Source organism: Salarias fasciatus, chromosome 5, assembly GCF_902148845.1.
Source record: "Salarias fasciatus chromosome 5, fSalaFa1.1, whole genome shotgun sequence".
NCBI classification, from domain to species: Eukaryota; Metazoa; Chordata; class Actinopteri; order Blenniiformes; family Blenniidae; genus Salarias; species Salarias fasciatus.
In genome coordinates this window covers 4,638,057-4,689,444 of record NC_043749.1, presented here as the reverse complement: position 1 = coordinate 4,689,444, position 51,388 = coordinate 4,638,057, and the positions used below count along the sequence as shown (strand labels likewise).

Here is a 51,388-nt window from a genome sequence, read left to right as displayed (position 1 = left end):
GCTCAGTGCAGATGATGGACGGTCGGATCAGACCTCCAGCTGTAGCTCAAGCAGAGACAGCACACTGTCCGAGTGTCTCCAAGGCCGACAAATTTTAATTGCTAAGCTGTGATTAAGAAAAAGGTTAAAGCTTTTTGGTCTCCAAACATCTGCAGAGCAGTCGCTGCTGTAAACGAGGTTTTAGCGAAGGTGTCATTGATGCTCGGGTGGCTCATGTAACCCGGGGTCCCACAATGAAAGAGACGGAGAAACCACAAACCATACAAACACAATTTGTGGTTCTTTTGTGTTTTCTTCTTGCATGTGTTCGAAGTCAGTCTGTGTCTTTTTTTGTTTTTTTTTTTTTGTCCTGTTTTGGCAATTTTGAAGCCATTACTGGTCATTCTACACATCTTCTGTGGTAGTATGTTACTCAGGTGTGGCTGTTGCTCCCTTTGCTTGTCTTTTGTCACAGTCTGTGTGAATTTTAGTGTATTTGTTTGTACATGGTGTAACTTTGTGGATGTTTTCTTCATTTTTGTTTTTATTTTCACCATGTTATCTTTCTGGGCGAGTCCAAGATTCTTTTATTCTTTTTCTCCATGTGCTGGCCCGGTTTGACTGTCATACCCCACCATGCCCCACCACCCTTTTGTAAATGTTGATCTGTTTATAGTGACTTCTATGTTGTAGTTTCATGATGCTCAAGGATGTTACTATTAATCCATCCAACTCAAACTGCCTCTATTCTTAAATCCATGTTTTCATGTCACTTTACCAAATTTAAGGGCAGGGAAAGCTGACCTTAAATTTAATTTAAATTTAAAAAACCTAAACAAATTCAAAAAAACAAACTCTTATGAGACACAGAGTAGGAAAAAGCGACGTGGTCAGTGCCAAACCCAAACCGCTAAAAGCTGCATAAAATTGAAAACTGATGAATCCAACTTCTAATAGCTTCTCCACCCTCTCTAAGAGTAACCATGAAAGATTAATCAGTCTAAAGACGATGATCGCACATGATAAAAGCTACTCTATGAGTTTGAGTCATGAAAATAATTTTCAAAATGGTAATTTACTAATTTAGTCTTGCTGATCTGTGGCATCGAGGAGGAAACGAGGTGTGACGTTGAACAAGTGTGAGGACTGAACCTTATGAATGGCTGTAAAATGAAGAGTTGAGGGAAACTGCTGAGCGGGCTGGTGACTGTCCGTCTGTAAATCCCCTGACTGGTGTCAGTGTGACCCGCTAATTCCCCTGACATCTGCTCCTCATTCTCCTCCACTTAGACAAAGTAGATAATCTACAGACACAATGGCCAATTTAATCTGCGCGCTAACTGACACCGTGTCCATTATCAATCACACGGGGAAACTTCTGCACGGCCATCCCATCTCCAGAGATCTCCTGAAACACTGACTCATCTCGTGTGTTCACTCCGCTGTGATTTGCGGCGCTGCCAGTGAGCTCAGTGTTGCCGGGCGGAGAGACCGAAGAATACCGTGGCCCTGCGTTCACCTCTTCTTTGCTCTGCACACATGACTTCGGCATCAGGAGGGGGTTTACTCCCAGGAAACAATATGAAGAGTGCAAAGACACCAGGAGGCAGAGGTAGCGGCCTGTTTTGTGTGTGTGTGTGTATGTGTCTGTGTGTGTTGTATTTGTGTGTTTTAATCAAATAGAAAGCATTAGAGTTTGCAAAATCTTGAGATACATCCTTTGCTCTAAGTGTGACATTATGTTAAAACATTCATAAAGCCTTTGTATGGCCCGGTTGCTATGGGTTACCGCTCTATTGTTTATACCTTGTGCAGGCTGGAAATGCTTGCTAAAGCTAACAGCATCACCTGCTGGTGGAACCAAGTCAATATAGCTGTGAGTGTGAAGCAAGTCAAACATGCACTGCACTGCATTTGGTTATTCTCAGCAATAAATACATACAGGATGGAGTAAATGTGGCACTGTGCCTGAAGCCCTTTGTTGTGTAATATTATAACTTTTTCCCATAATTTGAGCCTAAAGAAAGAAAGAAAAAAACAATTGAAATATCCACAATGGATCAATGAATTTATATGGCAAAGTTTTTCATTATTGTGGTGCTGAGTATAACTTTTAATTTCAACATAAACACAATTTTTAATGATTTTCACTTTCGTTAAAAGTAGTGGAATGTCAAAAAAAAATTCACCTGTAGCCATTGCATAATGTTTTGCCTTGACAGCATAAATTTTTATAATTTGGCTGATCGTTTCCTTCACCTAATTGGATCCTAATTTTGGCCCACCTGCCTTATGTTTGACACCCCTGGCTCAAAGGGACTTTGAGTCTATTAACTTTCAGTAATATGTTATCACATGACTTTATCAGCTTTAGCAAAACTTGACAATACTGTTTTTGGTTAATAGTAATTGTATACAACTCAAGTACAATCACAGTAATCAGTTTTGAGAAAAGCATTATTCATCAGAGAAGAGCCGACCAACATAAGCGAACTAAAAGCACCCACTAGTGGCCACATGGGAAAACTACATCAATTTTAAATTGCTACGGTCAAAAACTTAAAAGGAAAAAAACAAAAATGAAGGGATTTTGGATTAAAATGTCATGTAAATTAGGCTTCACGTAGATTGCATATTCTACCAAAAACAATCATTCCGCTGCTTTCATATTTGGTTATGAAATATTTCATATCTGGTTTTTTTTCTAATGAACTTTGAATGCTTTAAAAAAAAAGTACCACAGTATGTGTAGAGTAAATTGATTAACTATTAACTGAAATTTTACTGAGTCTTTCAAGACCCTCATGTGATGAGCGTAATGCACCAGGAATGACATCAGGCTCACATCTGAAGACTTTTCCATCTTAACGACTCAACTCCTCTTGTAATGAGGAAAGAATTGACATGGTACATGTTACTTGTCCTGAGGCCATGTGTGGTTCATTGTAATAATGAGAAATGTAAGTGTTTTATCTGTTTCTGTAGCAGACCTTACATCATGTCATCTGTTGAGATAGGCAAGTATTGCATTGAGTTGACAGTCCTATGCTTTCACTGGTGTACCCTAGTCTGGATTCTAATATTTAAATACAGGAGCATTTGCTAATGTCTTTTTCAATTAGAGGAATGTGTTTAGCTCCACTCACTGTCTTTGTATGTCAGGTCCCTTAACATTTAGCACTGATCTGAGGAGAAAAGCTTGATGAGGTATCTACCATACTCTGGATCAAAGGTACATGCAGAAATCAAACAGTTAAGGGTGCTTTCATACCTACTAGTCCGCTAGAGTGGTTCGGTTTGGACATAAATTATTCATAAACGTTGCAGCTGTCAACTAGTTCGGTTCACATTCACACCACTTGTTTTTGCAGATGAACTATCCACTATGACCCTCCTGCCTCTTGGTGGCACTGTTCACACAATAGTGTGTTTTGGGTGGCGGAAGTGAACCCTGATTGGCCAGCATGTGTGACGTGATGTGCCGCACGGCTTGCTACGGAAGCCTCCGCCGACCAAAAAGCCTTCTCCACAACAGAGCGGACAAGACCGAGGCTGGTCAACTTTCACACCAGCAGCGGACCGCGCCGAGACCGCACCGAGACCACCTCCTCGAGGAGGTCTCGGTGCGGTTCTTTGTCCCGGACCAAAACTAACTGGTCTGCTTTCACACCAGCGCGTACGAACCGAACCTGCAGGAGTTTGGGTCTCTAGTCCGCTTCAAGCGGACCAAATGCTGTTGGTGTGAAAGCACCTAAAAGACCCCCCCAAAATCAAGCTATGTGTTTGTTACATTCAGTGGTCATACACATGAATCCATCCACAAGGCACAGAGACAATAACCATGAAACATTTTAGCTTTTGACCGATCTGGTAAGACGTCCTCAATGGTTGGAAGTGGGAAGTGACTGTGCTTTAATGCTTTGTTCAAGGGTTGACGGTCATTACATGGTCTTGGTTTGCCATTCTGCTTCTGCTCCATCCAATGGATTACAGGTCTTGCAGCCCTTCCTTCATCAGCTGCAGAAGCTTCATTGTCCATTTTGGATTTTCCTTCAAGATGCCATGTCTCGTGAAGACATCAGCAGAATCTGTCCCACTGCTCACTGTTGTCGTCTACGGCCATAGTCTCATTGTCACGCAGCACCATCCACATCCACTACCAGGAACTCCTCTTCATTTCTTGGATTTCTCCCTTTTAGCTTGCATTTCTTCACTGGCCTGAGCTTTTGGTGTACCTTTTAACACACTGATGATGTGATCTAGCTTTGTGCCTTTTAAGATTTATTAAAAAAACAGAAATTAACTAGGTCAAAGCTTTCAACATGGACTTCAGCAGTCCCCACTGTCTGACATTACAGACGGACTATTAGACTGAGACTGGCTCAGCGGACTAAAACACTCCATTAGCAAAAGCTCAAAGGGTGAAACAGATTGTCGGTGCAGAGTGAAGGAGCTGATTTGAGTGTTTTCCTTTCGGGTTAGGGTTTAGGGTGTGGGCACTGGTTTTCTCCAGCTTCTTGTGTTTTCTCAAGCAGCCTTAAAAATATGGAATTATGTGTGTTTTTAAAATCAACCAAATGTATGAATATGGGTCACTATCTGTCTTTCTTCATTTCAGTCTCTTATATACTTAATTACGTTCCAAAATAATGTCATTTATTATGTTTCAGTTAGAGAGTTCATCTTACAACATCAATAAACCTGTAGACAAGAGCACGACGGTATTCAGAGGCATGATGTCGGGAAAGTGTTGACTGGACTGTTGAATTATATATGCATTGATGCACTGCTGACATTTTTAAAGAAATAGAAAATCCTCTTAAAAAGGTATTTTGTAATGTTATTCAAGGCCTCGAGACACAGGTCACCAAAGAGAGCAGAGCCTGCCTGCAGGAGTGCGCCCCAGTGAGGAAGAATTCAGCAGCCTTTAGTCATACACACAGCGACAGAGGAGGGGAGGGTGAGGTACACTGGAATGCAACTTATCAAACACGAGGGGGAGAAAGACACAATGGAGCAACAGTCCCACATGGATCCCAGAAAAACTTAGCTGTTATTCACAAAAGGATATCATGGAGACGAGCTGAAAGTGCAGACAGATCAATTTGACATGTGATTTGACTGTTAAAGCAAAGAACAATATGATAGACAAAATATAGAAAGAACATTGTGACATTTTATTTTTCCATAACATCTGCTACTGAATATTTCTTCCTTTAATTTGTTATTGCTGTTTCACTTTTTGTTGGACACTTTCTAAAAGTCGTATAACTCAGGGGTTGTTTGCTGATCTCCTACACAGACTGATGGCTTTAAACTCCTCTGCGATCTCCAGCATCGTCTTTCCTTTAGTCTCCGGCACTATGAAGAAGGTGTAAAGAGAAGCCAGCAGGCATACACAGGCAAACAGCACAAAGCTGTAGGAGCCCAGATAGATCTGTGAGAGAAATTAAGAGGAAAACGTCACAAGATGTTTCATCAGTACAGTTTGATTCCCAATGATGCTCAAATGTTTGGTTCATTTTCAGACTGGGTTCACTCACAATCAGAAATGGAAAGGCAAAGCCCAAGACTGCCATTCCCAGACAACCAAGCATTCCTATGATGACAAACGCTGCCAGCCGATCAGACTGGACAAACAGTTCACCAATGAGAGGGCTTGTAGCCGCCCCTGTGTCAACCAGAATTCGGGTTACAGAGGATTGGACTATTTATCTTCTGCAGACAAATATCTGAACTTAAAGCATTTTTCACTGTGTCATGCAAAGAATATGAGCATAAGGCATAAACTGCAAAGCACATACCAGGTCCTCCAGAGTGGAACACAATGATGAGGATGATCAAAGCAGCAGAAACATATGAAACCCAGGAACTCGAACCCTGTTTGAACGACATCTTAGAAACTGTATGTACAGCACTGTCATGCAGAGTAAATCCAGGATTACCTTCAGATTGAGCAGAACTGTGACCAACACCCAGCCACAACACATGGCACCAAAACCCCCACAAATCAATGGCCGCCTCCCAAAACGGTCTATAAGAAGACTCTAGATAGGCAGAGACAGACAGACAAGTATGTATGACTGTGAATGAGCAAATTTAAACTTGAACTGTTATGTCCCACAGATATAAAATTGTTGTTTGGTATCATGGAGTATTAGATTTGGTAGCTCACTTAAAGGTGCATTAAGGAGTTTTAAAACCTTAAAAATACTTATTTTCCACTATAAATCTGTTACACATTTTTAATGACGTGTACAATGTGCCCTGACATATTCATTACAAGTACCTCTAACAGCGCTAAATTGTCACTTGAAAGTTGCAGTGCTGGTCCGACACCAGAGTTTTTTTGGGGAGAATTTGAAAGGAATGACGTAATGCGCGCTCCGGCTGGATAGGTTTCATTATGTCCGCCATTACTCCGCCAGATGCTTAGTGAGCAACAACTGAGCAGGATCTTCCAGAAAGTAAGAAAAGATTGGCTTCTGGCACTGCCACAGCTCCAGCACAGACTCCACCAAGTAAAAGAAACTTAAATCTTACTTGAGCGCTTCTAAACGAGCGAAGACGGAGGCCCCTCTTCCGTGCACGCGAGCCACAGGGACGAGTTTTTCACTAAGCTGCGTTACGCTGAAGGCCTGCGGGGGGCGCTGTTTCACATAAAACGTGCAAACTCCTTAAGGCACCTTTAAGGTAAGAGGTGAATTTAAAAAAATAAAACCAAAAATATTTTGAGTTGGTTGGTGAAGGGAGGTTTAACATAATTGAACATTAACGCCTCAGATGTCGACTCACGGTTGACATGGAAACGATAACTTCACACATGAGAAGACCAAGGGAAATGTAGCGTATCTTGTCCTCTGGTATACCTGCCCCCATGAAGATGACAAAGGAGAAGTTGTGGATCTGAGATAGAGGGAAAAAAGAGGTGTGATGTTACAAAAGGTGATAAAACTTGAAGAAAGAAGGCATACTTCATTGATCATTGGGAGAAATTACTTCTTTGCATTCAGCCCATCTAATTGATAGTTAACCTTAATTTGTGGAAGTCAGAAAAGATAAGACAGAGAGGAGTTCAGTTGATCTTCAATACAGTACATCAACCTGGTAGCTTCAGTCTTTATTTATTCCATCTCTGTCTCTTAACAGTTAACGTGCACACCACAAACTATACATAATAAGCCACAACTGCCCAGATATATCTAATCAGTTGTCTTTTTTCTAAAATCACACATCTTTGACGTGCAGCTATTAGGACTGATCTCTGTTCTACATCGACGACACGGAGGAAAACACATCGCCGCGTCTCCGTTCCCGAGCGCCGGGCTCGGTTGCACTGCGGTCCGGAAGCCGCCGTGCTCCTCTCCCGGACAAGCGGGAGTCCTGCTGGACAAGCACCACACGCTATTGACACGCAGCGGCAGGGAGGAAACCCTGCCACGCCTGTGAGTATCATCGTCGTCCGGGGTGGTGCTCACTACAAGGCCGAGAGCTTGGAGTCGCTTGGTTCTCGCTTGGTGCTTTGTGCTGGCCCAGTCTGTGTATGTGGCAGGTACCACCGTACTCCAGCTAGCAGCTAACACCGGGCTCCAGCTAACATCGGGCTCCAGCTAACACCGGGCTCCAGCTAACATCGGGCCCCAGCTAACACCGGGCTCCAGCTAACATCGGGCTCCAGCTAACACCGGGCTCCAGCTAACACCGGGCTCCAGCTAACACCGGGCTCCAGCTAACATCGGGCTCCAGCTAACACCAGGCTCCAGCTAACTCCGGGCTCCAGCTAATATCGGGCTCCAGCTAACACCAGGCTCCAGCTAACTCCGGGCTCCAGCTAACATCGGGCTCCAACTAACATCTGGCTCCAGCCAGCAGCAGACCACCGGGCTCCAGCTAACAGCTACCATCAAGCTTATGCCAGCGGTGAGCTACAGTTACACTGCACAAGAACATGCCACCAAAAAAGAATGCAGCATCTGCTGAGGACATTGAAGAGATCAAAACATCACTGGAAATACTGACAGAAGAAGTAACTGTAATCAGGCAACAGCAAAAACAAATATTGAAGTTAGCAGAGGATGTAAAAACTCTGCAGCTGCTCAATAATGAGAAGGACAAAAAAATTAAAATGTTAGAGAACAGGGTTGAGGATTTGGAACAATACAGCAGAATTAATGATGTCAATGTCACAGGGCTTAACATCAAACCAAGATCTTATGCCAGGGCTGTTACTGGTTCCAGTGGAGATGTTCAGAGTGAGCAAGATGAAGAATCTGTAGAGCAGCAGGTGATAACCTTTCTACATGCAAAAGGACTCAATGTGGACAAAAACCATATTGAGGCCTGTCATCCTCTTCCACAAAGAAACAAACAAACAAAACCGGCCATAATACTACGCTTCACAAACAGAAAACAAAAGAATGGCCTGCTTAAACAAGGTAAAAGACTAAAAGGAACAGATGTTTTCTTAAATGAGCATCTAACAAAAAAGAATGCAGAACTTGCACGAGAGGCCCGTTTCTTGAGGAAACAAAAGAAAATATCAGCTACATGGACCTCAAATTGTAAGATTTTTGTCAGGTCAAATGGTAGTCCAGAAGAGGCAAGAGTAACGATAATTAAAAGTATAGATGATCTACAGAAATACAGAGCATAAATGTTCACCTTGATATATGGACCAAAGAAGATAAGAGGTTGAATACACTACATCATAGAATAGAATAGAATAGAATAGACTTTATTGTCATTGCACGGGGGGGTACAACGAAATTACATGGGAGCTCATATAAAGCTACAATTCACCTCGATTAAAAAGTCAAGGACAAGAAAACTTAGGAAAGACATCAGAGACAAAACAGAAAACAACACAGACATTAGGTAACAACAGAAAAAATACAAGGGCAGATATAATTTGCATAACACATGGACACTTAGACTGAATCATGGACACTCATATAGACACAAACAGTGACAAAATTTACAACATGGAAGCGGACATCACTGATACCATACTAACGCCAGGGAGATGTGATTATTTTACTGTTCAGCAATTCAATAACAGAACAGATATGGTGTCGGATGAGGCATTTTCCATCATTCACTTTAACAGTCAGAGTCTAAAACGGAAATTACCAAAAATTAATGAGCTTTTTGCTGATATCAAACAATCATTTAAAGTGATTGCTGTGACGGAAACCTGGTTAAAAGAGATTCATATTGATAAAGTTCAAATCAAAGGTTATAATCTGTTTTATGCAAATAGGGTGGAAAAAGGAGGTGGAGGAGTAGCCCTTTATGTAGATGAAAATCTGCATAGTAAAGTCATTGAAATGAAAACTGTAATTATTCCAAACTTAATGGAAGTGCTCACAATTGAGATCATCAGCGATATTGGCAAAAATATACTTGTTAGTTGTGTTTATAGACCACCTGGGCCTGGTATAGAGCTGTTCACAGACAAAATTCTTGAATTGTTTGCAGATGTTAAAAATAAAACAATTATAGTCTGTGGTGACTTCAACATTGATCTGGGTAATAATGCAGCGTCAAATGACTTTAAAAATTATATGCAAATGGCAGGACTATGTCCTATGATTACAAAGCCAACTAGAATTACTACCCATAGCGCAACCATCATTGATAACATATACACAACTTTACATGGAGACATAATTAGTGGCATTCTTATGACCGATGTGAGTGATCACCTACCTGTATTTACTATTTTAAAAAAATTGTGCATTACCCCTGAACGAGAAAAAATTTCAATTTTTATACGAGACAAATCCAATAAAGCCATTGAGGCATTCAGAGAGGATTTAAAGAAACAAAATTGGGATCAAGTTTATACAGGAGATTTAAATAATGCCTACAACACTTTCATGGAGATACTTATTAATTTATACAACAAAAATTGCAAAATAACCAAAGTTGCTTGTGTCGAGAAAAATACTATTAATAACCCATCGATGACAAGTGGTCTGAAAAACGCCTGTAAGAAAAAAAATTATCTCTACAGAATGTTTCTCAAACTAAGAACAAAAGAAGCCGAGGTTCGGTATAAAAAATATAAAAATAAACTGATATCAATTCTAAGACGACAGAAAAAGGATTACTACACAAAATTAATAGAGAAAAGCAAAAATAGTACAAAAAACACATGGAGTGTAATTAACACAGTCTTGCACAAAGGCAAGGTTAAACCCATAATTCCAAACCATATAACCAAAAACAAAATAGACATTTTTGAAAAACAGGACATTGTAGAGGAATTTAATAATTACTTTGTGAATATAGGAAAAAATCTATCTCAAAATATCCCAGACGAAAACATAAATAGTGGAATAATACAAAATAATGAATAATGAACGTAGCATCTTTCTTGAGCCTGTACAAGCAAATGAAATATTCAGTATTGTTCGTAAATTTCCAAATAAAAATTCCAATGACTATACAGACATGAACATGTCACTGATAAAACAAATAATAGATGTCGTGATTGAACCCTTTAAATACATATGTAACTTGTCATTTACCACAGGAACATTTCCAGAGAGTATGAAAATAGCCAAAGTAATTCCACTTTTCAAAAAAGGAAATAAAAATGATGTCTCCAATTACAGGCCTATATCGTTACTTCCTCAGCTCTCAAAAATTTTAGAAAAATTATTTGTGATCAGATTAAATAAATTTATTGTTAAACACAACATTTTAAGTAACAATCAATATGGATTTCGGACTAATCACTCAACCGCCACAGCAATTATGGAACTGGCAGAAGAAATTACAAATGCAATGGACAAGAAACGTTTCTTAGTAAGTGTCTTCGTAGATCTTCAAAAAGCGTTTGATACTCTAGATCATGACATATTGCTGTATAAATTATATAAGTACGGTATAAGAGGTGTTGCTCACAAATGGGTCAAAAGCTATTTAAAAGACAGAAAACAATTTGTTCAAATCAACGATATAAAATCTAAAAATGGAAACGTAACTTGTGGGGTTCCTCAAGGATCCGTCCTTGGACCAGTACTCTTTCTTCTTTATATCAATGACATTGACACTGCTTCCAGCTTATTGAAATGCATCTTGTTTGCGGATGATACTACTTTGTATTATGCTGGAGACAATATAAATGAAGTATTAGAAATTGTAGAAAAAGAGTTTCAGAATGTTATAAAATGGTTCAACACTAACAAACTATCTTTGAACATCAGTAAGACCAAATATATGATTTTCAGTTACAGAAGGACAGACGTTGACACAACACTGACAGTGGAAGGTATAGAGATCGAGAGAACAAATGAAATTAAGTTTTTAGGTGTATTGCTGGATGAACAACTAACATGGAAATCCCATATAGAGTACGTTAAAACTAAGATTTCTCAAACCATTGCTGTTCTGTACAAATTGAAAGAGTGACTTCACAATAATTCTTTGTTTCTGTTGTACAATTCATTGATTATACCATATCTGACCTACTGCGTTGAAGTCTGGGGAAATGCTTGTAAGACCTACATTGAACCACTCTTCCTTTTACAGAAACGAGCGATTCGTGTGGTGAATGGAAGTGGTTACAGAGACCACACGAACCCAATATTTATAAAATTGAAATCCTTAAAAATTAAAGAATTGGTAGAACTCAACCTTCTTAAAACAATGTATAAAGCTCACCGGAAAAAATTACCATTTAATTTACAGAATAGATTTGCAAAGCGAGACAGTCAATATAGATTAAGAGGCACTGAAATTTTCAAACGAACGGAATCAAGAACCAAATTGAAAGAAAGATGCATCACAACAAAAGGAATCAATTTATGGAATAAACTTGACAGTGAAATTAAGAGGTCTCAGTCCATTCACATCTTCAAGAAATGTTTAAAAGCACAGTTATTGGGAGGGTACGACTCTGTTTTAAAGAATGGTCAAACTTAGAATGATTGTTTCTTTTGAAAATATTTCATTAAGGTTTTTTTTTTTTTTTTTTTGTATTTACACTTGGGAAATGGTTGTATTTGATCTGCAATTATTTGTGAAATGGTCGTATTTGTATTTTGATTTAGTGAAATGGTTGTATTGAATTTTGCTTTTTTTTTTTGTGATATGTTAACAAATCTTGACAAATTGTCATTTATTTTATGTTGATAGGGGCAGACATCATAAGTCTCACTTCTTTCTGTTCCTTTTCATTTCTTTCTTTTAAAAAAGAATGAAACAAATAAAATCAATCAATCAATCAATCAATCAATCAATCAATATCACATAGGAAAAACAAGACTCGCTCTCACCACGAACATGCCTGACAGATTGTTGAACAAGAAGATGCAGACTGCAGTGACCAGCTGCCATCGGACAGTCCTGTCCTTCATCAGCTGCAGGGGGGTTTTTGGGTGAGCTGCTTCAATGGCTGCCTGCTCAACCAACATCTCGTCCATTTCCTGTCTGTAGTCACCTGGACCCCACAAACTTTGCAGAGCTAAAGAGAGTGCATTAACAAAGGGAGACAAAAAGAAACTGCGCCCACTTTCTAGAATACCAATAGCACCTACATGTGCTGTAATTCTGACATTTGTGAAAGAGCAATATGAATATATTGTGAAGCTCAGCCAGTAGAACAAATTGGTTCCAGTGGAAACACACCAACCTTTTCTGCAAGCTTCCTCATCTCCTTTCTCTATGAACAAATATCTGGGCGATTCGGGGAAAAATGGAAACACCACAACATGAGCCACTAAGAAACATGCTGGGAAGGTGAGAGCGACGATCCACAGGTCCTCAGTGCCAAAGATTTCACTGAAAAAAACCAAATGAAATGTTGTGGTGAAGTTTTACCAAAAAATATGATTGTAACTACGGTTCTAAGAATCCAGAAGGCGGAGCCGAAAGCGCGCAATTCAAGTATGCATACCAACAATGTCACCTGTGATCTCTGGATGAAACTAGAAAGGTATTAATTTCTGGTGTCACCACAGATCCAGCTCCTACAGAATCTTCTTATGTGACCTCGGGGATTCTGAGTGACCGAGTGCTCTGGCGTTCATCCGGGATTGATGGAACTATAGTTAAATTTGTAACTTTTGTTCTATTTCATCCCTCCTGACTGCCAGAAGACAGTGCTGAAAGCTCGGAATGACGTATCCCAGTTTAGTCACGAGGAATCCCAGAGACCAGTAGTCCAAGTCGGTACCCCCTTTTTGGGGCAGCCCCAGATGTGGACACGACCTCGATGGAGTGGCAGCATACAGCCGATGGTAGAGTAGAGGGCGATTCGCCACCTGGTAAGTTATACATGATCCAATAAGATAAGCCCTGCATGGAGAGAGCAGAGCCTTTGTTAGAGCTGCCATAACAGACAAGAGCTGTTTGAATGTATGAATGCCTGTGGTAGTCAAAAGAGCTCTGTCCCATCTCCAGGAATGCTCGATGGGGAGTCATACTGTTCGAGCATCATAGGTTGAGAAAAGACAGAAAAACAGAACCAAAGGAAAAAAAACCAAAACCAGTTTGGGGTTCTTGGCTGTGCCATATTGCTGCCACATACACTTTCAGGGTAGATGGAGACCAACTTCCAGAAAACTTCCAGAAAAAAACTGCAAGAAGTCAAGTCCACTGGGACCGGGCAAAGCACAGTGTCCTCGATGCAAATGTTGCACCACTTAACAACTTCCACCTGTGTTCGTGCTGCAGCCAGGTGGATGGCGTATTAGTATTCAAAAAGGTCTGCCTGACCAGCTGGCCTCCATACAGCTGCCCAACAGTGACTCGGGGGGCGGTGGCAGCCTTCACGTGAAAACCCCTGGTGAGAGAGAGAACCCGAAGAGACAGGGGACGGCATGAGAACTACTGCCTATACCCCTGGGTCAAAGTGGAAGTCACCCAGGGGCGTGACGCACGGGCAGCCCAGGGACTTCATGGGCTGCTGGCCTGCTAACCAAGAAGGGGTAGATCGAACTCCTTGTGAGAGTCGAGCAGCCTCATGCGCTACATTAGGCCACCGGACCATAGCAGAAAAATGGGAGCAATGCTGCCCTTACAGTCACGCTAATGAGCAAAGTGCTTGAGCAATACTCGTCCTCTCTCCTCCTCCTTCTCTCCGTCCAGTCTGGGTGCTTGGAACACACACTCAACCTTTCTCCAGAGGGAGACAGGGACACACACACACACACACACACACACACACACACACACACACACACACACACACACACACACACACGTACTGATTGTTCGTGCATGCTTCAGTTCTGTTCTTAAATGTGTCTCACTTTAAACAGTGTATTACCCTGTAATTGATCAATATTACGAACTCACAGTTAAAGATCTGTAATTTAAACAAATTAATAAATTAATAATATTACTCAAAGTGATCAATTACCTTTGGGAATTCTTACTTAATGGTAATTTAACACTAATTACCAAGTGAAAACCCCAACAATGATGTGTACATACCTCAGTCCTAAAAGCCCTCCGATCACTTTGCCAAGTGAGAAGAAGTTTGAGTATGTTAGAGTTACTCTGCCTCTGATGTTCTTGGGTGAAATTTCTGTTAGATATGTCAGATGGAGGCAACACCCCAAACCTGCAGTTTAGATCAGAAAAAACATCATTATTCAGAATGTTTTACGCAAAAAATTAGTTCAATTATTTCAAAGAGTGTAGAGGTGTACCTGCTCCAAAGCCAAAGAGAAGCCGTGCAATGATGATCATTTCAAAAGATTTGGAGATTTTGCTTGTCAGCATGATGATGGCTGCAATGATTGAAATGCAGCTGCCACAGATCACTCCCTTTTTTCTGACAAAGAAGAACAAAACACTTGATGTATTTGCAGGCAGTAAAACTTTGTCATTCAGTGTCATCCTCACCTTCCCAGGTTTCCTGCTATGAATTTAAAACTCCAAGAACCAAAGAGTCCACCGACAGGGTACGAGGAAACAATAAGAGACCAGATCATTCTGACCTTCTCTGAAGGGGGGGTCTCTTCATATCTCTCATACCAGCTGCTGTTGATGAAGTGCTTTATGAACTACAGGAAAGGTTGTAGACAATTATTTTAAATGGATAAAGTACATATATCACACAATGAGCTTTAATTTGACAAAAGGTCTCTCACTGGAGTGGGAGAACTCAGTGCAGTTGCGTGGTAGCCACTTTGAAAGTTTGCTCCAATCCCCAAGACAATGACAAGGAGTAGAGCATTGCCACGAGTCTGAAGGACAGAATAGACAAGAAGTAACACAAATATTTTTTTTTCTCAGCTTTGTTTCATTGTCATGCCCTGTGCCCCTGCGGCCATGTGGGGGCGCTCGGGTCCTGATTTTGTGTTTGTCTGCCCTCATGTTCTCCTGCCTGGTCACCTGCCTGCTCCTCTTGCTCTCCTGTCTGGTCTCGTTAACTCCCTAATGTGCTGCACCTGTCCTGTCCTCTTTATAAGCCCTGCTCTCCTAGTGTGTCTGGTCGGCTCCTTGTGGGTCTGTCTGCGTGCTTCCGTGTCTCTGCCTGCACCTCAGCTTTGCTTGCCTAGTGTTCCGGAATCCTGTGTTCGTGGCAATAAAAGACCTTTGAACTCCCCCTGGCTGCCTGTATCATGATATCTGTATCATCCTCAACCTCGTGTTTGAGTTTGAGAGGAGTTCGAGGGTTAAGTGCACTGTCTCGGCTATTCCCAGGACTGTGAGAGACTGTCCTCCTCTAGAAAACGAACACAGTGGTTAATTCATGCCTCAAATTACAACCACGGGGTACGTTTTTAAAACCAAGCGCTCCCTAGTGGTCATGCAAATGTCACAGATACCAGGACTGTTTTTTTTTTTATTTTGGTTTTTAGCGGAGGGAGTTGCACAAGGGATACAGTCAAGTCGGCACCACTCCAAGTCGGCCCCGGCCAACTCGGCACCACCCCGGGATACAGTCAACTCGGCATCAAGCCAAGCCGGCATCAAGCCAAGTCGGCCTCGCGGGCGGGGGGGGGGGGGGCTCTCGAGTGGCCGAGTTGGTCGGTGCGGACTTGACTGTAAGCTGCTTACCAACTCGGCCAAAAGCGTCTTTCTTTTTTTTTTAATCACGATGGTGGATAATGTACCTGGGAGCTTCATGTTTGACGTCCGAGTAGCTTAGCTACAAGCGCGCAGCGCGCAGCGGCTGTCTGGTCATGTGACCGGTCCCAAGGCATTCTGGGAATCGTAGTGCAGCGATGCCGGCTGCGCCGTGACGATTTGCAGTTTTTTTTCGTGCCGGCAGCGCCGCTTCTCCTCACGTAGCAGGCAGGGGACTGGAGTACAAACTGTGTGGTTATGGTGACTGACAGGTTAGAGGTGGAGAATGGACCTGGAGCTTCATGGTTGACGTCCTGTTTCAACCGAGTAGCTTAGTTACGAGCGCACAGCGCGAGCGGCTGTCTGGTCACGTGACCAGATCATGTGACCGGCATGTGATCCGCGAACGCCGCATGATCAAACCAGTCGCCTGCATTATAATTTTATTGTAATGTTCTCCACCCCTGAAGTTTGGTCAGCCAGTACAATTAGATTTACAATTAGATCTAAAACATGTAGGGTCACCGCTCCTGAGGACTGGAGTTTGACACGTGATTTAAATGTATACATGACGACCGTCATTTCAGTGAAATGAAATGTATATAATATTTTACCGGAGGGCTACGTTTATGAGCTTATGAACGCCAAGAAACCACATGAACAGCTTAACATGTACTACTGGTAATCGTTTGATATTACAGTCCCAGTTGCTATTACTGTTGACGCACACTAGATGGCGGGCAAACAACATTTACAACAAAATACATGCTTTTGCAAATGACAATGTTTGTTAAAGAAAAGAATAATGACTGATAAACTAACAATGTTGATCAGAAATGAACAAATCAGCATAAGCATAATGCAATACAGGTATTATGTTGTGGTTGGGATGCAATACAGCAAGTATGATCGAGTTCGTCATGCAGCTTCGGTCTTCCTAGGTTTCCACTGATTGGGTAAAAATAAATTAATTGTACTGGCTGACCAAACTTCGGGGGTGGAGAACATTACAATAAAATTATAATGCAGGCGACTGGTTTGATCATGCGGCGTTCGCGGATCACATGCCGGTCACATGATCTGGTCACATGACCAGACAGCCGCTCGCGCTGTGCGCTCGTAGCTAAGCTACTCGGTTCAAACAGGACGTCAACCATGAAGCTCCAGGTCCATTCTCCACCTCTAACCTGTCAGTCACCATAACCGCACAGTTTGTCCTCCAGTCCCCTGCCTGCTACGTGAGGAGAAGCGGCGCTGCCGGCACGAAAAAAACTGCAAATCGTCGCGGCGCAGCCGGCATCGCTGCACTACGATTCCCAGAATGCTTTGGGATCGGTCACATGACCAGACAGCCGCTGCGCGCTGCGCGCTTGTAGCTAAGCTACTCGGACGTCAAACATGAAGCTCCCAGGTACATTATCCACCATCGTGATTAAAAAAAAAGAAAGACGCTTTTGGCCGAGTTGGTAAGCAGCTTACAGTCAAGTCCGCACCGACCAACTCGGCCACTCGAGAGCCCCCCCCCGCCCCGCGAGGCCGACTTGGCTTGATGCCGACTTGGCTTGATGCCGAGTTGACTGTATCCCGGGGCGGTGCCGAGTTGGCCGGGGCCGACTTGGAGTGGTGCCGACTTGACTGTAAACCGTTGCACAATAGTTACATTTGACCACAAACACAATTCTCTGCAATTAAATACTTCAGTTTGACCTGGAGTTGATCTTCCAGACTGCTAAAGGCTCAGAGTGTGAAGGTCACAGACCCTGATTCCCCCATTGTCGTCAAGGGGGTTGATCTGACACACCCCAGAGAATTTGGCAGGAGAGCCACATGCTGTTGCTGGTGGCCCCCTTTTCTACTCGGCTCAGGCATGGTTTCTCACACTGCACAGACTCTCTTGCAACAAACCTCACTGGCTCTGCTTTTACGTTGCCTACTGGAAGGCTCAACTGGATGGTGAGTAGTTATACGGAGTCTGTCAGGTGGACCATCATGACTGCCTGAGTGCCATCCAACCGGCTGCAGTATGACAGTAAGTGGAAAGTTGTTAAGTGGTGCAGAATCCACAGGTAGGACCTGGTGCTTTGCCTGGTCCCCGCAATCTGGGATACTTGTAGGCTCCTCTGAGGGGAAGTCACCCTCCATCTACCCGGAGGGTGTATGTGCCAGCAATATCTGCCCGGCTTGATAGAGTTGCAATACCACAGTGGGAACCATGACCTGGCTTCCGCTTTCTTGAGAGGGCTCTGAGCACTTAGTGCTGAATGATATGTGTCAGCCTCCCCCATAAGCCCTTGGATACAGTGGGTACTATGCAAGATTGCTTTGTGTATGAGGCCAAAATGAAAACCTGCTGTGTGCTTTGCTTGCAACTGATTTGTTCATCACTGTCACGCCCGGTGCCCCTGCCGCCTGATGGGGGCGTGTGGGTCCTGCTTTGTGTTTGTCTGCCCTCTTGTTCTCTTGCCCCTCGTTATTGCCCTAATGGGTATCACCTGTCCTGCCCTCTTCTTAAGCCCTGCTGCCCTGGTGTGTTGTGTCGGTTTGTACTGTCACGTTGCGCAGGCAGCCAGGTTGATCCAAAACGTCTTTATTCAGAAACATGCGGATCACAGGAACACGAAGCAAGCTGAGGTGCAGGCAGGAACACAGAGCACGTGGAAAGGGGGGACACGGGGACCCACCAAGTTCCACAGGCGGGTGGAGCACCGCCACTGTCTGGATGAAGTCCTTAGGCGGGAGGCATGCCGCTTCACCAAACTCAATGCCTGCTGGGTCCAGTGGCGATTGGTTCGTACTGTCCTGTCCCTGTTTCTGCTCGGTGCAGTTCCGCTCCTGTCCCATTCTCCGTCAAGTTTCCATCCCCGTCTGAGTCTGGTTTCCATCCTGTCCTGTCTGCCCGCCATCCTCGTTGTGTGCCAGGAGGCGCACATTGGAGGGGGGGTTACTGTCACGCCTGATGCCCCTGTCGCCTGATGGGGGTGCTCGGGTCCTGTTTTGTGTTTGTCTGCCCTTTTGTTCTCTTGCCCCTCGTTAATGCCCTAATGCGTATCACCTGTCCTGCCGTCTTCTTAAGCCCTGCTGCCCTGGTGTGTCGTGTTGGTTCGTTGTGGGTCTGTCCGCGTGCTCTGTGTTCCTGCCTGCACCTCAGCTCAGCTTGCCTCGTGTCCCTGTGATCCGCATGTTTCTGAATAAAGATGTTTTGGATCAACCTGGCTGCCTGCGCGTGGGTCCTTCCACCTCACACCGTGACACACTCACTGTATTAAAGTTTACAGTCGGTGACGTGTTCAAGTGGGAGGCTTGTAAAGCATTCGTTGTCATCACTTTGGCTTAATATCTTGCATATTGTGCCTAGCAATGATGTTTTAAATCACTGAGCTATATTGCTGTGAGTGCATGCATGGTGTGGTGTGCACATATTTACAGTGGAAAGAAAAGTACAGGTACTAAATTCTTGAGCACTCTCACTGAAAGATGGAGCTCCCCAATACCAACTGCTAAAAAAAAAAAAAAAAAAAAAAAAAAAAGCTCTCTGGCACCGCTACTGTCTAACCTTGCCGGCAAGCTGAATTCTCGTGGTATTTGTTCACACAAACGAGAATCCATCTTGCACCGCTAACGCTAATGGACTCGGGCTCTGACTTTTTTCGGTCGGACCAATCATGCGTCGTTTAGGGCGGGACATGAAGCTTTGGAGGAAGCGACGGACCGCTAATAATAATGGCATGGCTAGCGAAAACAATGGATGTACCGACAGCGATTAAATCTGTTTTGGATGAATCCTCTATTGCGTCTTTGAAAAACGATTAGCAAGAGGTTTTTTCTTTGCAGTGATTGGCTGAAACCAAACATGGTTAGGTGGGCGCACTGTGTCCTTCCGTCCAATGAACGCAAAGAGTTCTACCGCAAGTCCCCCCTCCCCCGAACGGATTTGCTGAGTGAAATCCCAGATTGACATGTGAAGCAATTTGTTGCTGCACATGTGAATATGGCTTTTGCCAGGTTAGCTACTGTCTGGGAAAGGTCTACGCTGATTCTGGAGCAAATAAAGCACAGCAGCTTTAAGTTTTTAATGCTCCTCTCTTGTGGAAGAAACTTCCCAAAGACCTGACGTCTGCTCAAACTTTTGGCTTATTTAAATCATGGCTGAAAATATTAATCATTCTAATTTTTCACTATTTGAAATGCATTTTATGAGGTTCATTTAAAATTGCAACACAAAAACTATTTACTAACCTGTTTTCATTGACTGCTATCTAAATGTTTCTATGCTTAATATTTTGTTTGTTTTTTATGGGTTTTATGTATTTCTTTGCCATTGTGAAGCACTTTGAATTGCCTTTGATTTAAGCACTGCTATACAAATATACTTGCTTTGCCTTGCCTCAAACAAGAATGTGTCCTTTTTCTACCCCTATTTCCAGTCCTGGGATGTGATGATCAGAAGGTGACTTAAAGTGATTAATTTATAGCAGCCCTGTCTCGCTATTGCAGTTGGAACACTTTCCTTCTGTGTTGAAACTCATGTCTAATCTCTGTTTCAGGTCACATTAGGGTCTGCATTTGGGTTCTATCATTGTTTTTGACACTTTTTCAATAACTTCAGAGGCACTCATAACAGGAAATAAAACTTGACAAAAGAAATAAACAAACAAGAAATACATTACTACCATTTCTGTAATGTGATTATCAGGGAAAGAATATTCAAGCCATTTTTTAAGTTTGAGAATTATGCAGGTGGAAGCTCACAATGTATCCACTTATAGTGTTGGGATGTGATGAATAAGATTCAGCAGCTTCAAACAAAGTTAGTATTGTCATCATTACTGCTGAAAGATACGAGTAGAAGATTTACGTGAGGGTCATATTTGAAAGAAATCAATTCTCAAATAAAATGACCTTCTTATAAATGTCAGAGATTCAAAAAGCAACTTTGTAACAAAGTGTAATGCTGAAACTGAACCTTCCTTCAAACTCGTTTGAATTAAAAAAAAAAAAGCAATACCAGAAAAAAAAGCAATTCTGCTAATTACATCACTGTGAAATGATCTTTAAATATAGCAACTAATAGAATCAATAATATATTTTAAAAAAAGAAAGAAAAAACCTACCATCTGTTGACGCAAACTCTCCATTTTCCGTCAACCAGCAGAGACCACAAGGATCACGTGCAAGGACACTGGTGTGCACAGTTACAGTGGTGTTTCAGTTTGAAGACTGGATTTAAAATGAGTGTCTTTCAAGTTGTGCAGGAGAGTGATCAAAAGGCTCCAGGACTGTACCTTTGACGCAAATTATTATAAAACTAACAAATAACCACTACTGGTTACTGGACTGTGTGTGTTACATGTTGTATTCAACATTCACTCGAGTAGTTCATTTTGACTAACATGAGATGAGCAAATGATAATGTTGTAAAACAGTATGAAAGCAGTAAGATGCATGCCCAAAAGCATTTGCAATTTATTGGAAGGAAATAGAAACTGCTACTATGATGTGTACAAATGCCTAAATATTCTGAAGGTTGAACTAACTATTGTGTATGTGAGAAATGCATCAAAGCAAATGAGAAAAACTGTAAATATTGAACACTTGTTAGACACATAATAGTCTTTTGCGCTGTCTCATCACTTGGTCTCTGTAGTTTGTTCCCTGGAGAAGGATTTCCCACACAGAGTGATGGCTTTATTTTCCACCATCGTATTTCCTTTAGTCTTCAGCAGAATGAAGGTGTAAAGAGAAGCCAGCAGGCACACACACGCAAACAGCACACAGCTGTGGACGCCAAGAGCTTTCTGTGAGGGAAAATTAAGAGGAAAACCTCAGAATAGGATTAATGTTTTATCAGTACAGTATGATTTCCAATGATGCTCAAATGTTTGGCTTATTTTCAGAATGGGTTCACTCACAATCAGAAAAGGAAAGACAAAGCCCAAGACTGCCATTTCCAACCAACTGAGCACTCCCACAATGGCAAGGCAAGCGCTGCCAAGTGATCAGACTACATAAAGAGCCTGTGGCTGCCCCTATGTCAACCAGAGAGAGGATACAGAGGACTGAACTTCACATACAAATATGTCATCTTAAAGCATTTTCAGTGTGTCATGCAAAGAAAATCAGGCATAAATCATTAACTGCAGCACACATACCAGGTCCTCCAGAGTAGAAAACAACAAAAATGATAATCATAGCAGGAGTAGCATATGAGACCGAGGAACTCGAACCCTGTTTGAACGACAACTTAGAAACGGATAAGTGTATCAGTTAGTATAAGTGAGACATTGACTCACAGCTGATGTGGAAGTGATTAAATCACAAATGGAAAGACCAAGAGAAATGTACTGAATCTTGTCTTCTGGTATACCTGACTCCATGAAGATGTCAAAGGAGAAGGTATTGATCTGGGATGGGGGAAAAAAAACACTGTAAAATTGAAGGAGCCTCAGTTCTTTTGTTTAATCAACTAGAAAAGTTGAGATGAAAATAAACTTAAACTTGAATAAGAACTTTGAACGTATGGATAACCACTACATAGTTGGGTATAACATGTCATGAATAGATACATATGTAAATATTTGTGTGGCTACATCTTAAATGAATTTGGTGAGAGACACAATACTTAAGCTCAAGCAGACAAAGTTTCATGTTCTAAAATAATATCACATCGGAAAATTAAGACTCGTTCTCCCCATGAACATGCCTGACAGAAGGTTTAACAAGAAGATGGAGACTGCAGTGACCAGCTGCCATCGGACAGTCCTGCCCTTCGTCAGCTGCACTGGGCTTTTTGGGTGAGCTGCTTCAATGGCTGCCTGCTCAACCAACATCTTGTCCATTTCCTGTCTGTAGTGACCTGGACCCCACAAACTTTGCAGACAAAAAGAAACTGCGCCCACTTTATGGAATACCAATAGGCTCTTGAGCTACATGTGCTGTAATTCTGACATCAGTGAAAGACATAAATATACTGTGAAGCTTAGCCAGTAGAACAAAGTGTTGGTTCCAGTGGAAACACACCAACCTTTTCTGCACGCCTCCTCCTCTCCTTTCTCTATGAAAAGATATCTGGTAGATTCCAAGAAAAAGTTGAAACACCAACGCTTGAACCAATGAGAAACACGTTGGGAAGGTGAGGGCGACGATCCACAGGTCCTCAGTGCCAAAGATTTCACTGAAAAAAACAGAATGAGATGTTGGTGTTGAAGTTATATTTCCCTGCGCCTGGGTGCTCTGGTTTCCCGCAACAACCCAAAAGATGTCTCACAAGTGAGATTACACTGGTCCCTAAATCAGTGTGAGTGTTCAACAATCTTTAACCTGTCATCTGTGTGGACAGTGTTTTGGTCTAGTGATTTGTGCTGCTTCTCAACATTAGCTCTGACAAACTGCACCACCTCATTCGTCCTTATTAATGAAGCAGACTCTTGCTGGCCATTATGATTAATCTTGAACTGAGCATTCCATTTTTTCTATCCTTATTTGTTTTACAAACAGTTAAGTCATTCAAATAATTAGATGCTTGTAAACTGAATGGTTGAAAAGTTCTGCTCCTCATATTGGGGATTGACCCACCGACTTCGCAACATGATGTGTACATACCTCAGTCCAAACAGCCCTCCGATCACATTACCAAGTGAGAAGAAGTTTGAGCTCGTCAGAGTTAGTCTGCCTCTAATGTTCTTGGGTGAAATTTCAATGAGATACATTTAATGGAGGCAATAAACCGAAACCTGCAGTTTACATGAGAAAAAGTATCCAAAGGTCCAAAGCCAAACAGCCTTTTCGCGACTGTAATCATTTCAAAAGATTTTCAAATTTTACTCATCAGCAACGATTGAAATGCAGCTGCAACAGATGACTCCCTTTTTACTGACAATGACAAACAGAACTCTTGATGAATTTGTAGGGAGCAAAACTTTTGCCCCATTTACACAACAATGACAACGAATGTACCGCAAAACTTTAGTCGTGTTGGAAGTGTTTGTTTTCCATGAAAGTATTGCTCGGCGACACTGCAAGTGGCACGCCACAAAACTGGCTCTGAAGTTCTTCTTCTAAAATCATCCAATTCATCATACTCACGATTATTAATGCTTAAAATGTTCTGTTTTCTGCATGTATTTATATGTTACAAAAACAACCAACAGTGCTACCGAGTGGACTGGCTTGATAACTACATAGCTTTCAGAGTGTCTGCTTGTTGTGTTTTTTCAGAACGTTGCCATGTAAACAATATTATTTAATGGGTGAGGTGTTATCAGTTAGAATGTTGTCATGTAAATGGGGCCTACATCATTCAGTGCTATCCCAACCTTCCGAGGACTTAGTTATAGAGGTTACTGTGTTCCTGCTTTTGAAGAAGCTCACTGTGCACCCAGCAGTAAAACGTTCAATCACAAAGCAACCCAGTTTAACTGTATGAATACTTCAACAGGTCTTCATTCATGGGTTTAGATAAATGAAATATGTGTTCTTTCACAAACAGATAAAATCATTGTTGTCATTATTGTCAATAAAAGATCTGTGTAAGTAATGTGTGTTGGTTATGTGTGAAGAGGTGTTTTTTCCCAAATATGGGGGCAGCCGTGGATCAGTGGGGAGCGCAGTCATCTGACAATTGGGAGGTTGTTCGTTCGATTCCTGTCTCCCCCTGTCTGCATGTCGAAGTATCTTTGGGCAAGACACTGAACCCTGAATTGCCCCCCTGTGGATGGATTGAGCGCCTTGCATGGCAGCCGCCTCTGCCGGTGTGTGAATGGGTAGATGTGATAATGTAGTGAAAAGCACTTTGGGCTCTGATAATGCAAATGAAAGCACCATATAAGTGCAGGACCAGGGTCAGGACCACCGCTCCAGCAGCGAGGTTGCTGCCGGCGGCCCCGCTACACCGGCAGAGCGCTCCCCAGCCCCGGACATCGTCGCCCCGCAGCCGCCCCCGCCCCGCCCCCTTTTTTCCCCCACATCTCTCCTGGTTGGGGACAGTAGCATCAGGAATATTCGCTTTTTTAACGCTATCACGCGGTGTATTCCTGGTGCTACTGTCCCCACGATCCTCCACGATCTCCCGGAGCTCCTGCAGTCCCTCCCCTCCACTGTCCGCCGGGTCATCGTTCACGTCGGCACTAACGACACGGCCCGGCGGCAGTCGGAGGTCACCAAGCAGGATTTTAAAAACCTTTTTAACCTGTTGGAGAGCTGTGGAAGGTCGGTTTTTATCTCTGGACCTTTGCCGACCTTCTCCAGGGGCGCTGAACGCTTCTCCAGACTGCTCGGCCTCAACACCTGGCTTCAGCGCTCCTGCACAGCCTCCAACTTTTATTTCATTGACAATTTTAACCTTTTCTGGAACCGCCCAGCTTTTTATCACAAGGACGGACTTCACCCGAGCACGCTGGGCAGCTCCATTTTAGCAGGTAACATTCAGCACACAGTCCACACATCCCCCACTGACTGACTACCTGCAAGCCCCTCCCATCCACCACACGCCACACACACCCCTCACACACCTTCACTGCCCCCGGACACACCACACACCATCCACAGCATCCCAGTTATCATCTCCTCCAGACACCACATCCCTCGGACTGTTTTTAAACGAGAAAGGACTCTTTTAACAGTGAAACTTCACCGAGAGCGCACATTCAGCCCGCCCACCACCATTAACATGGCGTTGCTGAATGTGCGCTCTCTCTTAAACAAATCTTTTATTATTAATGATCTTATTTTAGATAATAATTTAGACAGTCTGCTTTTAACTGAGACATGGCTTGGTACTGATGCACCTGTTATCCTCACTGAGGCTTCCCCACCAAGTTTTAGCTTTTTATTTTCAACCAGACAGGGTAAGAGGGGTGGAGGGACTGCTTCCATTTTAAAAACCTCATTTAGTGCGTGTACAGTGGTTTTTAACAGTTTTAGCTCCTTTGAGCACCATGCCTTTGTTTTTACCAGTCCCCCAATCCTGTGTTTAACTGTGTACAGACCCCCTCAGTACTCTAGTCTTTTTATTAGTGAATTTTCAGAACTTTTAACAATAATTCATTCTAAATATAACAGAATTTTAATAACTGGTGATTTTAACTTACATGTTGACGACATCTCGGACTCTATGTCCAGAGAATTTTTAAACCTTTTAAACTGTTTAGATTTTAAACAGCATGTCGCACAGCCAACTCACAACAGAGGACACACTCTGGACCTGGTTATAACCCACGGTCTGTCCATCAGTGTGTCCTCTGTTGTTGACCTGGCTGTGTCTGACCACTACTGTGTGTTTTTTAACATCACCAGTTTTAACCAGCAGGAAGCCCCGGTGAGAACAGTGAGGAAACGCTACCTTACCTCTGAAGTGGCTGCAGATTTTATAGAGATTTTACAGAGCACTCCTGCAGTGATTTTACCTGCACCCTGTGATTTTATCGTTGACAATTTTAACAGTAAACTCAAGTCCAGTCTGGACTCAGTAGCTCCACTTTTAACCAAAACTATCAAGGGTCATTCCAAACCCCCGTGGAGAAGAAATGATATAGTCATCAAACTGAAAAGAAACTGCAGGAGTGCTGAAAGAAGGTGGAGAAAATCCAAGTTGACTGTACATCACGACATTCTACGTCAACAACTCAAAATTTACAATAATGCAGTTAAACAGGCCCGAACTTCCCACTTCTCTCAACTTATTTCAGACAATAAAGACAACCCCCGGTTCCTCTTCTCCACCTTCAACATTTTAACTGGCACTCATTTTAATAAAGCTTTTAAGGAGCCAACAGACGCTCTCTGTGAAGACTTTGCAGACCACTTCAGAACTAAAATCATGGACATCAGGTCCAGTCTTTTACCCCAACAGGTTTTATCAGTGAACACAGCTGAACCGTTGTCCATGCCTGAGGAAACACTGGACAGTTTTGACCTGGTTGATGCGAGGACTCTTGGTCGAGTTTTCTCCCAAGTAAAATCAACAACCTGCCTTTTAGATCCCATTCCCACACCACTTTTTAAATCACTTTATGGATTCCTTGAGGACCAGATTTTAAATATCATGAACAGCTCTCTTCAAATGGGCGTCTTCCCCACTGCCTTTAAAACGGCGGTGGTGAAGCCCCTTCTGAAGAAGAGCAATTTAGACCTCAATGTTCTTAATAACTACAGACCAGTATCCAACTTACCATTTTTAAGTAAAGTTTTAGAAAGACTGGTTTTTAACCAAGTCAATGACTTTTTAATGATCAATAACATTTTAGAAAGACATCAGTCTGGTTTTAGAGTGAACCACAGTACCGAGACGGCCCTTTTAAAGATTTTAAATGACATCAGGTGGAATTTAGATAATAAAAAACTCACAGTGTTGGTTCTGCTGGACCTAAGTGCTGCTTTTGATACAGTAGACCACCACATTTTAATAAATAGACTGAGTCACCTGGTGGGCCTCTCTGGTACTGTTCTTAACTGGTTCAGTTCTTATCTCACAGATCGATGTTTTTATGTAAGTTTGGATACTTGTTCCTCAGGAATCCATGAAATTAGGTGTGGGGTTCCCCAAGGTTCAATTTTAGGTCCCATACTTTTTAATCTCTACATGATTCCACTTGGGGACGTCATCAGGAGACACGGCATCAGTTTCCATAGTTACGCTGACGACACTCAGCTGTACATCGCCGTGTCTCCTGATGACTCAGGGCCAATAGAAACCCTTTTTAACTGTATTTCAGACATCAAGTCATGGATGGCAGTGAATTTCCTACAGCTCAACCAGGACAAGACTGAGGTTTTAGTTATCGGTCCCGAAGGTCAGAGAGAGAAAATTTTACCTAAATTATCAGATTTTAAACCAGCACAATCAGTTAAGAACCTGGGCGTGATTTTTGACTCTGAGCTAAATTTTATTCCACACATTAAAAACATAACTAAGATTGGATTTTATCATCTTAAGAATATAGCCAGAGTCCGCCCGTTTCTCTCTCAGGCCAGTACAGAGGTGCTAATGCATGCTTTTATCTCCTGTAGATTAGATTATTGTAATGCCTTGCTCTCTGGTCTTCCCAAAAAGAACATTTCAAACCTACAGTTATTACAAAACTCAGCCGCTCGCGTGCTGACGAGGACCAGGGGGCGGGCCCACATTACACCGGTTTTACAGTCGCTGCATTGGCTCCCTGTCCGCTTCAGGATCGATTTTAAGGTTCTCTTATTAGTTTTTAAATGTCTTAATGGCCTTGCGCCTTCTTATCTAGCTGATCTGTTTTTACCCTATCGACCCTCGCGGGCCCTGAGGTCCTCTGGCAGCGGCTTATTGTGTGTTCCTAAAGCCAGAACCAAAACCCATGGTGAAGCGGCTTTTAGCCACTACGGCCCCCGCCTGTGGAACAGCCTGCCGGAGAACCTCAGGACCGCAGAGACTGTTGATATTTTTAAAGGGAGGTTGAAAACACACCTTTTTAATCTGGCTTTTAATTGACCTTTTATACCTCTTATCTCCATCATTTTTATTTTTGGTTATTTTAATTTTTAATATACTTATCCTATTTATTCATTCTATTTTTACTATGTACTTTTAATTTATTTTATTTTCTATTTTATAATCTTATCTTACTTTTTATTTATTTTTTATTTATTTTTTTTTTTTTTATTAGCTTTGTATCATGTCTTTTTAACATCTGTTTAACTCCAGTGTTTCCTCAGGGGGGTCCTTCACACTGGGAGTTGGTCCCGGTCCTCTGCTGGGGTCGCTGCGCTCTGGTCCTCTGGTCCTGGCTGGCCTGGGGTCTCCACACCTTGGTGTGCGGGATCCCGTTGGTCTAACGGGGTCGGGGGTTGAGCGCTGGTGCCCCAGTACTAATGACCTTCGCCTTCTCCTGGTGTGAACGGCCCCACTGGTAGTGTTTTCCCATGATGCTTAGTGCCATGCCATGTCTCCTCTGCCTTGCTATAGGCATAAATTGGGTGTGTGCATGTGTTTGTGTGTGTGTGCGTGTGCGTGTGGTGTACACTTATTGATGGTGCAGCTTTTTTTTTTTTTTTTTTTTTTTTTTACTGTTAAGCACTTTGCGTTGCTTTTATTATCATGAAAAGTGCTATACAAATAAATAAAGTTTGAAGTTTGAAGTTTAGTGCATTTACCAAATGAAAAAAAAAAAATTTTTTTTCAAATGCCTCAGATAAAAAAAAACTTTCAAGCAAATACATTGATTGAACCGAACTTTTCTTCAAACATGTTGCTTTGCAATGCCATGAAAAAGCAAACGAGAACATCAAGCCATTGTAAAATAAAAAAAATGTCTAAATTATCTTAAATATTTCAAAGAAGTGGAATAAATTTAAAAATAAAAAACCTACCATCTGTTGAACCAAAGTCTCCATTTTCCATTCACCAGCAGAGACCACAAAGAAAGTGCAAGACCACAACAGAAGCAAGTGTCATCGATGCAGAAAAACATGTGCTGTGATGTGATCAAAAAGGCCCGAAGATTGTATCTGTGAGGGGAATGACCCGGGGGACGAAGCAAATGAACAATAATACTGCTGGTTACTGATTTGTGGATTTTAGAATCATGAAAGCCTGTCATACAGCAACAAACATACTGCAACCACTTCTCAATCAGTGGTTTTCTCGTTAATCCAGTAAGGTATCTGAGGAACCTTTGCTTGGCACCTTGGTCCATGTATTGAGAACATTTTAACTTATTATCCACAGTTGTCGTGTCTTGTTCTCCTCCGCTGAACCAGAAAGGACTGTAATGTTCTTGGATAACTGAGCTCAGTGAACTTGTCCTTTGCAGATGGGTGTCAGTCTGGTTTCACACTTCAAACATCAGGAAAATGCAAGACACTGGTTGGTTGCAGCCTTGTGGAGATGCTTTACACACAAGTGCCTGTACAATAGTATAACAACTGTAAAAATGATTACAAAAAAATAGCACTATCCATTTTTTTTTTTTAATCAAATACAGTACAAAGTCCAGTCATGTGTTGCATTTTCAGCTCAAAAATCAAAGAGAAAATAAGGGGGTCAAAAAAGGTAAATGGTTTTTGAACATATTAGTGGATTTTTCACCAGGTATTAATTTTTTCCCCTAATGTGCATATTTTATTGAAAATAAATAAACACACACACACACACACACACACACAGACAAACACACACCGATAAGGTTGGTCTATCCCCACCTAAAAAAAAAAAAAGAAAAAAAAAGTGATATGTCAAGACAGTCTATGAAATTGCTTTGGAACTATTTCCAGTCATAATTTTTGCAGGTTTTTCACACCTGCCAATGCAAGCAACCCATGAAACTTTGTATCAGCAACAAAACTTCAGGTTATTTGATTTCAGCCCTGCAGGATAAATGACGGTGGAACTGGAAGGTTGTGTTCTCAACCCTCCTTCCTCGTTCCATTTGAAGTGAGTGGAGTAATGCTGATTTGAAATGGAGAATCCCTACCCCGCCTGGATCCCTATCCTCTGCTCGAACCAGGATTTTCTGTTCTCCTTCCCCCATCACTTCCTGTTCCTTCTTATAACCTCTTGGATCTGCCTCCTGTCCCCACTGGCCTATTAGTACAGAGGAGAGAGGAGAACTAAAACATGTGAGAGAAATGTTCATGCTTTTAATTAAATTGCGGCATGCCTCTTTCAGGCAGCAATACAAATCTGGATCTTTTAGAAACAAAAGGGAAGGTGGCTGGAGCAGGTATGGTCATGGCCCTCTATCTTAATGTGCCGGGTTGGCGCTTGGGGCCCTGGGGCCTGTGCTCTGCCTGCCCTGGGCGTCCGGTTCCTGGCAGGCTCAACGCTTGCTGGTCTTTGTCCCCTGGGGTCCAGGCCCCTTGGCTACTGGGGGTCCCGGCTGGGGCCTTCCTCTCCCCCCTTCTGGACCGGTGTGTGAAGGTCTTCATGATGTGGTGGCTGGATCTGAGCTCTGAGATCACTGCTGATTGCCTGGGTCATGGGGGTCTCTGTGATCTGCTTCTGATCTTCTCAATGGGTGCGTTTACATGCAGTCAATAACCCTTTCTTAACCAGAATATTCGCAATAACCCGGTTGCGCACAGCCATGTAAACACGTGCAAAAACCTGAATATGCTCATATTCCGGTTTTTAAAAACCTGAATATTACCCCTGGGTTACTCCTTTTCTAACCTGAATTTCTGGTCATATAAACGCGCATCGGAATATCCCGGTCGAAAGGGACATGAAATACTGCTCTGCGCATGTTCTACCCGCAAGGAATCTCGGTAATTTGAGTCCAGGAACTACTTGTGACACAGTTTAACTGCTACTAAGTAAATAAAATGTGCCAAAACGATCGTTCAGTTCTTCTCTTTTACTGAAAAAAAACTGTGCATCGCATTATTAAACATATTACCATGTCTCGCTGGCTTACTCTTTTTCTAACAACATGCAGAGAGAGCCTGCAGCGCCCTTCTTTTTCTGTGGTGTCTGTGTAAAATAAAGTTGAACATGCAAACAGCACACCTAGTGGCATAAAGTGCAAATGCAGTCATGGCGTCGTCTGTGCTCCGCGGTTTGAATGGGGAGATCCCTGATCATGTAAACAGGAGTAACTCTGTCTGTTTAAGCATGTAAACGGGTTATTCCAAATGATTCAGAAACCGGAATATTGACCTTAACCCAAATATTGAGTGCATGTAAACGTAGTCAGTGGTCATGTCTGCATGACCACACTCATATTTGCATGATCACGGTCATCTTAAATCACTCTGCACACAGTCACCGTGTTGTCTCTGACTAATGGCTATCTGAGTTAGGTCTCTCCTAGTGCTCTGCTCTGTAATTTGATATATGTAGAATAGTATAATCCTAACAAAAGCTCATAGGATATTCTTTGGTGTATCTCTGCAGGTGCAGTAGCCATGCTGCATCATAGCTGCATCTTTGCACTTTCTTTCTTCTCTCTACTGTTTTCTCTCTTTCTCCCTCTATCACACTCACGATTTCTCTTTGTCATCCTGTCTGTCAGGTCCAGCAATATTATGTACAATTATTCAAACTCAATAAAATAAAGTGTGAACTCAGACTGTCAATAGGAGCCTTATACATAAGTTATCCTTCAGAGAGCAAATCTGTTTGGCATAATCCAGCAGCTAGACCTTCATTCTGCTTGCTTCAATGCTGGACAGGACACAAAAAGAAGAAGAAGAAAAAAAAAAAAAAAATATATATATATATATATACAATGGGGGAAATAAGTATTGAACGCATTAACTGTTTTGTCATTACATTTATTTCCAAAGATGCAATTCGTGTGACATTTCTTCCAGACACTGGTATTAACTCAAATAATCCACACATGAAAAGAAATCACAACATTCAAATCCATAAATAGTGATTATGTGGAATTAAGTGCAATAACACAGGAAAAAAGTATTGAACACACCATGGGAAAGCTGTATAGTTTGTCAAGGAAAGGCACCATACCATCTCACACCTGAAAGTAATTAGTCTTTGTACTTCCTATAAGTGCAAACCAACATCAGCTGGGTTAGTGCTAATTGATGGCCCTATAAACAGGTTGTTTTTTCACCAAGTAGTCAAACAAGACACATCTCATGATGGGTAAAAGCAAGGAGCTCTCTCAAGACCTTCGCAGCCTGATTGTTGCTCAGCATCAGAATGGAACTGGTTACAGACTTATCTCAATGAATCTGAGTATTCCAGTAAGCACCGTTGGGGCCATTATCCGCAAGTGGAAGAAGCATCACCTTATCATCAACAGGCCGCGCACAGGAGCTCCTCGCAAGATTTCTGACCAGGGAGTCAGAAAGATGGTCAGAAGAGTTCTCAAAGAGCCAAGGACCACCCGGAAAGCACTCCAGCAAGACATGGAGGCAGCAGGTACAAGTGTTACAGAGAAAACGATAGGCAATGCACTCCACCGCCATGGCCTCTATGGACGCTCAGCCCGCAAGACTCCGTTCCTCAAAAAAAGGCATGTTGAAGCTCGTCTAAAGTTTGCTAAACAGCATCTGGATAAGCCTGTGGAATACTGGGAGAATGTTGTCTGGTCAGATGAGACCAAAATTGAACTTTTTGGCTGTCAAACTACACACCATGTTTGGAGGAGAAATGGCACTGCACATCACCCAAATAACACTATACCAACAGTGAAGTTTGGTGGTGGAAACATCATGGCATGGGGTTGTTTCTCATCTCGTGGTACTGGCAGACTTCATATAATTGAAGGAGCAATGAATGGAAACATCTATCGGCAAATTCTTGAGATGAACCTCCTGCCATCCACCAGGATGATGAAGATGAGACGGGGCTGGACCTTTCAACAGGACAACGATCCGAAGCACACGGCAAAGTTGACTCTCGAATGGTTTAAAAAAAAGAAAATCAATGTGTTAGAATGGCCCAGTCAATCACCTGACTTAAATCCGATCGAACATTTGTGGAAAGAACTAAAGATAAGGGTTCACCAGAGGGCACCAAAGAATATTCAGGATTTGAAGACAATCTATGCGGAGGAATGGGCAAAAATTACACCTGAGCAGTGTGGGCGATTAGTTCATACATACAACAAGCGTCTGGAAGCAGTCATTGCAAACAAAGGCTTCTCCACAAAGTATTAAACGAGTCTCAGATAGTGTGTTCAATACTTTTTTCCTGTGTTATTGCACTTAATTCCACATAATCACTATTTATGGATTTGAATGTTGTGATTTCTTTTCATGTGTGGATTATTTGAGTTAATACCAGTGTCTGGAAGAAATGTCACATGAATTGCATCTTTGGAAATAAATGTAATGACAAAACAGTTAATGCGTTCAATACTTATTTCCCCCACTGTATATATATATATATATATATATATATATCATTTGTCTTGGTAGATTAAAGAAATCATAAAATATTAAATGTTGAGGCACCTGTTTTTCCAAGGGGTTCAACAACATACTGGGTGAAGGCTGATACATCCGAACACTCTGTCACTTCAGTTCAGTTTTATTTATATAGTCCCAAATACAATGTGGTGATCCAATGACCCATTAACACAACAACAGTTCAAGTGAAAATATACTTGTTTTTGTTTCATAAAAGTTTTCCATTTACAAGACAACAGTGTTGGACCTTTGTCAAAAAGGGTATGTGAGTAATTTTTTAGAAAGTTAGGTTCTCAGTGGCTGCAAGGATCATTGTTATGGAAACAGACACCAAAAACATAATGAAGGTTTCGTGATTTAATGTGGAATTGTAGAAATGGAGCCCAAATAACTCTTGGGTGAACCAGGGACTGAATTCTAAGTGATTGCACCTTTGGCCTCCAAAGACAGACCCTGTGTAGCACTTCACATTGCAGCCTAATCCCCATAGGTTTCCCAGACTACCTTGATTGTTTTGAATTTTAATAACTGATGACGTTTCATTTTTGATTGGACACTTTTAAACATTCTTGTGGACTGTCTCATAACTGTTCAGAGGAGGATTTCCCACACAGACTGATGGCTTTAAACTCCTCTGCGATCTCCAGCATCGTCTTTCCTTTAGTCTCCGGCACTATGAAGAAGGTGTAAAGAGAAGCCAGCAGGCATACACAGGCAAACAGCACAAAGCTGTAGGAGCCCAGATAGATCTGTGAGAGAAATTAAGAGGAAAACGTCACAAGATGTTTCATCAGTACAGTTTGATTCCCAATGATGCTCAAATGTTTGGTTCATTTTCAGACTGGGTTCACTCACAATCAGAAATGGAAAGGCAAAGCCCAAGACTGCCATTCCCAGACAACCAAGCATTCCTATGATGACAAACGCTGCCAGCCGATCAGACTGGACAAACAGTTCACCAATGAGAGGGCTTGTAGCCGCCCCTGTGTCAACCAGAATTCGGGTTACAGAGGATTGGACTATTTATCTTCTGCAGACAAATATCTGAACTTAAAGCATTTTCAATGTGTCATGCAAAGAATATGAGCATAAGGCATAAACTGCAAAGCACATACCAGGTCCTCCAGAGTGGAACACAATGATGAGGATGATCAAAGCAGCAGAAACGTATGAAACCCAGGCATTCGAACCCTGTTTGAACAACATCTTAGGAACTGTATGTACAGCACTGTCATGCAGAGTAAATCCAGGATTACCTTCAGATTGAGCAGAACTGTAACCAACACCCAGCCACAACACATGGCACCAAAACCCACACAAATCAATGGCCGCCTCCCAAAACGGTCTATAAGAAGACTCTAGATGGACAAACAGACATAAACAGATATAAATGAGCATACTGATTATGTATGAGCAAACATAGATATTAAATGTTAAAATCTCACATAGAGGTCAGTTATTGGTCAGTGTTATGGAATATGAAGTCTGGTAGATTTCTAAATACAATGATCAAATTTTAGAAACCATTTTGGGCTTGTTCCATTTTTGTTTGCTTTTTGTTTGCAATTGGGTAAGTTTGAGATGTTTTTTCATTAACTGCTGAGATGTCGACTCACGGTTGACATGGAAGCGATTAGTTCACACATGAGAAGACCAAGGGAAATGTAGCGTATCTTGTCTTCTGGTATACCTGACTCAATGAAGATGTCAAAGGAGAAGGTGTGGATCTGGGATGGGAGAAAAATGACCATCAATGATTCATTGATCAGTTGGAGAAATGACTTCTTTGCATTTAGCCCATCTTATTCACAGGTAATCTTAATTTGTGGAAGCAAGAAAAGATGAGACAGAGAGGAGTCCAGTCGATTTTGCTTCACTTCCAATGTGCTTGTCAATACAGTGCGTCATCTTGATACCCTCATTCTCCTTCCTAATTTATTCCATCTACATCTCTTATACTGTCTCCATCCGACCATACATATGTGTGCTAACCCATTAACATTCACAACATAAACTACACATAACGTGCGCTACAACAATACAGCACCCAGGGAGCCGGTGAAGTGGGAGGTCATGCGCAGGAACTCACCCATCAGCTGTGGCCTTTGAGCCTGTCAACCTTTAAGCCACAATTGCCACAGATAAATGTAATCTATTACCTCACTCTGAGTGTAAATTACTTTTCTGACCGCCATGTGTTTATAACAATCTATGAATACATTTTCATTACCATTTCATCCAGTTCAGCTTTGTTGGAGCTTATTAACAGGGAGTGAGGTCAAGTTATACTCAGGAAAAGTCACAATTCATCACAAGGCAAACTCAGGGAGACAATCTCAAACTGACAAACTAAAAGGCAATTTAGGCTCACTCACTGGCTTCAACTCTGAGTTTTGGGTCTGTCGGAGGATTAAAAAAATGTACCCTCAGAGGAAGATCATGAAATCTCCACACAGAAGAGCCTGTAAACCTGGATTTGATCTCTCGACACTGTTGCTATGAGGTGGGATTGATAACCAGTACACAGCTGTCTATAGCATAGATGGATTAATAATATGGAAATGTTTGTGTGGCTACATCTTAAATGAACTTGGTGAGAGACACAGCACTTAAGCTCAAGAGGAAAAAGTTTTGTTATGATATTGTTTTGTAAATCTGCAATTATAGTTTTTCTAAAATCATTTCACAAAGGAAAATTAAGGCTCATTCTCACCACAGACATGCCTGACAGAAGGTTTAACAAGAAGATGGAGACTGCAGTGACCAGCTGCCATCGGACAGTCCTGTCCTTCATCAGCTGCACTGGGCTTTTTGGGCGAGCTGCTTCAATGGCTGCCTGCTCAACCAGCATCTCGTCCATTTCCTGTCTGTAGTCACCTGGACCCCACAAACTTTGCAGAGCTGAAGAGAGCACAGTAACAAAGGGGGACAAAAAGAATCTGGGCCCGCTTTATGGAATACCAATAGGCTCTTAAGCTACATGTGCTGTAATTCTGACTCCTGTGAAAGAGCAACATGAATATACTGTGAAGCTTAGCCAGTAGAACAAAGTGTTGGTTCCAGTGGAAACACACCAACCTTTTCTGCATGCCTCCTCATCTCCTTTCTCTATGAACAAATATCTGGGAGATTCAGGGAAAAATGGAAACACAAAAACATGAACCACTAAGAAGCATGCTGGGAAGGTGAGGGCGACGATCCACAGGTCCTCAGTGCCAAAGATTTCACTGAAAAAAACAGAATGAAAAGTTGTCTTCAAGTTAATATTTAATATTTGTTGTCTGTCTTTGTGTGTTTTGACTGAGTAAAGATGGTTCTACACGGTTTTGTGTGTGCATGAATGCAAGTAAGTGTGTGTGTGTGTGTGTGTGTGTGTGTGTGTGTGTGTGTGTGTGTGTGTGTGTGTGTGTGTGTGTGTGTGCACATCCTGTTGTGGGATTCCTCGGACCTTGAGCCAGGGCCCCTCTTTCCAGCATGTTTTAGATGTTTCCCTCTACCTCTACCAGAATGAAGAAACACTGCCTGAAAATGACCCACAACCTTCTGGCAGAATTCTCCAGCTTTACTCGAGACAGTCAAAACTTTTTTTTTTTTTTTTTTTGTAACCTTCTGCTCCTGTTTGGCAATAACTGTGTCTCCTAAGGTCCATTATGGAACGTTCCCTTCCCTTGTCTGCCCGTTTGTCCTTTTCTAACGGTATTGCCCTGGGACAGGTTCCATGAGGAACACTCTGTTCTAACTGTGTCCTTTCCTGCCTGATTGCATGACCGTTTTGTCCGTGCATGTGTTTTATTCGTATAATGATTAAAATAAGCCAATGGAGGATAAAAATGTCAATGTATTTCTCCTTTTGGATTAAACACATTTTAGAAATGAATTTATTGCAATTGTGATTGGTCGGACCTGTCTGTGTTTAACATATAATCTGTGTGAACAATGCCATGGCCACTCGCCATTAGCTCTGACGAACTGCACCACCTTGATGCCTCCATGAATGAAGCAGACATTATGTGACAACCAGGCACCAACCTCCGCTCATAAAACATGAAGATAATGCGGAAGTGCAAAAAAGCTGTAATTCCAGAGAGATTCCAGCAGGGGGCGATGATGCTGGTTTCAAAAAGAGCCCAGGTCCCATTGGAACCCATTCAAAATGCCGATTTTCAGAGTGCAAATAAACATATAAAGCGCCCGGCTTCAGGACATATTTTGGTCTCTATCACTAGTTTCTATAACCGTGCTGGCTTCACCAGACTCTGATTTTCACATAAATCATCTGTTGATTTCATATTACGAGTTAAAGTTTTGCATAAATCACCCTATCACAGCGCCTCCTCTGTCCGGTCACGTGACGGGCAGGACCAATCACATTTACATCCCGTTTCAAATATTCAATGTGGAGACGTCCTGCTGGACTCGGTAAAGTCTTCAGAACGCCGGTTGGGAACTCTATGGGTGACGTCACGAAAGGTCTGTCCATTTATATACAATCTATGGTGACAACATGATGTGTACATACCTCAGTCCTAAAAGCCCTCCAGTCACTTTGCCAAGTGAGAAGAAGTTTGCGAGTGTTAGAGTTACTCTGCCTCTGATGGTCTTGGGTGAAATTTCTGTGAGATATATCAAATGGAGGCAACACCCCAAACCTGCAGTTTAGATCAGAAAAGCCTCATTATTGAAAATGTTAAAAAAAAAAAAAAGCTATTTGAAGAAGAATTATGATGATTAGTGAAGTTTACCTGCTCCAAAGCCCAACAGCAACCTTGCCATGATGATCATTTCAAAAGATTTGGTAATTTTACATGTCAGCATGATGATGGCTGCAATGATTGAAATGCAGCTGCCACAGATCACTCCCTTTTTTCTGACAAAGAAGAACAAAACACTTGATACATTTGTGGACAGCAAGACTTTATCATTTAATGTCATCCTCACCTTCCCAGGTTTCCTGCTATGAATTTAAAACTCCAAGAACCAAAGAGTCCACCGACACCGAACGAGGAAACGATAAGAGACCAGATCATTGTGACTTTCTCTGGAGGGGGGGTCTCTTCATATCGCTCACACCAGCTGCTGTTGATGAAGTGCTTTATGAACTACAGGGAAGGTTATAGACAATTATTTTAAATGGATAAAGTACATATATCACACAATGAGCTTCAATTTGAAAAATGGTTTCTCACTGGAGTGGGAGAACTCAGCGCAGTTGCCTGGTAGCCAGCTTGAAAGTTTGCTCCAATCCCCAAGGCAATGACAAGAAGCAAAGCATTGCCACGAGTCTGAAGAACAGAATGCGGTAATCAAGAAGTGACAAAAAAAAAGCTAATTTTTTGCCTCCTCTGGGAGGCCATCAGCCACAGAAGGTGATTGGATGGCCTTCACCAGGACCTGCTCCCACTACCATATCATACGGATCCAAGCTTCCATCTTCACCCTCTCTCTTGCTCTCCATCTCCTGACCAGGGAGCAACACAGATCATCCACCCAGCCAGCTAGACCAACAGCTAAAGGCTAACAAAGAGCAGAGGCTAGCATCCAGCATTTAGCCTCAACTAGGGAAGACCCAGAACTGGCCTTGTTTGATTTGTTAAATTTTTAAGCCCATTACCACGGAAGCACTTAAAGGTGCCGTAGGCAGGATTACCTTCGCAAGATGGCGATTTGACCAATCCAAGATGGTGATTTGAAACCTGGAGTTGTGCCCACCTTGGGGTGCCAAGCGGGGCCGGCAGTGTCACGGCCGCCTGCGCCGGCGGGTTGATTCACCTGTGACCTTTTCACGGCGGGCCTGGGGTCAAAGCCTTTTTTTAAGAATTCCAGTAGAAACAGACGGTGCCCTCCGTGGTGTTTTGATGATGTTATGTCTGACGAGGCAGGTAAATATGCGGGCCTGGACTTCCTCATGTGCATTCACGAGAAGAAGAGCTTTGACCCTCGACCAATCAGGATAGAGCCTCAGGGGCTCTTCTGATTGGTCAAACATACCGGGAGCGGTCGAGAATCCTTTTCAGCTCAGAAAAGAGACAGATGGAAACGCTGTGCCCTCGTGGTAATGCAATTATACTACACTCCTAAAGGATTATCAATGGATACTCTAACATTTAATCCAAAGAAAACACAGAAAAATTAGCACTGACTAGCAAAATCCTGCCTGCAGCACCTTTAAAGGACTTGATTGTTTGACTGAGTGATGATCTAAGGATTAGACCGTTTGTAAAGTATTGATAGCCTTCCCAACACAGTGTCCGCATGCCACCTTCTTCACTAACCTGCAGCTTGCAATCCTGCACTCATGACACTAAAGACAGCATCATATATTAAGCACATGACTTTAAGGCATTTTGCAAAACAAATCACTCACATAGACTCATCTAAATCGGTGTCAACAGAAGAAATACAAGGTTCAAAGGAAATACAAGCTTTGCAGTCTCGCTCTGTCTCTCTCTCTCTCTCTCTCTCTCTCTTCCTGTCAAAAGATGGTGCCCCTGAGGTTATACGATGTATATCACATCCCAATTTTTTCAATAACTATCTTTTCTAATCATTAATTACCAATAGTTAAATTGATCTTACTTGATCAATTGATCCCCAACATTGTGGTACCCCTAAGTTGATTCCCAACAATGTGCACCATCTCAAACAGACAAAATCATTATTGTCAAAATTGTTGGTGAAAGAAAATAACTTTTGAAAAAGAAAAGTATAGCTTAATAAACTAAACTAAACTAAAATTTCAAATATGTTGTTTAGGTCAGAAAGTATGAAAAGACCAAAGAAAAAAATTGTCATGCAAATAAATGCCAAAAAAAGAAAGAAAAACAAATGGGCAAATTATGCTCTTGTGAAACATGTGTTTAAATTTATTTTAAATACTGCAAAAAACAAATAAATAAAAGAGAACCTACCATCTGTTGAAGCAAATCCTCCATTTTCTGTTAACCAGCACACAACGAACATGTGCAAGCAAATTGTTGTGTACAGTTATGCTAGTGATCCGGTTTTAAGGCTGGAATTAAAATGCATGTCATTCATGGAGGAAAAGTTGTGGAAGAGTGATAAAAAGGCTCCAGGATTGTAGCTGTGATGGAAATGACTGACTGGTGGGGGAAACAAACTAATAAATAACCACTGCCGAGTTACTTAACTGTGCATGGGGTAGTCAGAAAGGACAATCATTCAACAAGAACCCTGCTGATGAAACACCATTATCATCTCACCTGCAGTTTTAAACAACTTAACTCGTCAGTAAAAAAGGCGCTCTACACATTTTAACTAAGGTTTTACCGATTACTGACACCAAATGCTTGTCGGTTGCAACCTAGATGCTTTCACACCCAAACGCCATAGGAGGACCTTCCTGCGTAAAGTATAAAAATGTTAAGGTCATAAAGACGCAACCATCCAGTCTTTCTTTTGTCAAATAAATTACAAAATTAAGTTATTTGTTGTATTTTGAGCAGAAACAAAACTCAAAAACAATACGTGATTTTTGAATGAGTTTAGTTCATTTCACACCAGGTGGTAATGTTTTACCCTAATGTACATTATCTATTAAAAATAAATAAATAAGCAAACAAAGGAGCCACCTTTTAAAAAATGATATTTAATTAGGGATGTAATTAATTTTCACAAAATAATAAAAATACGAAGTAAAATTTAAAAAATGAACAAAATAAAAGTTTAAATTAAAAAAAGCTTCAGGAATGCGAAGGGGCACCTTTATTGATATGTTTGGTAATAAAATAATCCAAACGTAATTGAACATGCCTTTAATTTTGTATTAATTACAGTAAGTTACTGATTACATGTTTCAACAATAAACTTGTGATTGTAACAGATTACATTTTCAAAGTAACCTTTTCAAAACTTAGGGCAACATAACCTAACTCAGTTCACCACTTGTTTGAGATCAACATGATTCAATACATAATTTAATGGATACAAAAAAAACTTTGAATATGTTATTCATCAAATGAAAAAAAGCCATGATGTTGCTTTATAGTGGACAAAAAGGGAAAGTTGAAAATTGATTCCATTTTCTCTTTGCTGGTACAGATTTTGACACTGTCTTCATCCTCAGACCCTCGACATCATGGTATCTGATGTTTCCTCTGAGGAGGATTTCCTACAGACCATGATGGCTTTGAACTCCTCTGTGATCTCCACTATCGTCTTTCCTTTTGTCTCCGGCAGAATGAAGAAGGTGTAAAGAAAAGCCAGCAGGCAAAAACAGGCTAGCAGCACAAAGGTGTAGGAGCCGAGAGAGTTCTGTAAGAGAAAACACATCACAAGAAAATTAATTTGTTTTGCAGATTCCAGAGCTTTGAATAATGTATTTTTACTCACAATAAGAAATGGAAAGGAAAAGGTCATGACTGCAATCGCCAACCACCTCAGCATCCCCACAATGGCTGAAGCTGCCATCCGGTCAGACTGGATGAAGATTTCACCGCAAAGTGTGCCTACAGCTGCACCTGGCTCAACCAGAGAGAGGACACAGAAATTTATATCGGCACATCTGTTCGTCTGCTAAATCAGGCTCCATTTATACAACGCTTCGAGTGAAAATGCATGTTTTTTTCATCCATCCATCTTTGATCCCAGTTGTCCTCTTCAAGGTCATGGGGCGCTTGAGTCAGTCCCAAGCTGACAGCAGGATACACTCTGGACAGGTCACCAGACTGTCATAGGACAAACTCAGAGAGACAAACCAACAACCACACACACTCCCATTCACACCTCTGGGGCGCTTGGAGTCACCAATTAACCTCACAGGAATGTCAGGCCGTGAGCTGTTGCTGTTGCTTATTTGTATAATGAAACCACACACATGTTCGCAAAGAACAATACCCAATAAACATTAACAATGACAAGTGGACAAATGGTGAAGTAGGCTTGCTATTTCGAGTGTCTCTCAACTCGAGAACTACCAAGTCCCAGGACAACATGGACTGGGAGAAAAGAAAACAGTGTTGTTGTCCTTCTACTCATGCATGTGCAGAAGAACTATTTACCACAGCTGTGGTGTACATACATACTAGCAGCATTTCAGAATTAAAAGTTACATCTTTCTCTGTCTAGTGGGAGTCAGAGTCGGAGTATTTTTGAAAAGTTACATGTTGAGAGCTGTCTTCAAAAGCTTGCACTTTCGGTGACTATGAACACCGGTGTCACGTAAACAGATGCCCAAAGCACAACAAGGGTTTTGTGTTTTCACTTGAAAGCGACATGTAAATGGGGCCTCGGTGTGTAATCTGCATGTTACATGTAAACTGTAAAGCACGTACCAGGTCCTCCAGCGAAGAACACAAGGATCAGGATGATCATAGCAGCAGAAATGTATGAAACCCAGTCGCTCAAACCCTGCACGAAGGACAACATATTTAAGTGCATATACTCACCATCTATCAATCCTGTCATTCATCATTTAATTTGAACCTGGCGGCACGTTTGGGTGCACAGTTCACACATATTGACATGTCGACCAAATTTAAAAAAGATGATCAGTTTGCTCTTTATAACAGCTCAAATTACTTCTGATCTTTGACCAAAGGTCTTTGTTATCACTGCTGATAAGTGTATGCTCTTACTTCCACATTTTGTAAGTTCAGTTATGAGTGCCTTTTGTTGGTGTTTGTTATTCACAATACGTAACTAGCACAGAAGTCTAACAACTCACAGCTCCATTTTAAATCAGTCTAGTCATAATCATCTCTCTGAAAGTTAACAAATAACTGCAAAGCATTTAACTTTACAGTTGATCAGCAAGACTAAACTAGATGATGACTTTCGAACTCTTTGTTTCCATGGACAACTTTTATGGGAGATCATCACTAAAGATGTAGAACAGTCCACAAGAGCTGCAGGTTTAGAGACACCCAGAAGAAGCTGACAGTCTCTTAGTCATCACATTTAGTGTGGGTAACTTACTCAAACCTCAAGTTTACTTAGTGTTTCGATTTTTAACATATTAACTATGCGGACATGATGTTCATTTCATTTGGTGTGTCGTATGTTCCACCCACTAGCACATGCCATGAGGGTGACCAGGACTGGTCCTGACTTGTTTTGCACCCGAGATGACTGTCTTGAGCTAAGTCGTTAAGGGTTGGATGGGGGGGGGTGCTGGTGATAGCGCCCAGCCACCCGACGAACGAAGCTTATTTCAGCCACTTGTATTCGGGATCAAGTCCTTTTGGTCATGACACAGAGGTCATGACCATAGGTAAGGGTAGGAGCAAAGATTGACTGGTAAATCGAGAGCTTTGCCTTTGGGCTCAGCTCCCTCTTAACCACGACAGAGCGATACGACTGCATCACTGCAGCTGCTGCACCAATCCACCTGTCAATCTCATGCTCTATCCATCCCCTCATAATAATAATAATAATAATTATTATTATTATTATCATTATTATTATTATTACAAACATGTGATGGGCATGTGGATTATGCTCATGCAAACTGGTCCAAACTGCCAAACTGTGGCCACGCAGCACATTACACAACATTGTTGACAGCATGTGTGATAGTGTGAAGTGCTGTCCTGACAGTTGAGACAAAACTTCCAAAATAAGTGAAGCTGATCTAACATTTTCTTTAAGAAGGGATACATCAATACCATTATTTTAAAGGATGAGAACATGAGTATTCATTTGCTGTAGCTGTTAAGCCTAATTCATACTCCACAACAAATGACAGGCACGGGCTATGTATTGCCACCAACCTGCATCGATGCTACGTACAGCTCCAGCCTGACAGCAGTAGATATAGGACAGTGCACAGCGTCAATCTCCGCACTGCTCTAGTCATAGGCTGTAGACCCAGTTTGCTGTGTGCAAGGCACACACATGCAATCAGTGTATCAGCACGGCTCAGATTAAAATCAGCCTGGATCCACTGAGCAGTAAAAGGAATGAGCGACACTGGCTAACTCTCCTGGTCTAAAAGCAGCAGCATGCAGTGGTGTTTCAGTCAAGGCCAGCAGGAACAAACTATTACTAATGAGATATTAACACTTATAGTACAGAAACTGTGATCCTCCCTCTGTCACTAATAACAGGATTACCTTCACGTTGAGCAGAATTGTGACCACCACCCAGCTAGTGCACATGGCGGCATAGCCCCCCCAGACCAATGGCCGCCTCCCGATACGCTCAATCAGAAAACTCTGAATGACAGAAAAGCAGAAAACAATGACTGATTTCTAAATGCATGCAGCAGTTAAGTGTTGTGAGATAAATGTTGTAACAGCGAAGTCCAACAGGGTGAAGGCTGTTCAGCAACAGGAGCTCAGGTTTTGCTCACTGAGAACATTGAAGTGATAAACTGGCAGACTCCCAGACCAAGAGTGACATAGCGGATCATGTTTTCTGGAACACCCGACTGCATGAAGATGTCAAAAGAGAAAGTGGTGATCTGGAATGGAAAAGAAAAAGTTGAAGTTATCAAATATCAAGATGAATGTGTTACTGCTGAAAGGTTGGGCGACCTAGCAACAAGACATACTATGAAAGGACAAATATGAACACTGATGTCTTAAATTTGTTGTATGTGTTCACTTGAAATAATAGTTTACTAAAATACACAAGGATACATTTTTTTACTGAATGGCATTGCATCATACTGTGTTGTTGCAGACAATGTCATGTTGCATTGCACTTCATCACGATGATATCAACAATCTTTTGTGTATGAAAAATGATAGATGTTCAGATCAAGGTGCAGTCTCACCACAGACATGCCTGACGTCTGGTTGAACCAATAGATGAGGACAATGGTGACAAGTTGCAACCAGACAGTCCTGTCCTTTAACAACTGCAGTGGATTTTTCCTGCCAACTGCATCGATTCTTTCCTGCTCAATCAACATCTCATCCATTTCCTGTTTGTAGCTGCCTGGACCCCACAGGGTCTGGAGAGCTGAAAAGAAGGTGCAGACAGATATGAAAACAAAAAATGTTTTCATATTGAGGAATGCTTGCATGTGATATATGCGATTTGTGTGATGCTACATACATTTAAAGGAAGTCTAAAAGAATGTAAATGAAACACAACGGATGTACAACTAATGACACACCGATACCTTTACTAGATATCGGGTTCAATACGATATGAAGAATTTGTACTGGGAATAAAATCCCTGATACAACCTGACGGCTATTGTGTGACGCAAAGCATCAGCAAAATCACCTGCAGGTAAACAAGAGAGCACGAGTGATGCCCGCCGTTCGGAGACTCATTCGGGACAAACGGCTCTGTTGTCCCGGGCCCAGGGTTTGGGGGGGGGGGCCCAGAATTAAAGGTGGGGGGGCCCATCCAGCACCCCACTCACGGCTCCCGACGCAGCATGAAGGCACCGCGCTGCTCCGCACCGCTCCGCACCGCTCCGCACCGCCCCTCGGTCCAACACTGCATGCAGGCACCACGCTGTTCCACGTCGCTTCCCCCCCCCTTCCCGTCCGACATCGCATGCACGAACCGCACTGCTCCGCTACCTCTTATACTTGCACTCGTCCTTTAAAAATGTGGTGTTGGTCCATCATTAAGTACAACCAACAGTTTGCAACCCCTTAAGTGGCAATTTGATCAGAATTACACAAAACTCCATTAACCGGGAGAAACATACGAACCTTTCCTGCATGCTTCCTTATCTCCTTTCTCTATGAATAAATATCTGGGAGATTCAGGAAGAAATGGAAACACCAACACCAGAAGCACTGAGAAACATGCATTGACAGAGAGGGCTACGTTCCACAGGTCCTCACGGCCGAGGATCTCACTGAAAAACCAAAAAGAAATGTTTTGGTCAAGGTCATGTATTGATAAGCATGTTCTCCTGACATCTACTGCCTACTGTCCAGATCTTAATACTCAAGTTTCATAAAATTTTCATAAAAGCTTATTTTAACATGTTAACATGTCATATGTTGAGGTACCATTTACATGACAATGTTTTCGAGTGAAAACATTGGCTTTTGAGTGTCCATTTACACAATGGATGGATCCAGTGAAATTACAACTATTCGCATTTGTGTTTTTGCATTCCCGAAAAGGGAACCTTTTGAAAATACTGCTACTGCACATGCACACCATGGCTGGAGTAAGTAGATCTCCTGCACATGCACGAGTAGATGGACAATAGCAAACATTGTGAACTCCAGAGAGTCATGATTCCCAGTCTATATTTGATAGTTTTACAGTTGAGAGTCGCCTGGAATAGAAATCTATCTTCGTCATCCGTCCATATGTCGGTGAACTCGCCATTGCTAATGTTTATAGCGTATTTTTCTCTGTGCGCATGCTCCCATGGTTGCATAACTACAGTGTGTACTTACCTCAGTCCTAACAGCTGTCCAACGAACCCCCCGAGGGATGTAAAGTTTGCAGATGTTATAGTCACTCTTCCTCTGATGCTTTTGGGTGAAATCTCAGAAAGATACATAATATGGAGACTCCATCCAAAACCTGCAGGGCAGACACAGTACGCATGAGAGCACCAACATTATCTAATTAGTCTGAAGTTTATTGGAGATTTACCTGCTGAAAATCCAGCCAGGATCCGTGCCACAATGATCATTTCAAACGATTTTGCAGGTTTACTTGAAAGCATGATCACTGCTGCAACGACTGCAATGCAGCCACTGCAGATAACTCCTTTTTTTCTGAGCGAGAAAAACACCACACTTGATATTTTTACAGGCAGCATGACTGCTACAGTAACTCAAACTCACCTTCCCATGATCGCTGTTATAAATTTGACACACAAACAACCGCAGAATCCACCGATAGCAAAGGAGGCCACAATGAAAGACCAGAGGAGTGTGACTGTCTCTGGAGATGGAACCTCCTTCCATCTCTCATACCAGCTGCTGTTGATGAAGCTCTGTATGAACTGCAGGGAAAGTGTTACAAGATTAGCATCCCAAGTGAGAAAAAGTACATTAAGCCATGAAGGAGGCTCTAAATGGACAAAGTTGTGTGTCTCACCGGTGTAGGAGAACTCAGTGAAGTCAAATGGTAGCCAGACTGAAAGTTTCCTCCAAATCCCAAAATGATGACAAGGAGCAAAGCTTTGCCACGAGCCTGAGGGACAGAGCGATAAAGAGGAAGGCAACGTTCATCCTCCTCCTCAAAAATATACTTTGATATCACACAGTGAGTGCCCCAAGCACAATACTGAAACTAGAACATTTGGCAGAAATTTTGATTTGTACCTGCAGCCACCGACAGCAAAGTCACATAAAACAAAGTGCCGACGAGCCGACGCCTTGCTCAGCAACTTTTTAGTTAGATTCCCAGGTCACTTCACTCTAAACATTCCTGAAATACCTCTCTTCCCACTCAGTCTCCTCATTCACGTTCATTGTAAACTCTCAAAACAGCTAAATCACTCACCAAACTTAAAAAAAGTCACAGATTGGTAGAAGATAGTGAAAAGATGTCTGCACATATGAAGAGAAGACAAACACGGCATAACGTCTCTGCATGGATGTACGGCAAGGCACGATGGCCTTGAACTTTTTCTTCACTCTCCCAATCCGCTTACAGGGGAAAAAATATCCAGTTTTTGTGGATTTTCTTGAAGAAAGTTTGCCAAAATGCAGAGAAAAGTCATGGTACACCATTCCCAAATTTCTTTTTGCACAATTTGATGTGCTTGTTTGTGCTCCCAACAGTGTGGGACGAGACACACCGCAAAAAAAAAAAAAAAAAAAAAACGGCATAAGAAATTGAAGAAAAAGAAACCAATGCTAACTCCCACCTAGGATTGTAAGCTTTGCACCTTGTCATAGGCAGGCACAAAGAAAGATAAGCACAACACTCCATCGTTAAATCAGTTCAGAGCAACAGGGCGATCCTCACAGACTGAAGACAGGCTGAACCCTGGACAGGTCAGCAGTCCATCACAGGGGAAACATAAAGAAAGACAACCACACACACTCACTTTCACACAGACAGTTAGAACTATCCATAGAAAAGCCATGCATGCTCGGGGAGAACATGCAAACTCCACACCCGTTAGGACTCAAACCCACAATATTCTTGATGTATCTTAAGAGTGCTAACCACTACACTGCTATCTGACCCAATATAAACACAATCAGAGTTGTTGTTGTTGTTGTTTTTTTTTTTTGTCCTTTGGAGTGTATTTGGAGATGAAGGCGAATGTGAGCTGGGGTTAGACCATCGTGACTCAGGTTAGTTCGAGCCTATTGATGATGTGTTGTTCTAATAGTACTTCACTATTCTAAAGTGAGAAGGGAAAGCTCTCGTTGGGTTCTGGCTGTTCAATTATATAACTATGGGACTGAGAGCCATTCAGAGCTAAACTTTATGCGCAGTCACAGCATTTCTGCCATTTACACGGTGTTTACATTTCCAAAAGTTCTACCTGTTGAACTGTTTTCAGAAAGTTGTATTTTTTAGTGGCTTTAACCACCATTGTCATGCAAACATGGGGTGACAGTAGCTCAGTTGGTAGAGCAGGTTGTCTTATAATCGGAAGGTTGGTGGTTCGATCCCTGCTCCCGCAGGCGTAAAACTGTTGTTGTGTCCTTGGGCAAGACACTTCACCCACGTTGCTGTAAACTCAGCCTGCGATGTTTTGCTGACTTGAAAACACAGAGCAGATTAACTTTATGATTAGATCAGCTGATTCTTCTTCAAGAAGCTTGACCATTCGGGACAACACAGAATGTTCACTGGTTCATGAAAAGATGCTCACTTTCACCCTGTTATTGGGTAACAGACACATGGTTTAAGAGGAATTCTATTGAGTTTCTATATATGTAGACATAATATGCAATTATGCATTATGCATTATGTAAACCAACACACATTTTAACTCACAATGTTTCTTTTTCTGAAATGATTTGCAAAGTGCAATGACTCAGCTGAAACGGAAAAATATCTTTCTCAAATATTTTTGCACAACTAGTGGCTCTTGAATTAAATGTCCATCACAAAACCTGAAAGAAATCAAGTAATTACTGAAAACCTACCATTCGTTGAAGCAGACTCTCCATTGCGGTCACTCAATAACTTTTTAAAACTACAAATGTGTCAGAAGTGTCACTGCAGAGTTACAGGCTGATCCTCACCGACCGTGGCTGAAGACAGGCTGAACCCTGGACAGGTCAGCAGTCCATCACAGGGCAAACACAAAGAAGAAGACAACCACACACACTCACACTCACACAGGCAGTTCAATTAGAGCTGTGGGGGGGAAACCACAGTACCCAGAGAAAACCTATGCATGCTCAGGGAGAACATGCAAACTCCACCTCTGTCAGGAATCAAATCCACAATACTCTGGCTATAGAGTGCACACTACTTGACCCAATATAAACAATATGAACAGTCAGAGCTGCTGTTTTTTTCTCTCACTGGGTTTTGGCTGTTTGTTTACAATATTGTGACGATACTGTTGAAAGCCATTCAAAACTAAACTTTTTGAAAATGGCATCCAGACTGCAACATTTTCGGACAGTCTTAATGTGTTAATGTAACGCAACATTTGAGAAACTTGCAATACTGCACATGCTCACGATGGTCTCAGTCAAGTCTTTCCTGCTGAAAGTGGCAGGGGATTTGTGCAGCAGTAACATGCAAACTGATAAATGAGTAATATGAGAATAGTATAAAAGTAAAAATGGAATTGTTCAACATAAAATAGAACTAAACAAAACACACAGAAAACAATGTAGTTGTCATGTCGGGCGACAAGTTGGTTGTTTTTGTAATGAAGCCATGACAAGCTGGCGCTGCTGGTTTGCAGATATCCTGCAACTCCTGCCGCCACTGCTCGGTGTGAGAGACTGTTCTCTGCTTCAGGCAGCACTGAGAAGAAGACGAGGCCCGCTCTCCTCTCCGGTAAGTTAGTTTGTCTCTAAAGCTGTCTGGAAAAATCATAAGCGGGTCGCAATAATGTGGATACATTTTTTTGGATAAGTTTTTGGTTCACATGATCTGTTCAAGGGGTTAAATAAACTCACCAAGTGCATATATATTTTCTTATTTCCTGAATGTGTTCGCTCATGCACACTGAAATGCAATTAATATAGATTAAAAACAAAGGATATTTAATCATGATTAATCAAAATGAATCCTCAGCCACTCTATGATAATGTGATTTTTTTTAAAAAATGAGCTGTTCAAGTTTAAATGCAATAAATGTGCAATTCAAGAACTTAAGTATTAAGAGTTTGTATGAAAAATACATCCATTATTTCAATAAAACAACCTTATGAAAACACGCATTTTCATTAACAATGCTTTTTTCCGAGAACATGTTCAGACAAGTATTTTTTGCCAGGACCAGCAAACTGCAACGACTCAGTTGAAATTGATAAACACCTTTTTAGTAAATATCTTTATAAATATCAGTTCATGTGTGAAATATCCATCACGAAACCTAAAAGAAATCAGGTAATCATTGAAACCTACCAGTCGCTGAAACAGATTCTCCATTGTTACTCAGGCAGATCACACAACACTCATCACCTCATGCATGGAGACAGTTATACCTACTGTGCTG

General features: G+C 42.0%; 3 protein-coding genes and 1 pseudogene across 3 annotated transcripts; all 4 read right to left on the bottom strand.

Annotated features, from left to right (window-relative positions):
- Positions 1–5,251: 5,251 nt before the first annotated feature.
- LOC115387978 (solute carrier family 2, facilitated glucose transporter member 5-like) lies at positions 5,252–21,140 on the bottom strand. The gene is made up of 12 exons (XM_030090886.1): positions 21,120–21,140; positions 15,087–15,182; positions 14,839–14,999; positions 14,643–14,767; positions 14,425–14,554; positions 12,620–12,768; positions 12,264–12,451; positions 6,775–6,885; positions 5,925–6,026; positions 5,784–5,859; positions 5,523–5,650; positions 5,252–5,416 (listed from the first exon to the last, which is right to left on the bottom strand). Exons 1-12 carry the CDS (start codon positions 21,120–21,122, stop codon positions 5,252–5,254), a joined length of 1,434 nt encoding a protein of 477 aa, XP_029946746.1. The 5' UTR covers positions 21,123–21,140.
- A 1,132-nt stretch (positions 21,141–22,272) lies between these two features.
- LOC115387976 (solute carrier family 2, facilitated glucose transporter member 5-like) lies at positions 22,273–30,949 on the bottom strand (annotated as a pseudogene).
- A 3,481-nt stretch (positions 30,950–34,430) lies between these two features.
- On the bottom strand, positions 34,431–39,125 carry LOC115387975 (solute carrier family 2, facilitated glucose transporter member 5-like). The gene is made up of 11 exons (XM_030090885.1): positions 39,036–39,125; positions 38,788–38,948; positions 38,592–38,716; positions 38,369–38,498; positions 36,928–37,076; positions 36,563–36,750; positions 35,466–35,576; positions 35,106–35,207; positions 34,965–35,040; positions 34,705–34,832; positions 34,431–34,598 (listed from the first exon to the last, which is right to left on the bottom strand). The coding sequence occupies exons 2-11, from the start codon at positions 38,874–38,876 to the stop codon at positions 34,431–34,433; spliced, it is 1,266 nt and encodes a 421-aa protein (XP_029946745.1). The 5' UTR covers positions 38,877–38,948; positions 39,036–39,125.
- Positions 39,126–41,928: 2,803 nt separating this feature from the next.
- On the bottom strand, positions 41,929–49,877 carry LOC115387974 (solute carrier family 2, facilitated glucose transporter member 9-like). The gene is made up of 12 exons (XM_030090884.1): positions 49,854–49,877; positions 47,839–47,934; positions 47,583–47,743; positions 47,389–47,513; positions 47,187–47,316; positions 46,482–46,630; positions 45,584–45,771; positions 45,158–45,268; positions 44,919–45,020; positions 43,140–43,215; positions 42,199–42,326; positions 41,929–42,120 (listed from the first exon to the last, which is right to left on the bottom strand). Exons 1-12 carry the CDS (start codon positions 49,875–49,877, stop codon positions 41,929–41,931), a joined length of 1,482 nt encoding a protein of 493 aa, XP_029946744.1.
- Between the last annotated feature and the right edge of the window lie 1,511 nt (positions 49,878–51,388).

Bases quoted from the DNA above. Each gene is read 5' to 3' on its own strand.
- LOC115387978 (XM_030090886.1), bottom strand. The intron at 14,555-14,642 runs GTACACCTCTAC...TCTAAACTGCAG, and splicing joins TCTCTTTGGCTTTGGAGCAG to GTTTGGGGTGTTGCCTCCAT. The intron at 12,452-12,619 runs GTTGGTGTGTTT...CACTCTCTTTAG, and splicing joins TGAGGAAGCTTGCAGAAAAG to CTCTGCAAAGTTTGTGGGGT.
- LOC115387975 (XM_030090885.1), bottom strand. From the start codon at position 38,876: ATGATCTGGTCTCTTATCGTTTCCTCGTTCGGTGTCGGTGGACTCTTT. The intron at 37,077-38,368 runs GTATGTACACAT...TGTTTTTTTCAG, and splicing joins GGAGGGCTTTTAGGACTGAG to TGAAATCTTTGGCACTGAGG. The intron at 34,599-34,704 runs GTGAGTGAACCC...TTTCTCTCACAG, and splicing joins TTGCCTTTCCATTTCTGATT to ATCTATCTGGGCTCCTACAG.
- LOC115387974 (XM_030090884.1), bottom strand. From the start codon at position 49,877: ATGGAGAGTCTGCTTCAACGAATG. The intron at 47,514-47,582 runs GTGAGTTTGAGT...TTTCTCGCTCAG, and splicing joins ATAACAGCGATCATGGGAAG to AAAAAAAGGAGTTATCTGCA. The intron at 45,021-45,157 runs GTGAGCAAAACC...TCTGTCATTCAG, and splicing joins TTATCACTTCAATGTTCTCA to AGTTTTCTGATTGAGCGTAT.